The sequence below is a fragment of the Moschus berezovskii genome, chromosome 1, assembly GCF_049115385.1.
Source record: "Moschus berezovskii isolate FMDL1 chromosome 1, NW_MosBer_1.0, whole genome shotgun sequence".
Classification (NCBI taxonomy): domain Eukaryota; kingdom Metazoa; phylum Chordata; class Mammalia; order Artiodactyla; family Moschidae; genus Moschus; species Moschus berezovskii.
This window is the reverse complement of record NC_142460.1, coordinates 83,700,429-83,772,517: the sequence shown is the minus strand read 5'-3', so window position 1 is coordinate 83,772,517 and position 72,089 is coordinate 83,700,429. Positions and strand designations below refer to the sequence as shown.

The 72,089-nt window shown below is 40.0% G+C and overlaps 2 pseudogenes; one reads left to right on the top strand and one right to left on the bottom strand.

The window, feature by feature from the left end:
• Nucleotides 1-42,353: 42,353 nt before the first annotated feature.
• Nucleotides 42,354-43,734, bottom strand: LOC129551511 (eukaryotic translation initiation factor 3 subunit A pseudogene; annotated as a pseudogene).
• Nucleotides 43,735-43,737: 3 nt separating this feature from the next.
• On the top strand, nucleotides 43,738-44,989 carry LOC129551503 (eukaryotic translation initiation factor 3 subunit A pseudogene; annotated as a pseudogene).
• The last annotated feature ends 27,100 nt before the right edge of the window (nucleotides 44,990-72,089 follow it).

The following is a 72,089-nucleotide window of genomic DNA, read 5'->3' as shown; positions in this document are numbered from 1 at the left end:
GAGGGAATGATAAGAACTAAGGAAATAAGTGATGGGGAGGACCAATGATTTAGGAAGAGTCCAGATTGTGGGGGCAGCATGGATTCTTTCCTGCAAAACTTGGAGTTTCAGCCCACTGTGTGTGGCTGTGAAAAATGTACTGGAAGTTTTCTCACATATTGCAGAAGCAGGCTTTGATAGAGGGTTGGACAGTGACATTAATCTTATTCTTGGCATTATTAAAAAGATTATGCATGCATGCACATGCATTACAGTCATATGGATTATCACTATTATTGTCAAACGATGTGTATGGGAGTTTAGGTTGAATGCAACTTGTATTCACTGGGCAAGGGGGGTCTTGTAGATTAAAATGGAGGGCTGCCTGTGACAGGTGATTCTGGAAAGCAACTGTTCCAATTGTTTAAATATCTTGATATTCCATAAAAGTCCTTTATTTTTTTTATGTGTAAGGTTCAGGTAAAGGATAGGGGAAATGGAAAGAATTACTTACTTCAGTTGCAGGGTTGATATCCTGTGATAAACATTTGTGGGGAATTTTGAATTTGCTGTTTTGAATCCTAATATTTTAGTGGTTTCCACATATAACTTTATATTTCTATTGCTGTTATCATTAATCATTTGTTGTTTCTTTCTCTTATTCTCTTTGTAAAGTGTATTTCCATTTATTCTCCTTTCTAGTCAGTTCTCTCTTTAGTCATTATGCCAGATGACCTCTGAAAGTAGCCATAAATGAACATGTAAACATGACATGTGAATAGAAGTAGTTCTGTCTAATATTTCCTTTCCCACAAAGTTTTCTGCAAACCAATAACTAAAGCTTTTTGCCCTTTTCAAACCCTCCAGTCCTCAGGAGGTTATTTTCAGTGAAGTGGTGAGAAGGAAGAGTTCAAATAGGATTGATTTAATAGAGCTATGATGTGAAAAATCTCACAACACACTGTCTGCCTGAAATGGTCAATCATGGAAGCATTAAAATCAGAGTGGAGAAGGAAGCTGAGGCATCCCAAAAGGCATCTGAATTAAAGAATGACAGCAGCCTGACGTTCCCGTATAGAGAAATGAAAGTATTACAGGACAAGAAATAGCCAGACACATGAAGAAATCATCATCTGTGAGCTACAAACAACCTCAGCCGTAAATTTAAGGCAGGAAAATGTCCCCACTATTCTCCTGCAACCAATGACCCAAGAAATTAAAAGAAAACCTTCATATTTATTTTGTTTATCTATTTCCTCCATGGGATCTATTTTCTCTTCCTTACCTGTATTCTATTCCTATCCTCACAAAATTCTGCTCTATTTAATATTTTAATGATGCATTTGGTTTCTTTCTTTTGTGCTATTATGGGCTTCTCCAGTGACTTAGACAGTAAAGAATCTGCCTGTAATTATGGAGACCTGGGTTTAATCCCCAGGTTGGGAAGATCCCCTGGAGAAGGGAATGGCTACCCACTCCAGTATTCTTGCCTGGGAAATCCCATGGACAGAGGACCCTGGCAGGCTACAGTCCATGGGGTCACAAAGAGTTGGACACAACTGAGCAACTGATACTTTTTTGTGTCATTAACTACTCTCAAGGAGTATATATGTACTCTTTAAACTTGCTTATCAGGGCATGACAAATCACGGTATGACAAATCTTAGAAAGGGACTTTCTAAAAGACTATAAAAGTCACCCAGTATTCACAGGGGATTGGCTCCAGGACCCCACCCCTGTATCAAAAGCCTCGGATGCTCAAGTCTCTCATGTAAAATGGCATAGTATTTGCATATAACCTACACACATCTTTCTGGATATTTTAAAATTATCTCTAGATTACTTATAATACCTAATACAATGTAAGCACTATGTAAATAGTGGCCAGCATCAGCAAATTTAAGTTTTGCTTTTCAAAACTTTCTAGAATTTATATGTATATATATATATATATATATATTTATATATATATATATATATATATATAGTTTGTTTGCCTGTTTTTGTTTTTTGATCTGTAGTTGGTTGGTTGAATTCACTAATGTAGAAACCTCTGAGTAGAGAGGGCCAGCTGTACTGCCTCACAAGTGTGGCAGTATTGAAAACTAGCCTGTAGGATTTTAGCTCACTGAAATACAATATGAAATAACTAAATCAAATGCTAGCAATGCATCCTGCTAGAATTGTGGGACTAGAAAATATGGTGCTTACCTCTGTACCAAGATCTCTTACCCCAATAAGGCAAATCTGGAAACTTGGTTATCACTGTCATGACATGCATTCACTAAATGTTCAGAAAATTGCTTTGCAAATATGAATTCCAGCTTCAGCAATATCTTTGTTATTAAATATTTATGTGTGTATATGTGCACAAATATAGGAAATGACTTCAAGCATAAAGAAAAAAATAAATAGGTTTAATCTCATCACTTGGAGAGAACTACAGTTTTCTGATGTTTAGCTTTATAATCTATATACACATCAGTATATCGTCTTTAAAAAGAAGGTGGTATAATATGCACTTTGATTTATAACGTACTTTGTCTAGAGTACACTGAGACATGAAAGAAGGAGTTAGAGGAAATGTGTATACAGATCTTTGAAGTGTGTCTGTGACTGAAGTTAGGAAGTAGGTTGGAGGGAGAGGGAAGATCTGAGGAGGGTTGTCTGTGAGATGGTGAGAATGAATAGGACCCACAGAAACTGCGGGCCTTGCTGGAATGAGGACCACCTCCTCTGTGGTAGCAATAGCAAGAAATGTAGTTGCAGAGGTTTATAAATAAATAAATGACAAGAAAGTGAATAAAGTTTGTTTCAGTGATTTATCCTTATCTTCTCTAATGAAATCCAAGGACAAATCTTCAATTAATTGAAAATGGAGAAGAGAATGTAGGGGTTTTGATATATGAAAGTGGTTTTTTTGGTGAAGACAAAAGGGTGAATTTTCTAGTATACTATGCTAGGATTATCAGACAGTATTGAGCTCCTATTTGAAGTTCATGATCATACAGTTCAAAGGAAACCAGTCAGCTTACCTTTTTAGATGCAAGAACAGAAAAGGTGAATTATATACAATTGACCCTCAAATAGCACGAGTTTGAACTATGCATGTCCACTTAAACATGGGTAGATTTTTTTCTTTCAGTAAATTCTGCATCACGTACTTCATCGTCCACGGTTAGTTGAATCCTCAGGCACGAAACCGCAGGTATGGAGAGCTGACTATGGGACTTGAGCATGAGTGGGTTTGGGGTTTTGGTGTCCACAGTGCCTCCTAGAACCAGTCTGCGGATACCAAGGAATGAGTGTACTTCTCTTAGAGCTGGAGTTTTGCCAGGGGACTATAACAGAGGAAGCTAAGAGCATTTATGAGATAGTATAAGTAATCATAGAAAAACAGGAAAGTAGAGACAGAGGAGGATAGATGGGGTATTTTGGAAATCAAAGATTTGTGGCAGCTGGAGTACCAAAGCAAATTGGCGGGGGAAGAGTTTGGTAGTCAAATACCAGAATGCTGAAAATTGAGTTTCTCATGAGCACAAAGTGCACAGGGTGTCCTTGACCACGTACTTGAATTGATGAGAGGCCATAGAGGAAAACGAAGACTTGAAGGAAAGGAGAAGCAAATTGAATGATTCGTGAATGTGGACATTGAACTCACTGTGAATAATGGCAACCATTGTGGTGAAGAGGAGCTATATGGTAACGTTTTGGGGGAAAATGAAGTGACAAGAGATAAGGAGACAACTGCAGCACATAGGGCAAGACTGTAATTTATCGAGAGATGTGCATTTTAAAGGAGCAGTGGTTTTGGGAGGGGAGGGGTGGTAATAGTCTGGGAGCCACAAGGGGAAGCAAGGAGGACACTCGCCTCACTTTCTGACCCTAACATAATAGAGTGTGTAAGAAAACACAGCCACTACTTGAGAAGGTTAGAAAATAAATTTTGTTCTCAGAGGAGAATTTAGGTTAGGGTCAGCTAATGTAAAGTGGTAAAGGGAATGTTCTGAGCAGTGAACAGGAGAAAGATTGTTGGGGGAGTGAAGAGGTGGGAATTGATTCTGAATTGGAGATGAGCAGAAAAACAGGGAGATGGGTCTGGGCAAAAACAAATGTCTAGACAGATCCAGGTTACTGGTGGGTGACTGACGCTAGCAAGGGTAACAGGCATTGAATCTGAGACGGTATTCACAGGACTGTCACTCTGAGCACCATGGGACTCCTTAGGCTGCAGAGCCCCTAAAGAGGGGGAAGGGCTGAGCCAGCGCAGACGCACTTCATCTTTTTTGTGAATGGGCTTCCTCATAAAGTTTTGTTTAAAGGGCATGTCATATGGCTTAAACAATTTTAAAAACTACTGTCCCAATCCATCCCTCATCAAGCCTAATCTAGACAAATCCCTACATATTCAAGAAAGGAACAAGTGAGTTTTATTCTCCCATTTTCCCTGTCATGCTGAAATGGTAGATATGATTGGGTCCTAATTGGGTCTGCAAGTGAGAGTTAAGGCAGAGAAAGTCAAAATTATCAGGAGATAGGTAGGCAAGCTGAATAAGCAGAGAATTCTGATTTTGTTTTTCTTGTCAGACAAGATGTTGGATCTCTTGTCATGGAATAGCATGGCAAACTGTGGAGACAGCCCTATCCATTAGGGAAGATTTATACACATCAACTTTCATTCCAGGCTGAAAAGAGGGCTGAGAGCCAGGACAGACACGTCTTAATGGTACTGATTCACAAGTAAGTTGAAATATGCCCCATTCCCCTCCCTCTCAACTCTGCACAGCAGATGACAGCAGCTTCTATTAGCTAACATTTCATTCAGTGGACAAAGGTTAGGCAGTAAGACAGGCCATTTTATTCTTCCCTAGTCTAGTTATTTTCCATCACAGAGGCTGTGCTGTCAGTGACATCAGGGCTTTTAGTAGCCCCCAACCTCCGCCTCCTCATTCTTTTTTTTTTCAAATCCAAAGTAACAACATCTGGATAATTAGAATGATTAGCATTCCTTTTATAGCTAGAATTCTTGAACATTTGTGTTGGCTGAGATCATGGAATTTCCCCTCACATAATCTCCTATCTTCAGCAATGCTCAGAATCATAATTTTCATATTATGAGAAGTTAGTTCTCCCTTTTGGGGCAAAAATCCAAGTTGCTTCTGAGCATAGATGAGCAGTAATATCCTAAACCAACACTTGTCAGATAAGTTTCTCTATTAAGAGGTTTTTTTTTTTTTAATATATTACTCTGATTATTATCACTGTGATTACCTGATCACAACATTTAATCTATAATATTAGATATAACTTTTATGCTCCCTTCTTGTTATTCTATTGGACTGACTTTCTCCTCCCTATCCTTCAGTTCTTTCCAAGGAAATATTTCCATGCTCGCCCTTAGACTAGATTATGTGCTGTGGTCATTTGTACCCAGAACACTACATTTTTTTCCTATCTTATCACTTACATAATTTTTTGTTATTGCTTATTTTTGTTATCTGTATGTCTAAGAGGGAGGAACATATATCTTGTTAATTTTATATTACCGATATCTTGTCTCAAATATATCATTAATGAATATTTATTGGAAGAATAAATGACACATTTTTGAATTTGTAACATTAGTAAGAATTCATTTTGAAATAGCTCATTAAATTACTTAAAACTAAATTCTCTCACCGTCAGTGTATTTATTTTACTTTCTAATACTAGGCTAATTTCAGTACCAGAATTCTGAAGGCACTCACTATTAGTTGACGAAGCAGTAGAAGCACATTTACAGTGGGTATCCCAAGTTGGGAAAGGTGAAATTTGAAAATGAAACCAATGGTATAGTTCTTTCGGAGGCTCCAAATAGTTCCATGTTTATGAAAAACTGCTTCAGGATTTCACTTCTATTTCCTTTACTTCCATCCTCTTTCTTCCTCCTTTGTGTGTAAAGAAACTAGATTTTTACTCTCAGAGTATTTTTATTGTTTTTCTCCATTCAGACAGTGTCGAGTGAATATTCCTGAACAGATTGATTCTTCTCAGTACTCACTCTAGTCCAGATTCCTTGATGGATAGTTACTGATCTCAGTGCTATGTAAAATAAAATAGACTTAGGTAAATATACCAACACATATATATCGACTTCAAAGAAGAAGCACTTGGTAGTTAGGTGAGAGGATATAGAAAAGGAAATGGATGAGTAACGGGGTGGAATTTGAGAATGAGTGGTCAGTTTGGTCCATGGGTGACATTTTACTGTGTTCAGTTCAGTTCAGTCGCTCAGTCGTGTCCGACTCTCCGCGACCCCATGAATCACAGCACGCCAGGCCTCCCTGTCCATCACCAACTCCCGGAGTACACTCAAACTCATGTCCACAGAGTCGGTGATGCCATCCAGCCATCTCATTCTCCATCGTCCCCTTCTCCTCCCGCCCCCAACCTTTCCCAGCATCAGAGTCTTTTCCAGTGAGTCAACTCGTCGCATGAGGTGGCCAAAGTATTGCAGTTTCAGCTTTAGCATCAGTCCCTCCAATGAACATCCAGGATTGATCTCCTTTAGAATGGACTGGTTGGATCTCCTTGCAGTATAAGGGACTCTCAAGAGTCTTCTCCAACACCACAGTTCAAAAGCATCGATTCTTCGGCGATCAGCCTTCTTCACAGTCCAACTCTCACAACCATACATGACCACGGGAAAAACCATTGCCTTGACTAGACGGACCTTGGTTGGCAAAGTAATGTCTCTGCTTTTTAATATACTATCAAGGTTGGTCATAACTTTCCTTCCAAGGAGCAAGCGTCTTTTAATTTCATGGCTGCAATCAGCATCTGCAGTGATTTTGGAGCCCAAAAAAACAAAGTCTGACACTGTTTCCACTGTTTTTCCATCTATTTCCCATGAAGTGATGGGACCAGATGCCATGATCTTTGTTTTCTGAATGTTGAGCTTCAAACCAACCTTTTCACTCTCCTCTTTCACTTTCATCAAGAGGCTTTTTTTTTTTTTTTACTGTGTAGTCAAGTCCTAATTATTCACCTCAGATAAGGTAGCTCTCCACCTGAAGGGTGTCTACTGACCCTGCTCCCTGCAGCTGAGAGGCTCGTCCTTTTGTGAAGGGGATCTGGCTGTGCATCCCCACAAGAGTTTTACATGGTACAGAATTCTGGTTGAAAAGTTTTTTTTCTCTCAACATTTAAAATATATCGTTTTCTGGCTTTTTGGTATTGTTAAGGACTCTGCTGTCATTCTAACCGTTGGTCTTTTTTAGATCTGTCCCCTTTTCTGAGACTGTTTTTCATGACTCCTGTCCTTGGAGTTCTGCATTTTCACTGAAGTGTGTATTTCTTTGTACTTCTCCTGCTAGCGGTATACAGTACCTCCTTGGTCTGTGAATTCACATGTTTAGCAGTTGTGGAAAACCTGTAGTCATTCTCTCTTGAAATATTGTCTCTCCTAGATTCTCTCAATTCCCTCCCTCCTGGGAATCTAATTATTGGGTTGGCCACAAAGTTCATTCAGGTGCAGAAAACCCATACCATCTTTCGGCCAATCCAGTATACTCCTATTCGACCTTCTCATTCTGCCCTCCATTTCTCTTGACATCACTTTCACATTTTCCTTGTCTCTCTTATGGCATTCTGGATAGTTTTATTTTCACCTACTACCAGTTCATGAAATTTCTCTTCAAATAGCAGCCCAAATTGCTGTTTCGTATTAAATATTTCAGGAATGCTATCGAATGAGTTTCCATTTCAAAAATTATGTTTGTAGATTTTTTAAATCTATTATTTCAAGTAATTTCTTGTAGACTGGTAACCTGTGACTATATTTCCTATGTCTATAAACATTACATACTTACCTATTCTGTCGTTCAGTATTTGACAATTTCAGTATCTGCAGTTCTAAGTTTGATGCTGTGACTTGGTCATAGTGGCTTGTTTTCTAATGTGTTTGGTGGCTTTATATTTTGAGCTCCTTGGTGAATCAGTCAGTGGAAATCCTGGAGAAAGTATTGTTCTAGCTGATTGATAAGAGGCACAGCTAACCTGCAAACACTTCAGCCTATGGGCCTGGTGATTTAGGCTAGGAGGGAGTTCCCGGCTCCCTTTCTCAACTTACCAACTGGCCCAAGGCTCACCTTTCCCAAATAAATAGCAACCACACTTGTGTGACCTTTCCCATCTCATCCACCTAATAGCCCCTGCTTGATGAGCCCTAGCTCCTTATTGGGCTGGTCCCAATTCATAATAATTTTTGAAGTGGGGGACTCTTTGGAGATCTCCCCTCAATCATGCAAGATCTGTGATATCTCAAATAGTGAGTTCTTTCCAGATTTAACTGGTTCAGACTTTGCTGATGCTCCTACTCAGACGTATTGTCGGAAGTCATACTGTCTGAGGAAATCTGAGCATATTTATTTTCCTAATGCTCTACTTTAAGACAAACTGCTTAGCGCTTTAACAGCCTGAACAATAGTAATGAACTCAATGACCTTAACCAGTTACAGTGCGCGCAGTCACGTCAGACTCTTTGCCACCCCATTGACTGTAGCCTGTCAGGCACCTCTGTCCATGGAATTTTTCAGGAAATAATCCTGGAGTGAGTTGCCATTTCCTCCTCCAGGGAATCTTCCCGACCCAGGGACTGAACCCATAGCTCTTGCGTCTCCTGCACTGCAGGTGGATTCTTTTCCACTAGTGCTACCTGGGAAGCCAAATTACCTTAGACATTTTATAGAATCACTGATAAAGTATTTGTGATTCACTCGAGGCGTTTCTGGAGAAGGAAAACGCAACCCACTCCAGCACTCTTGCCTGGAAAATCCCATGGACGGAGGAGTCTGGTGGGCTGCCATCTCTGGGGTCGCACAGATTCGGACACGACTGATGTGACGTAGCAGCAGTAGCAGCAAGTTTACATTTATTCAGGAAACAGACCTCTTTCCTACCTTTCATAAACTTCCTATTGAACTTCAAGTCAGGGTATAGTACTTAGGCTCAGAAAGTGAAATTGCATACTGCTGAGCCAAAGAATACTGTTCATGGGGTTCTCAAGGAAGTATACTGAAGTGGTTTGCCATTCCCTTCTCCAGTGCCCAGTATGCTACTGGAGATCAGTGGAGAAATAACTCCAGAAAGAATGAAGGGATGGAGCCAAAGAAAAACAAATACCCTGTTGTGGATGTGACTGGTGATAGAAGCAAGGTCCGAATCTGTAAAGAGCAATATTGCATAGGAACCTGGAATATTAGGTCCATGAATCAAGGCATGTTGGAAGTGGTCAAACAGGAGATGGCAAGAGTGAACGTAGACATTCTAGGAATCGGTGAACTAAAATGGACTGGAATGGGTGAATTTAACTCAGATGACCATTATATCTACTACTGTGGTCAGGAATCCCTTAGAAGAAATGGAGTAGCCTTCATGGTCAATAGAAGAGTCTGAAATGCAGTACTTGGATGCAATCTTAAAAATGACAGAATGATTTCTGTTCATTTCCAAGGGAAACCATTGAATATTACAGTAATAGAAGCCTACGCCCCAACCAGTAACGCTGAAGAAGCCGAAGTTGAACAGTTCTGTGAAGACTTACCAGACCTTTTAGAACTAACACCCAAAAAAGATATCCTTTTCATTATAGGGAACTGGAATGCAAAATAGGAAGTCAAGAAACATCTGGAGTAACAGGCTAATTTGGCCTTGGAGCACGGAATGAAGCAGGGAAGAGGCTAATAGAGTTTTGCCAAGAGAACGCACTGGTCATAGCAAACACCCTCTTCCAACAACACAAGAGAAGACTCTACACATAGACATCACTGAACTCTACACATGGACATCACATGGATCAACACTGAAATCAGATTGATTATATTCTTTGTAGCCAAAGATGGAAAAGCTCTATACAGTTAGCAAAAACAAGACCAGGAGCTGACTGTGGCTCAGATCATGAACTCCTTATTGCCAAATTCAGACTGAAATTGAAGAAAGTAGGGAAAACCACTAGACCATTCAGATATGACCTAAATCAAATCCCTTATGATTATACAGTGGAAGTGAGAAATAGATTTAAAGGACTAGATCAGATTGATAGAGTACCTGATGAACTATGGATGGAGGTTCGTGACATTGTACAGGAGACAGGGACTAACACCATCCCCATGGAAAAGAAATGCAAAAAAGCAAAATGGCTGTCTGAGGAGGCCTTACAAATAGCTGTGAAAAGAAGAGATGTGAAAAGCAAAGGAGAAAAGGAAAGATATAAGCATCTGAATGCAGAGTTCCAAAGGATAGCAAGGAGAGATAAGAAAGCCTTCCTCAGCGATCAATGCAAAGAAATAGAGGAAAACAACAGAATAGGAAAAACAAGAGATCTCTTCAAGAAATTAGAGATACCAAGGGAACATTTCATGCAAAGATGGGCTCGATAAAGGACAGAAATTGTATGGACCTAACAGAAGCAGAAGATATGAAGAGGCGGCAAGAATACCCAGAACTGTACAAAAAAGATCTTCAAGACCAAGATAATCACGATGGCATGATCACTCACCTAGAGCCAGACATTTTGGAATGTGAAGTCAAGTGGGCCTTAAAAAGCATCAGTACGAACAAAGCTAGTGGAGGTGAGAGAATTCCAGTTGAGCTCTTTCAAATCCTGAAAGATGATGCTGTGAAAGTGCTGCCCTCAATATGCCAGCAAATTTGGAAAACTCAACAGTGGCCAAGGGCCTGGAAAAGTCAGTCTTCATTTCAATCCCAAAGAAAGGCAGTGCCAAAGAATGCTCAAACTACTGCACAATTGCACTCATCTCACACGCTAGTAAAGTCATGCTCAAAATTCTCCAAGCCAGGCTTCAGCAGAATGGGAACCGTGAAATTCCAGATGTTCAAGCAGGTTTTAGAAAAGGCAGAGGCACCAGAGATCAAATTGCCAACATCCGCTGGATCATGGAGAAAGCAAGAGAGTTCCAGAAAAACATCTATTTGTGCTTCATTGACTATGCCAAAGCCTTTGTGTGGATCACAGTAAACTGTGGAACATTCTGAAAGAGATGGGAATACCAGACCACCTGACCTTCCTCTTGAGAAACCTGTATGCAGGTCAGGAAGCAACAGTTAGAACTGGACATGGAACAACAGATTGGTCCAAATAGGAAAAGGAGTACGTTAAGGTTGTATATTGTCACCCTGCTTATTTAACTTATATGCAGAGTACATCATGAGGAACGCTGGGCTGGAAGAAGCACAAGGTGGAATCAAGATTGCCGGGAGAAATATCAATAACCTCAGATATGCAGATGACACCACCCTTATGGCAGAAAGTGAAGAAGAACTAAAAAGTCTCTTGATGAAAGTGAAAGAGGAGAGTGAAAAGGTTGGTTTGAAGCTCAATGTTCAGAAAACTAAGATCATGGCATCTGGTCCCATCACTTCATGGGAAATAGATGGGGAAACAGTGGAAACAGTGTCAGACTTTTTTGGGGGGCTCCAAAATCACTGTGGATGCTGATTGCAGCCATGAAATTAAAAGACACTTACTCCTTGGAAGGAAAGTTATGACCAACCTTGACAGTATATTAAAAAGCAGAGACATTACTTTGCCAACCAAGGTCCGTCTAGTCAAGGCTATGGTTTTTCCCGTGGTCATGTATGGATGTGAGAGCTGGACTGTGAAGAAAGCTGATCACCGAAGAATTGATACTTTTGAACTGTGGTGTTGGAGAAGTTCATGGGGTCGCGGAGAGTCGGACACGACTGAGCGACTGAACTGACTGACTGACTGTGCCAAAGAACAAATCAAAAACTGGGTTCCTTGTGGGTGTGAGGCAGTTCTTTCACGTAAGGGACAGGATTATGAATGACAGTTGTAAATGGTGGCAGTTGAGGTTTTAAATTAAAAGGTTAACATCAAATCCAGATAATCAATATAAAACCAGAATTCTGTGCAAATGTCCCTGTGGAAATGTAATTATCAGGTAAGGAACAGGCCTAGGTAAGCAGGTCAGGTTTTTAAAAATGAAAAAAAAGCACAAAGAGCTTACTGTCAAATGAATGAGAGCCTTCACCTGCCTTCCTCTGTGGGCTGAAATCCATAGTGTGACTTAGGTAAGATTTGGCAACAGATAATGTTCGCATACACTGGTTCTGTCCGTAGAGGGTTTTGTCTTGTAGAATCTAGTCAGGGAAGAACATACCTGATGTGATGAACTGTTTGATGTTTAAGTTCAGAATACATTTTGATAATTTTGAAATATCAGTGAGTATTTTAAATTTATGCTGGCCAATGAGCCTATATTTCAGACTTTATATGTTCTTAGAAGCTATGCTATCCTCATTTTATTGAGGGCCCACTGTCTGCAAGAGTTCTGTGCCCTTAAACTAAAGATCTAATTCTTGTGGAGCGAGAACAGTTATGTAATCACAAATTCAGTATCATGTATAAAGAGAACATGGAGGAAAAGCACTGAAACCTAGTCTACAGCTTCAGAATAGGCTGCTTGAGTATGCTTCAGTTCAGTTCAGTTCGGTTGCTCAGTTGTGTCTGACTCTTTGCAACCCCATGGACTGCAGCACACCAGGTATGGTAGCTAACCTAATTTTTAGGATCAATGTACTTTAGCCTTATAAAGAGGGAGGGAAAGCTATTCTAAGTAGTGAGAACTTTATGAACTGGGTATGGAGATATGTGTGTGTGGTGGTGTGTATAGGGTAATTAAATGCCTCTTCAAAGACTGTAGGAAAGGAAATCGTGAGTTAATCAAAGTTTTGATTATGAAGGTCTTTAATGCTATATTAATGAACTTGGAATTTATTCCAAGACAGTGATTTAAACATGAAGGATATGATGTCAAATGTTTGTTCAGGAGACTCTGAGGGGTAGATACTTGAAGAATATAAGACAGTGTACAGTAGTTATCTAACTCAGTCATCTAGGTCAGAACTATAAACACTCCAAGTAGAGTTTTTTAAAAAGGGGTCGGTAGGAGTGGTTGTGCCACCAGTAATGCAATTCTTTTGTCATTACTAATTAGTAGACTTATTATAAGAGATTTTTAAAATGTAAAGTACTAAAAATGTATTTAGATAAATTGAATGACAGGTACATACTGGGGTCTTAAAACAGCTAAGGTATTTGAGGGATCAGCCATTGGAATGTATGCGAGAATCAAGCCAAGAATAAGTTATAACCTAAACTGAGATTGGAGAAGGAAATGGCAGCCCACTGCAGTGTTCTTGCCTGGAGAATCCCAGGGATGGGGGAGCCTGGTGGGCTTCCGTCTATGGGGTCACACAGAGTTGGACACGACTGAAGTGACTTAGCAGCAGCAAACTGAGATAGATGAGTTTGAATCTGTGTGCCAGGAAGTAGATAGTGGTTTATTTATTTCTTTTCATGAAATCAGTCTATAGGTGGTTTCAGTTGACAGTTACTTGTCTGCATAAAAACTACTGTAAAACACCCTCTAATATTCCTATGGTATCCATTTATACCTATTCTAGTATAAAATTAACATTTTCAGTTTAGATACATAAACTTCCAGAAGAAAGTAAGTTTGCTTTTACTGTCTTACCTAAAGACATTTATCCTATCTCCCATAATTTTTCTTAAAACCCCAGTTGTCATTTTTATAGTTATTCATTCAAATGCAATCTATCTTTTTAATCCCCTCTTTGGGCTCCTTTAAACTCTTTTCTTTTCCTTTTGTTTTAAGTAGTGTTGCTGTTCTCTCATCAAGGTATTGTTTTCTTTGTATTTATCCTACTTGGGATTTGCATAGCTTCTTAAATAAGAGGCTTGAGGTTTTGATCTGATTTGAAATGTTCTTTGCCAGTATCTCTTCAAATATTGCTTCTGTTTCTATTCTATCCCTTACTCACATGCTAGAGTTCCATCTGCTGTTGGCCATATATTGAGCTCATAATTTCAGTTACTGAATCTTTTTTAGTTCTAGAATTCTCGTTTCATTGTTCTTTTGTTGTGTTATCTATGTACTGATTTTTGTCACGGTTATTTAAATCCACGCCTGACAGCTCTAGCTTTTGTTTTTCATCTGTGAGTCTGTTTCTGTTGTCTGTTCCTTTATCTTTTTTATTTCTGTATTATCTTTCCATTTCTTGGTATAGTTGGTGACATTTTATTAAGTGCCACACATTGTGAGTGATGACTTTTGGAGGCTTTGGATGATGTGAGGTAAAAAAATTGTCTTTCTTCAGAGAAAATTTAATTTTCCTCTGGAAGACAAACTAGTGTTTCTTAAACACTTTAAACTAGTTCCTTAATGAGAGACACTTTGTTTCCTAGTTACTCACCCATAAAATTGTAATAACTCAGATATACTGTATATATATATATATTTATTAATGTCTGTATATCTATTATCTTAAAAAAAAGAGTAAGTATATATCTTAATTTTATTATATACAGAACTAAAAATGACAATAAAAATTAAGAGCTAACATTTAAAAAGTTATTAACATTAACACTTGCAACTTTTAATATATTAAATTACAAATGCAAATTAAATGTTTAGGTAAATGCATAATAACAGTAATATAATCATGCTTAAAAATCATTTAAAGCAAGTGTTTCTTCACTAAGACAATTGAAAGTGTTCATTTCTTAAAACTATTTTAGTAAATTTGATTTTTAACTTTTGCATTATATGGGAAAATAAGGTTTAAGAGATATCATTCCGATATTCTTGGCATTTGTTCTTTCAAGCCCTTGACATAATTAATGATGGTTGGATAACTTTTATAGAAATAAGTAATAAAATATAAACAATTTTTATTTAATTTTCAAAGTGCATGTCACATAAAAATATATTGAGGATCAAACATAAAATAACCTATATAAGGTACTTGTGTTTTACATGTTTTACACATACCAGCTTCTTCTTAAAATGACTTCAGTATTGAACAATCAAGAGAAAGTCCTCCAGTTATAACCATCTAGTCACCATAGTTTTATACTACTGATCTTGCATTCACTTCATGTATCTTTTGTGACCTCATTGTCGATATTATTCATGTGATAGTCAAGAAAACCAAATGTCAGAAAATGAATATTAAAGGATAAGATTTTATTGCATAGAGTTGGGTTTTGGAGGAAAGTGAACTAATTTATAAGTTTTTCTCTTACCACCAAAAGGGTCAATCTTACCTCCCTTCAGTTCAGTTTAGTTCAGTTACTGAGTCGTGTCTGACTCTTTGTAACCCCATGGACTGCAGCACGCCAGGATTCCCTGTCCATCACCAACTCCTGGAGTTTGCTCAAACTCATGTCCATAGAGTCGGTGATGCCATCCAACCTTCTCATCCTCTGTTGTCCCCTTTTCCTCCTGCCTTCAATCTTTCCTAGCATCAGGGTCTTCTCCAAGGAGTCAGTTTTTTGCATCAGATAGCTTAAGTATTGGAGTTTCATCAGTCCATCCAGTGAATATTCAGGACTGATCTCTTTTAGGATTGACTGGTTTTACAGTATTAGCCTTATTAATGCATGGATTAGAGAGAGAGAAGTCGCTCAGTCTTATCCGACTCTTTGCGAGTCCATGGACTGTAGCCTACCAGGTTCCTTGGTCCATGGGATTTTCCAGGCATGAATCCTGGAGTGGGTTGTAGAGGGCTTTCTTAATCCAGTAAGGCACTAAGATGGCTTGAGACTAATTTTCAGCCTTTGTGACTAAGCTGTATACTTTCAGAACTCCTGATAAAAAACGTAGGGTATTGATTACTGATCCCTCTTTGACTGGTACTGAACTCTAGTTTTTGTCTCCCAATTACCTTGAGACTGTTGAAAGCTCTCCTTAACTTTGTAGACTCTTACGTGCATGCATGCTAAGTCACTTCAGTCCTGTCTGACTCTTTGTGACCCTATGGACTGAAGCCCACCTGGCTCCTCTGTCAAGCAAGATTTTCTAGGCAAGAATATTGGACTGGGTTGCCATGGGGATCCTCCTGGCCTGGGGCTTGAACCCACATCTCTTATGTCTCCTGCATTGATAAGAAGGTTCTTTACCACTGGTACCACCTTGGAAGCCTGTTGTGGACTCTTAGTTGCATTTATTTATTTATGGGTTCTCAGTCACTTCCCTAGTATAATTTTGAATCTTCAAATGACTCAAAGGAAAAAGTGGTATATAGAGAAGGTTTCCCTTCTCTTTAGTTTCCTTTTTCCTTCAATCTCAGCCCCTACTGCTCTGACTACCTTGGTAATTCTGAACTTTGTCTTCCATCTCCTTGATATCGTAAGCCTGTCAAAAGTTTTGAGCGCCTACTTTCAGTTTTCACTCTCAATCCTGCACAGTTTACAAGTTGGCCAATGCCTTGCGGGGAAGAGCAGTGGAGAAAGTTGAATTTTCCTTGATATGTTTTTCTTCTCAGGATCTTGGATCATTACATTATGGTTGCCTTGGTTGCTCTCTGATCCATTTACTTAACTTTTTGTATTTTATCCAGGTTTTATAGTTGTTCACAGTGGGGATATTTAGTCTGTTACCAGATACTTTATCATAGCTGGAAGTAGACAGCTCAATTCAATGATGTAAATTAGTGACAGGATTGATTAGCTTCTGCCAGAGGAGAATGGGAAGATCTCAAGGCTGAATAGACAGATATTAACAAAGGTTCAATGTCAAAATAACTATTATATTTTATGTTTACTTTTTCTCTTACTGTGAGCCTCACATACTTTTCATGGTGTTATTTATATGCTGTATTTTAATAGAAATCAATGGAGAAGTGGAATTAATGTTAAAAAATTTGCTTTCTATGCACCTTTAAAATATATTGAATATGTGAAATGAAACCTTTGTCTTGTTGAAGTGATGCCTCTATTTTCATAACCAGCCCTGGAAAGCTAAAGTTTTCTTGAATTATTTGGAGTGGTACACTAAGAAATAGTGTGCTTTGCCATACATTGACATGAATCCGCCCTGGGTGTACATGAGTTCCCCTTCCTGAACCCCCCTCCCTCCTCCCTCCTCCCTCCTCCCTTTATCCTCCCTCTGGATCATCCCCGCACACCAGCCCCGAGCATCCTGTAACATGCATCGACCCTGCACTGGTGATTCATTTCACATATGACAACATACATGTTTCAATTATTATAAAATAATTAGTCTCCAATAAAAAAAAAAGAGAAAAAAAAGAAGCAAAAGTTAAAAGCAAGGTATCTTCATCTGGGACAAAATCCTGGAGGTTCAGATTTTTTAAGTAAACGATTGCATAAAGGGTAAAAAAAATAAATAAAAAATAAAATAAAGTAAGGATCATAGCTTAAAAAAAAAAGAAATAAGGATCATAGCTTAAAAAAAAAAAGAAATAGTGTGCATATATCTGTTACCTTTTTTCAAATAATTTGGGATTGAATATACACTAAGACCTTTTCAGTTCTACCGTTTATTACTTTTTTCTTTTCTTTTATGCCTCTGGTCTAATTCTCTGTCAGCAGTCATAAATGCAAGGTCCATTTTATTTTAGTTTTATCCCATCTCCATCCATAGCTGAAGTACAACATTGGACTGTTCTCAAGTCACTCACAGATGCTATTATAAAACTGTTTCATCTCTTCCTATTATTGTCTCTTTTTTTTGTTCTTTTAAAGACGATGGTACTCTGTGTTCCTGGTCAGTCATAAAGGTCTAATGTTGTTGTCTTCTCTTTGAGGCCTGGTTATAACAACTAATTCCACTGATAAAATGTGACCTCATGTGTTGTTGTGAAAGGCATTGTGGATATAGTTTTTACTATCTTTTTTTTCTTTGCAGTTTCCTATGAAATAAGACAAGAGTCCAACTTATTTTCTCAGTGCTTTGCCACTTTTGGAGAAGGAAATGGCAGCCCACTCCAGTATTCTTACCTGGAGAATTCCATGGACGGAGGAGCCGGGAAGGCCACAGTTCATGGTGTAGCAGAGTTGGACACTACTGAACGACTATCACGCATTCAGTCACTTGCCAGTTTTAAAGTAGTTAGTATCTATGTGTATATCTAATTAAAATATTTAATAGTTTTGTTATTTAAATAAACCAGAGTTACTAGCCTTTTCTCTAAGTTCTTTGTTAAATAATTTTAGGTTTTTCTTCATCCCTTCAACATTATAAATTAAGCAAGTTAAGGAGCTGCTCTGTTTTAAAGGTGGCTATCTTGGTAGCTCAGATGGTAAAGAATCTGCCTGCAATTTGGAAGACCCAGGTTTGATCCTTAGGTTAGGAAGATCCCCTGGAGGAGGAAATGGCAACCCACTCCAGTATTCTTGCCTAGAGAATCCCGTGGACAGAGGAGCCTGACAGTCTACAGTCCAGGGGATCACAAAGAACTGGACTCGAATGAGTGACTAACACTTTCACTTTCCGTTTTAATAGCTTCTGCTCTAGTGGTAAACACAATAACGTAAGTGCTGCTCTTGGAGAGAGGAGACCAAAGACCCTGACTGTCTGGACAGCCCAGCCTGCAGAAAGGGGGCAGGACATGTCCCTCTTTGATTATTCTCTTATAAGAGAAATCGTTTAAGAAAAAAATGTATGAAGTCAAGGACAGGAGGTGATTTGAACACATGCCGATTGCCTGGAGCCGTTTTAAAGACAGTTATCCCCTAGTTCTTGGAGAAAATGGACCAGCTCCTGTCTCTGCCCCCTGTGCCTGCTTGATCTCGGATACAGACTGTGGTGGGAAAGTGAGGGGTGCAGTGGACTGGGTGTTTGAGTCTCCACTCAAATCGGATATTGAAGCCCTCATCGCCAGTGTGATTGTATTTGGAGGTGGCTTTTGGGAGATAATAAGTCATGAGGGGAGCAGGAAATAGTATCACTATCCTCAGAAGGAGAGACATCAGAGAGATGCTCTATTCATTGGCCATGTAAAGAAGCAGCAGGAGGATGGCCATCTGCAAAGTAGGAAGCGGGTTCTCATTTTCTCCCAGATCCACCGCACTCGGCTTTGGACTTCTCAGCCTCCAGACTCTGAGAGATAAATGTCTGTTGTTTAGGTCACCTATTCTTTGTTTTGCTATAGCAGCCTGAAAAGCTTAAGGTAGCGAGAGACAGCAAAGGACATCCTCACAAAAGGAGAAAGAGCAAAGAGAGGAAGGAACCATTTGCTCAAGAAGCATGTTGTTTCAGGATCCTTTTGAGGTGTCTGGGAGTAAAACAGACTGGCCTACAGAATGGAGTCTCCCTTGTTGAGAAATATCTGTTCCACTAAGTCACAATCTCATTAACAGAGTGTGTGTTTGTTTGTGGAGGATATGTGTGTGTGCTGAAGAGATACTGGTAAAAACTGGGTCTAATTCTTTGTTTTCACAGAGATTTTACGGCTCTCATCATTAGCACTCCCTTGGCTGTATCTATTCCATCATCCACTTAGATGGTGAAACAGAAAGGTTGAGTTTGAACTTCAGAGTTCACTTTCAGGATATAAAACACAGTCCTTTACAGAATTACATGACAATGTGAGGGAAAAAATGGTAGAAAAGTTGCTTATTCATCTTTTCTATACTTTAATCATAGAAGTGACTTGAGTTTCTATACATGTAAAAAAAAAAAACTACAGAATTTTAAAAAATATGTATACTTATAGCCATTGAAATTTGTAGAGATACATAAAACACTGTTTCTAGAAAACCAGGAAAATGTAATTTATAATTATAAACAAGAACTTCTTTTTTAAATTATTTATTTTAATTGGAGGATAATTATTTTACAATATTGTGATGGTTTTTGCCATACATAAATTTGTGTTCACCATTTATAGATCACAAGGATGCTCTACTGTTAATGTCATCCCTTCTAGGATAGTAGAAAATATCAGAAACTTATCTTCTATTTGCTTTATTCAGTATATTTCTTTTTTAAAAAAATTTACTTATTTTAATTGTAGGCTAATTACTTTACAATATTGTATTGGTTTTGCCATACATTGACATGAATCCGCCCCAGGTGTACATGTGTTCACCATCTTGAACCCCCCTCCCACCTCCCTCCGCATATAATCCTTCTGGGTCATCAGACACTATTCAGTGTATTTCTAAGATGGACTTTAATATTTGTCCATAGGATTTACTCTAGATTTTAAAAATCTAGTGAGAAACATACATTCTGCTATTTGCATCTTAATTATCCAGCTCTCTGACATTGGCTGAAATTTCAGTACCAAATGTCTGATAAGTATCTGTTTTTCTTCAAGGCAGAGTTATTTTTGAAAAGCATTGGTCCTTTTAATACCATTTGCTAATACACCATAAGTAAACCAAAAGCCTCCAAAATGTTTTCCTCTAGAACTGTTGTCTCAAATATAAGTTCTGTGTTAAATTTTCCCATTCTCTGCCCTTGTCCCTTCAAATCTCCCCTTCAGGTCCACTTCATTTTAATAATGGAAGTAATGCTTTATCATGTGTCTCTGTAGTAGCTTTCATGGACTTCTAACATAGAACTCTAATAATTTACTTCCCTTTCTTGTTTGGGGGTCTATTTACCACCTGTTCCAAGAGTATATATTTTTTGAAAGCAGGGGCTATGTTGCATTCATCGCAGTGATGTACAGTGAGTAGTGTGGTTGGAACTTGATTAGTTCCTCTGTACTGGTCCATTCCTGTTTCCTTGTCCAAAAATCTTTCTTGGGCCGAGGTTTGAAGCAAGCCAAACAACACAACTTCAGGCATAGTAATGACAAAATACATTTCTAGGTCAAAAGGCAATGTGTAAAGCATTTTTAAGGACAGTGTTTTGTGTTGTTCCTTTTTGATGCAGGCAAATGGTAAGGACATGAGAAATAGCATCTGATCATCCACCAGGAGTGGATTCTCACTTAATCTCCACTGAGAGGCCGTGTGTGCATTCCTGGGTTGTATGGATAATGACTGGGTGCATGTGAAAGGCCTTGTGGTCACACTTTAGGGAGAAGGGGCTGTAGCGAGAAAAGAAGATGGAATCTTAAAATGGTAGATGCATATAAAATAATTATTGTAGTTGACTAAGATTAATAACTTTATTTCCTTCTTTTGAGTTAAGAATAATGCCTAAATCCCTGTTGAGTCTTTATGATGATTCTAGGGTTTGCAATCTCAAGTTTGAGGATTCTTGCGTGGGTGAGTCTTTCACTTCTCTTCAAGATTTTGTATGTATAATAGGAGTCATTAAAATGCTGAGAACTTTCTAAATCATGTATCATTAATGGGGGAAAATGCATTATGTAGGTAATCCATATGAAGCATTTGTAGAATCTTAGCAGATTTACTAAATAGAAAGTGATATTATTTATTTATGCTAAGACATGTAGAACCCTGTTCAAAGCATACAGTCCAGTATTAAATCCAGGCCAAAATCTGAACAGATCAGCTCAATCTAAGAGAAGGGCTCTGCCAGGGAAAAGAAGTCAGCAAAATGTTGTACCCTACATTGATAGGGGGCTTCCAGGTGACTCCAGTAGTAAAGAATCTGCCTGCCAATGCAGGAGATACAGGACATGCAGGTTCAATCCATGGGTTGGGAAGATTCCCTGGAGGAAGAAATGGCAACCCACTCCAGGATTCTTGCTTGGGAAATCCCATCCCACCGAAGAGCCTGGTGGGCTACAGTCCATGGAGTCACAGAGACTCGGACCACAACTGAGCATGCGTGCAATTACACTGATTGGACAGTCACTGCCTGAGATCCCCGTCCTTTCATATGGTTTTCCTTCAGAAATTCCATTGTTGCCTCATCCGCTGCTGCTGTTGCTGCTGAGCGTCAGTTCAGTCATGTCCGACTCTGTGTGACCCCAGAGACAGAAGCCCACCAGGGTCCCCCGTCCCTGGGATTCTCCAGGCAAGATCACTGGAGTGGGTTGCCATTTCCTTCTCCAATGTGTGAAAGTGAAAAGTGAAAGTGAAGTCGCTCAGTCGTGTCCGACCCTCAGCGACCCCACGGACTGCAGTCTACTAGGCTCCTCCATCCATGGGATTTTCTAGGCAAGAGTACTGGAGTGGCTTGCCATTGCCTTCTCCGCGCCTCATCCACTACCCATTTCTTTTTCCTCCCTGCAGTCTACTTCATTGTATCAGTTCTTCAATTATTTTCTCATGATTTGAACATCTCATGATTTTCTCATTTTTTGGTTTCCAGTTTCTTTAAACTCATTTTCACCCTTCCATTTTATGCCTTTATTTCCCTTTCCAACCATTGAATTAATTCTCCCCTGTGACTCTTCTCTAACTTGACCAACCTTAGGATTGCATTACAATTTGTGAACAAAGAAATCCCCAGCAACTCCTTTTTTCATAAATCAGATGAGTAGCAGGACCCAATGGAAAGAAATCTACTGGGCTTGTTCCAAGGTCCTTACTCCAGATGGCCCTTGGGCAGCTTCTTCACCTCCCTGGGGAGTGTCCTCTGTCCTGAAGCATTGGCTCAGAGAGAACAAGACCAAACACCCCTCATACCCCTGTTGCTGCTACTGCTAAGTCACTTCAGTTGTGTCCGACTCTGTGTGACCCAATAGATGGCAGCCCACCAGGCTCCCCCATCCCTGGGATTCTCCAGGCAAGAACAGTGGAGTGGGTTGCCATTTCCTTCTCCAATGTGTAAAAGTGAAAGTGAAGTTGCTCAGTCGCGTCCGACCCTTAGCGACCCCACGGACTGCAGCCTACCAGGCTCCTCCATCCATGGGATTTTCTAGGCAAGAGTACTGGAGTGGCTTGCCATTGCCTTCTCCGCATACCCCGGTTACACTCCTTTAAAGAAGATGTGGGATATGCATTAGTGGCTTTTTCAGAACCTATAAAACTGCGTTTTGTTTCAGGATAGCTGTTTAAATATCAGCTTTGAAATGCCAGGCCTTTCCTAAGGACACAGTGGTGAGCGATTCCAAAGCAGAACAAGATGGCCATACATCTTCGGTCATGCTGCTTGACAAAAGTAAATCTTGCTTTATGGATCTAAACTTTGCCTTTCCAAATACACGCGTCTGCGGACACTGGTGATTAATAGATGACAGTGAAGCCTGGCACCACAGGGCCCGATTAATGGCAGTGACATCATGACTTTTAAATATGCTGTTAATGCTGGCTCCTGCTACAAATGCAGATGTGACACATGGATTTTCAGATTTTCATGGACATTTGCATAGATGCAGAAAAAAATTTTCTGATGACCTTTCCCCTTAGATTAATCACTGATATGTGCAGCAGTACCAGAGGACAATGAACCCTACCTCTCCTGGCTTCCTTGGAGGAGATCTTAAGTTGTTCTAGTGGTGTTTGAGTGACTTCTTTTCACAGCCTGAGGCTGACTAGGACACGAATTTATCTATAGGATTCCCAGCAGGTGGAGGCACTCTCTGAAATTTAGTATCCTTGGAGTGTGTGTGAGTGCTTGTACTGAGCAAATTATGTCAAATATACTAGGTCTAATTTATTGTCTTTCTCTACCCTTACTTGCTTGAAAGAGGAAAGAGGGAATAGCAAGAAATTGTTACTCCCATATTACCAACCAAGAGATAAGTGCCCCAGTCTGTTCTTACTGAGGCATGGGGTGTGGATTGTTAACATTGAACAGCTTACAGGCTATGAACTTAGCTCTTCCTTGGAATCCTTACCAGGGAACCTAGGTCAAGTTCAAGGGTTCCTTCCTCACTCAGATACATAACCATATGGTACATCTGCAGATCACATGCATATGCTCACCCACAGCAGTCAGATTCCTGCAAACTTGTACATTATTCTATAGTAGGGTACAGCTGCTAGGAAGGTCCACCATATGTTACATGAGTTCTTAGACATGCTGGCAGAGAGCAGTGGTGGCAGTTGACAAAGGATGCCTGAGAGCTTTTGAATTCCCAGCCTGACCCCTTGGGAGACAAAGAATGTCTAAGGATTTGGGGTCTCCCTCAGGTTGAGGAAGATATAGTAACTGTTTAAGAAAGCTTGAGGTGGTTGGAGAACAGAACTATAGAAAGCATTATAAGTGGGAGCAGATTGGAGGAATGCTTTAAACATAACTATAACTTTATAGCAACTGTAAAGAATACTGTTCAAGTGTCTTCTCAGTACCCGATGATTACCTCCATCATCAGTAAACCTCATCGTTCCCTTAAGGTAGGTGTGGTCATCCTCATTTTTCTATGGAAAATGTGGGATCTTGAGAAAGTATTTAAATTGATGTAGATTCCAGATCTAAGAAATGGTGAACCTGGGCTTCATCTCTAGATTTGTCTGACTTTTCCAACATGTTTTATTATTTTTGCTTTTCCATTACATTCTTGCTTGCAGAATAAATGTAAAATTGAAATGATATTATATGATCCATATGAATTCCTGAGTCATCAGCTGGTGGGGTACATCCTGTTTCCAATGCCTAGGTCAGGGTCAGAAATATTATTTCTGACACCATGATCTCTAAGATCTTGTTTAACTCTAGCATTCTGTAGTTCTATGACCATTTCTCTTAGTGAATACCATATCCTGACCTTTCTGTCACCTCACTGACAATAGCTTTCACCTCCTGCTCAACCTTTAACTGGCTGCTTCCATTACCTAGCTGCACTCTTCAGTTTGACTACAGGACACATGTTATTTTAAGGAAAAAATAATTGGCTTCTAACTGCAAGTGTAGTAATTGGCATTCACTACGGCCTTTGCCAGTTGGGATGGTTGTAACCTTATAAGCTGAGGAACCTGACCTCTGATTCTAGAGAAGAACAAAAGACCTGAGAGCGTTTCTATGCAAAAAGTCTACACTGTAGGGACAGAAACAACGCCAGGGTTGGGAGGAATATAGATAGCCTAAAATACAAGAAATTGAATTTTGCCTCAAAGGATTTAGCATTTCACATCCTGTTGCCTAAACTTCTTGAATAGTGGCAGACCCCCAATGGTATTCACAAACACAAAATGCTAAAATTAAAAAGGACCTTGGAGATAGTTTAATCCACCTATGTCACTGTTGATGAAGAGACTGATGCCTAGCAAAGTTATAGAAACAAACAAACAAAAATTAGAGCCCTAATGACAATTGTACATCTCAGATTCTTTTTAAATCATAGGTGAGATATTATAAATTAAGTCATGAATTTGGCACTAAAACATAGTTCTGATAAGCTCTGCTAACAACTTCAGTAAAACCTCATGTCTGCTCTGTGGCAAAAATGGATGAAATATCAGTTATTTTGTATTCTTAGACTGTTGTTTAAAAATACTGTTACTTGCTTAGAAAAATATTTTTTGATGTTTTGTTCTAGAAAACTAGCTTGTCAATTTAGGCATCTGTTTCTGGGATCTCTCTTATAAAGACAGAATAAAAGTTGCTCATTGCCAGAGTTGCTAAGGAACCACTGCTTCTAAGTAAATATTGATTAGAAAGAAAAGGGACAATCTTAGAACTCCTTTTGAATATCTTCTGTCTGGGTTTCATTTTGTTTTTCTCCCCACTTTCTGGTCTGTAAACAAAGATAGAAAAATGAAGAGATAAAGATATAGCCTTGATCTGGGAGGAAAATTGACAAGCAAGGTCAAGAGCCTTCTCCTAGTGGAGGATGAGGTGGAAGACATTGATGAAACTGAGAACCCGGAGACAAGTTTAAAGGCACATTAGAAAGAAATAAGTAGTGTCTGTGAAACACCTGAATGAGTGCTGCTGAGGTTTGGAGACTTGGAGTCAGGACTGGGGTACTGCAACTTGGAGTTTTCCTGACCTCTCTTTCTCCTGCTTGCCTTCTGTTAGCAAAGGGACTTGGCTTAACTTCCAAATGTATTCTGGACCTGACGGTTTCCCACTGCCACTGCCACTGATCACCTGGTCGCAGCTACCATCGTCTTTTACTTTGATGGTTATGGTACCTCATAGCTGCTCTCTGGTTCTGCATTTGCCTCGTGTAGTCTAGCCCAGGGATGGCAAAGTTGTCTGTAGAGAGCCTGAAAGTAAATATTTTAGATTTTGGGGGGTTATGTGATCTTTGTCACAACTACTCCTCTCTATTATGATTGTGTGAAAATAGCAATAGACACTAGACAAATGAATAAGCATGGCTGCATTCCAAAAAACCTTGACTGAAATACTGAAATTTGAGTTTCATACCATTTCCACATGCATGGCATATTATTATTCATTTTATTTCTTTTTGGTCAACCACTTAGAAACATGGAAAACATTCTTAGCCTGCAGGTGATACAAAACAGGCAGAAGGCCAGAATGATCTTGTGAAATTACTTCTTGTAATGATCTTGTTCACATACTTCTATTCCAGATACTCCATGTTTTAATATCTCATCTAAAAGCCAACATTTATGAAAACCTATTTCCAGTAGTCATGTATGGATGTGAGAGTTGGACTATAAAGAAAGCCGAGCACCGAAGAATTGATGCTTCTGAACTGTGGTGTTGGTGAAGACTCTTGAGAGTCACTTTGATTGCAAGGACATCCAACCAGTCCATCCTAGGGGAGATCAGTCCTGGGTGTTCACTGGAAGGACTGATGTTAAGCTGAAACTCCAATACTTTGGCCACCTGATGCAAAGGGCTGACTAATTTGAAAAGACCCTGATGCTGGGAAAGATTGAGGGCAGGAGGAGAAGGGGGCGACAAAGGATGAGATGGTTGGATGGCATCACTGACTTGATGGACATGGGTTTGGGTGGACTCCAGGAGTTGGTGATGGACAGGGAGGCCTGGCGTGCTGCAGTTCATGGGTCACAAAGAGTTGGGCACGACTGAGCAACTGAACTGAACAAGGCTCTACTTTAGGTAACTGGAAAAAAAAAATGTCCCTATAAACAAATGGTGCATATCTCACCATCATGCGATTCACCTCACCTGTAGCCGCAGCTCTCCTATCCACGTTACTGACAGGATGGATTTTAGAAGGTTTCCTTCTGATGTAGTAGATCATCACCTCATAACAGCCTTCTGGGGAATGACACCAAGCAGAACTATGATGTAGGTGAATGGCCTGAGCACCGTGCCCCTCTGATGCCCCAGTGCCCTAGAAACTCTCACTGTGACACTTTGCTTGCCATGTCTCCACAGTCTTGCCCTCTGAAGCTCTTTCTAGTTGTAGCCATTCTCTTCTTTTTAAATGGTTGAAAGCTTCCTTCTCAAAGAACAGTGACCCAACCCACCTAATATTTGTGGACTCTGAAGGATATGAGGCCACTGGGGATAACATTTTGATTGGTGATGGTTTGGTTTCTCCGTGAGTAGGACTGTTGATGGCCTCATTTAACTCATATTCTGTATCCACTGAGTAAATAACTGTAATAATTCTATGCAGAACTCAATTTGCCACGTTTCTATTAAAGTCCTTGTGTGGAGTTTCTCACTGAATTCTCACCAACGTTGGGAAGGTACCCTTAGTATCACCATCATACAAGAAACGGGATTGTTGAGATTAAGAAAGTTCAAAGAGTCAATAAGGAATAAAGCCTGGACTGAGGTGAAAAACAAATGTCTAAGGAAGGAAATCAATGTGTGACAAATAAATTGAAGTAATTGAGGCAGAGATACATTGCTCATGTTATTTCTTTTGCCCAGAATTCTTTTCTTTGCCTCATCGTTTCCTTGTATCCACCTGCAGAGTTATCAGCTCTCATGGCCTGGTTTCTGGCTATCATTCTTCCCCCTTACTGCTGTATTCCCACAGTGATTCTATCTTCATCGATTTTAAACCACTCACCACCTGTATCCAGAAAGATTACTTAGACATCCATGAGCAACAGAACTTGAGTTCCTTTGACAGGTAGAGAGAGACCTCCTTATTGTTACCCCCACTCCATCTTTACAGCACTTTCTACATAGCAGGTGTTCTTTAAAACTCTGAATAAGTGAAAGAAATCCTAGAAATGAATTTTTAAGTGCAGGCAATGACATAATGAAAAATGCCTGCTAGTATTTAAGCCAAAATGCCAGGATTTAAGAGGGTCAGATGTCATGTCACCTTAAGTGTCCAGTAATGATTAACAAAAGGCATTTAGCAGAGAAAAAACTTTTATGATATATAGGATTGCAAGTTTTTTCTTCTGCTATGTCATTATTGATAACATTTGTCACTCTTTATGCTGCTGCTGCTAAGTCGCTTCAGTCGTGTCCGACTCTGTGCGACCTCATAGACGGCAGCCCACCAGGCTCCCCCATCACTCTTTATAGAAGCAATCAATTCCATTACTCTTGCTGCCCAGCGGGCTGCTTCAGTTCTTCAGCTGACCTCTCACTCTATGCAAAAGGTTCTACTTTGCATTAGGACCTCTTCAGATAAACTTGCAAAGTGTCTGATGATTAGATCGGCAGGCTGATTTCAAGTGTTCTATTTTTATCTCCCTTGCTTCCTTTATTGTGTCACCTTGGACAAAACACTTAGTCCAGGTTTATATGTAAGGTTTTTTACTTTAAAACAATGGCTCATGATAAATTCACATCCAGACAGTAGAAAGCAATTTTCCTAAGTGCATTACTCATTTGGTTTCCATCTACATGTGAACTTCCAAGACTCTACTTACATATCCCATCATGCAATGTTGCCTCCATAATTCTCTGCCTCTCAGGAAAGTGCATGTCTCTTGTCATTTGTTTGTGGCTGCCAAGATCATTCACCGATGCTTATGCATTATTCCTATGCTCCGTCCCTGTTAGGCAGACAGCAGTGCATTGCTTGCTAGGAGTATGGGTTGGCCCTTAAAGTGTATTGAGTAACTCTAGCAGTGCTATAACTGCTCAGTTACCTAAAATTAAAACCCAGTGTAAAATTCTGACTGATGAAATGTTCTCTTGAAGTGGAAAACAAGATCACTTTCTGAAGAAGTTGCAGGCCTTCAGGGTTGTAGACTAGGCAGAGAATTGTGATGAGAATTGCCTTTATTGTTAAGTCATATATTGAATGTAAACTATTTTCTGGGAGAAAGAAATGTGGAACCAGTAGTGTGTTCTTTGCTGAATATGTCTATGGAGGGTAGGGACCTAGGAAGAGAGACATCCTCAAGGGGGTAATGATCATTTGAAATGAAGAGACTTTCTAATTTTTGTTAACCTTATGATTTTTTGGATCTATTTGCCTTGAGTATAAACTTTAAATGGCTTTTCCATTTATCCAAAGGGGTTTCTTTGTAGGGGTTTGTCATCCAGCTGCCTGAGTTAAGGATTGAGTCCATAGTCAAAGAACAAAACAAAGATACACAGCCCTGCCTGTCACTATATTTACCCCAGTTCTCATAGTCAAGTGAAGGAAGTTTGTTGGTAAGAGCAGTGAGTAGTGCGGGCTTCTTGAGGCCTACAAAGAAGGAGTTGTTGTCAGAGACATAGCTAGGTTGTCAGAGTTGGTATCAGAGACATAGCTCATTTTGTCCATATGATTAGGAAACATACTAATTCAAACAGAGCAAATGGAAATATATTTCCTTTTGTTTATTAAGCTAAGACTGTATGGAAATGGATGTTCTTAGGAATAGTCAGAAAAATTCCAATTTGTTTCCAAAAAAGTTTCTAGAAAGACTAATAAAACTCCTTATACATGGCAAAAAAGAGTATGGCCCAACTTTACATTGCTATGTTGTAGTTTTCTTTAAAAAAAAAGACAAAGAAAAAGCAAGGGGAATCCTGACTGTATTTATAATAATAGCAAATGTATATACTGTTCTCTGTTCTGATATTTTGAATTACCTTTGGCAGCACATTGTGTGAAAGTGTTCAATATTTATCTTCCACTCACCAGTTTCACCTGTGTAGGTCAGCTGACCACATCAAGAAAGTACATTCTGGTTCTGAGTCCATCCTCCGACCTTGACTGGAGCAGCTAGAGTCTTTTGCCCCATTTCATTTGGTGGTCCCCTTGATAGCACCTTGGTTAATTCTTTTGAGGTTCTCATTTCTGGAAGGTGATATTTGAAAGCACTCTTTGCCACTTGTCAAATGTTTGACCTCAGAGGCTGATTGATGAGTCTATTCTTGTGACTAATGGAGTTATTTACTTCTGATATATATTTAATCCTGTTCTTCCACCTGATGGATGGGAAAGTATATTTATTTGAAAACTAAAGAAACTCTTGTGACTTTTACTGAGTTGGAAAGGATAGACATTATCTTGTGCATGCTTCAAAAAAAAAAAAGAGGTAAACTCCATAGGGAAGCCAATGAGTCATGTTTAGAATTGAACTTGGGAACTGTAGCTACTTGGTCTTCCCAGGTGGCACTAGTGGTAAAGAACCTGCCTACCAGTGCAGAAGACATAAGAGTTGCAGGTTTGATCCCTGAGTTGGGAAGATTCCCTGGAGAAGGGCATGGCAATCCACTTCAGTATCCTTGCCTGGAGAATGCCATTGGACAGAGGAACCTGGCAGGCTACAGTCCATAGAGTTGCATAGAGTCAGACATGACTAAAGGGACTTAGCACGCACTATCACTACTTAGAAAAGTGCTGAAACACATATATGAAATAAATAAGTAAAACACATTTTTTGAAACTGAACTGCCTTTCTTAAAGAATATTTTTCTCTCTAAGGAAATGGCTGATGAAACTTAACTTGCATGGGTTTTTTTTTTTATTAATTTATTTTTATTGGAGGCAAATTATTTTACAATATTATATTGGTTGGTTTTGCCATACATTGAAATGAATTCGCCCCGGGTTTACATAAGTTCCCCCTCCTGAACCCCCCTCCCACCTCCCTCCTCCCTTTATCCTCCCTCTGGGTCATCCCTGCATGCCAGCCCCGAGCATCCTATATCATGCATTGACCCTGAACTAGTGATTCATTTCACATATGACAACATACGTGTTTCAATGACATTCTCCCAAATCATCCCACCCTCACCCTCTCCCACAGAGTCCCAAAGACTGATCTATTCATCTGTGTCTCTTTTACTGTCTCGTATACAGGGTTATCATTTGCATCTTTCTAAATTCCATATATATGCGTTAGTATGCTGTATTGGTGTTTTTCTTTCTGGCTTACTTCACTCTGTATAATAGGCTCCAGTTTCATCCACCTCATTAGAACTGATTCAAATGTATTCTTTTTAATGGCTGAATAATACTCCATTGTGTATATGTACCAAAGCTTTCTTATCCATTTGTCTGCAGATGGACATCTAGGTTGCTTCCATGTCCTGCCTATTATAAACAGTGCTGCAATGAACATTGGAGTACATGTGTCTCTTTCAATTCTGGTTTCCTCGGTGTGTATGCCCAGGAGTGTGATTGCTGGATCATATGGCAGTTCTATTTCCAGTTTTTTGAGGAATCTCCACACTGTTCTCCATAGTGGCTGTACTAGTTTGCATTCCCACCAACAGTGTAAGAGGGTTCCTTTCTCTCCACATCCTCTCCAGCATTTATTGCATGTAGACTTTTGGATAGCAGCCATTCTGACAGGTGTGAAATGGTATCTCATTGTGGTTTTGATTTGCATGGGGTTTTAAAAGGAGTCATCTAAATGAAACATACCTTGTAATTTTAATTTTTCAGTTAAAATATGAACTATAAAAATAATTATATCACTATTTTCACTTCAGAGGAAATATATTTCCACTTTACCTTAAGGACGAGACAGACCATCTATTCATTCTAAATTCATATAATGATCACTCAATAAGTGATAAAAGGGACTAAATTACCAAAGGAGGAAACAATCCCTGCATTTAATGAAAGAGTAGTCTAGTGAATATGTAAGAAGTTGTAATTTGTACGAGAAAGGCATGAGTGCTATGACAGAGTCACTTGGGGGTTCAGACGATTTCTCTAATGCCTAAGGGTTGTTTTAAGAAAACATTGACTTGAAACTAGGCTTTGAAAGAATATAATTTGAAGCTGCAGGTGAAAAATAATCCAGAGAGATGGCTGAGATTGGATCTCAGGATACTTTAATAGACCAAGTGATTGAAAACATATTTGGTAGACGTTAGAAAGCCAATGTATGTGCTTGAGAGAATATGATCAAAGCTCTAGTTAAGGAAATTCATGTGAATATCTTATTTTGGTTAAATTTAAAAACAGGAGTACCTTGAAAGCATAAAGAATAGCTATTAAATGATCAAAATAATCTAGTGATAGTTGATAAGGCCTGCCTTTGGGTGATTGACTTGGGATTGATGGATTAGTGAAGGACTCCAGGTAGGTGGGAACATGACAGCTCATTGAATGGAGGAAGCAAATCGTACAGGTCAGGGATGACCCAGACTGTGATCCTGTGTGATGAGTGGTTAGTAGTAGAAAACTTTTAACAGCAAACCTATGAGAGGTAATTGCTTCACTTTGACCTGTGCCACCCATTTGGGCATCAAAACATGCAGTATTGCCAAAGAGCTAATAGATGTTAGATATTACTGAAATAAGAACATTATGTATTTTTTTTTTAACTTCTGAAACACCTTGGGCAGTTAGAGCCCATCTCTGATTTTATACAAATAGCCTCTGATGTAAAATTTTCCAGAATTGTTTTCCAAAATCTCTTATGTTTTCCCTTTAAACAGTTTAAACAATGTAATTTTAAAGTTTTTTTTTTTTTAAAGACAGATTTGACTAAGTTTCATGACATGTATATATAGATTTTGAAAAGCCTGGAGGGAAAGTGAGAAATCACCTAATTTAAAGTTTTATTTTGAAGTTGTGGGAACTGAGGCCTGGAGACGTAAAGAAAAATAAATGCATACAATCACTCAATGACAGAAATTAGCTCATGGCTCCTAACTTCAGGTGTTGTGTTCTTTCAGGAAGGCATATATGAGATTTAACCATATGATGTAACTGTAATTTTCAAGGGTCAAAATCTCTAGAATATCAGAAACTATAGTAATAAAACATTTGATAAAGAGTAAAATATGTGACTACTTATGTATCAGGCTGAAATTTCACTAATAAAGAACTGGTTTATCAGTGTATATAGTTAGGAAGTAATTTCAGTGACAAATGGTGGGCACAGATTAAAGTCTTTATTAGAAACCTGGAAAAGCAATCAACAACCTTGATGGCACATTTATTTGAAGGACACTGACCGAGAAGTTACTGCAAACACATTGAAGTTTGAGAAAGCAACAATTATTTAGGATCCTAGACCAAATAGAATAAGACATTTTAAAAAGCAAGCCAATGCATTTGGGAAACATTTTACTCTTTGGTCTGTGAGCATCAGGGAGATGAATGCCTGTTCTAACAAAAAGGAAAAATAGTATTTATAAATGTCCTAATATCAGTGTTCAATAGGCAATGGGGTAGGCACCCAAGTCACTTTTAGGTGGTTCGTGTCTGACTCTTTGCAACCACATGGACTACAGCACACCAGGCTTCCCTGTCCTTCACCAACTCCTGGGCTGCTCAAACACATGTCCATCAAGTTGGTGATGCCATCCAACCATCTTATCCTCTGTCATCCCCTTCTCCTCCTGCTGTCTATCTTTCCCAGCGTCAGGGTCCTTTCCAATGAGTCAGTACTTCTCATCAGGTGGCCAACGTATTGGAGGTTCAGCTTCAGCATTAGTCCTTCTAATGAATATTCAGGACTGATTTCCTTTAGGATGGACTGGTTGGATCTCCTCGCAGTCCAAGGGACTCTCAAGAGTCTTCCCCAACACCACAGTTCATAAGCATCAATTCTTCAGCACTCAATCTTTTGCTTTCCTTACGTATGTGTATAAATAAATGTAGAAAATAAAACTCATTGTTCATTCATTCATTCAATGAAAATTTATTATCCACCTAATTTGTACATTTTTGTTTCATTTAATCCTAAAAGAAACAAAGGCAAATTAACCAAACTAAGAACCTGAGAAATGTGTGCTGATATTACAGATCAGGAAAGTGAGTCCCACAGTGAAGAGAAGGGTACAGCTCCACACGCCTGCGAAGGACAGAGCCTTTCTTTCATGATTACTTTCCCCTGAGTCACGTCCCAAATGGAGTTCTCTGATTTTTCAAAGAGAATAGAATATGTTGTATCAAACACAGTGTAAAACACTGGGAAGTCCTGGGGTCAAAGGGGCATAGCCTGGGGCTAGTTAAAGAAGCTAATCATGTAGTGCTTTGTTACAAGAGCCTTAGAACAATCCTGTCCAGTTATGACTTTGCATCTCAATGGATAAAGAGGGCTTCCTGAAGCAGGGAGAAAATAAGATGCTGCCTTCATTCTTCCAAGAAGTAAGGATCTCTCAGAATTGCACTTGTTGCAGGAGTACAAGGATTACACTGGCTGTGGATTAGGAGACTAATGTATTAGTACTGTCTGTACTTCCCAGATGGCTCAGTGGGTAAAAAGTCTGCCTGCAGTGCAGAAGTCTCAGGAGCCATGGCTTCAATCCCTGGGTCAGGAAGATCCCCTGAGGGAGATCATGGCAACCTACTCCAGTATTCTTGCCTGGAGAATCCCCCAGAGGAAGCTGGCAGGCTATAGTCCGTGGGGTCCCAAAGAGTTGGACATGACTAAGTATGCGTAGAGCTGACTCATTTGAAAAGACCCTCATGCTGGGAAAGATTGATGGCAGGAGAAGGGGACGACAGAGGATGAGATGGTTGGATGGTATCACTGACTCAACGGACGTGGGTTTGGATGGACTCCGGGAGTTGGTGATGGACAGGGAAGCTTGGCATGCTGCAATTCATGGGGTCGCAGAGAGTCAAACACAACTGAGCGACTGAACTGAACTGAACTGAAGTACGCATACCAGCAATCGGTTGTGTGACCGTGAATATATCTTCTCATCTCTTTGAGCCTTGGTTTCTTCATGAAGGAGATTCGACTGAAGGAGTTTTAAGGTTCCCCGTAGCTCTGAGATACTTCCACCATAGTTTGGCCTCAGGTCAAGCAACAGAGAGGAGACACAACCCCGCCTATCAATGTAAAATTGGATTAAAAATTTACTGAGCATGGCCCTGCCAATCAGAACAAGACCCAGTTTCCCCCTCAGTCTCTCTCATCAGGAGGCTTCCATAAGCCTCTTATCCCTGTCCATCAGAGGGCAGACAAAATGAAAACCACAATCACAGAAAACTTACCAAACTGATCACATGGATCACAGCTTTGTCTAACTCAATGAAACTATGAGCCATGCCATGTAGGGCCACTCAAGATGAATGGGTCAAGGTGGAGAGTTCTGACAAAATGTAGTCCACTGGAGAAGGAAATGGCAAACCACTTCAGTATTCTTGGCTTGAGGACACCATGAAGTATGAAAAGGCAAAAAGATAGGACACTGAAAGATGAACCTCCCAGGCCAGTAGGTGCCCAATATGCTAATGGAGATCAGTGGAGAAATAACTCAGAATGAAGAGATGGAGCCAAAGCAAAAACAGTGCCCAGTTGTGGATGTGACTGGTGATGGAATAAAGTTCAATGCTGTAAAGATCAATATTGCATAGAAACCTGGAATGTTAGGTCCAGAATCAAGGAAAATTGAAAGTGGTCAAAAGGAGATGGCAAGGGTGAACATCGACATTTTAGGAATGGGTGAATTTAACTCAGATGACCATTATATCTACTATTGTGGGCAGGAATCCCTTAGAAGAAATGGAGTAGCCGTCATAGTCAACAGAAGAGTCCGGAATGCAGTACTTGGATGAAGTCTAAAAAAAAAACAGAATATTCTCTGTTCATTTCCAAGGCAACCTATTCAATATCACAGTAATCCAAGTCTATGCCCCAACCAGTAATGCTAAAAAAGCTGAAATTGAACAGTTCTATGAAGACCTACAAGATGTTCTAGAACTAACACCCAAAAAAGATGTCCTAAGGGACTGGAATGCAAAAGTAGGAAGTCAGAGGCTACCTGGAGTAACAGGCAAATTTGGCCTTGGAGTACAAAACAAAGCAGGTCAAAGGCTGACAGAGTTCTGCCAAGAGAACTCACTGCTCATAGCAACACCATCTTCCAACAACACAAGAAGAGACTCTACACATGGACATCACCAGATGGTCAATACCGAAATCAAGTCGATTATATTCTTTGCAGTTAAAGATGGAGAAGCTCTATACAGTTAGCAAAAACAAGACCAGGAGCTGACTCTCGCTCAGATAATGAACTCCTTATTGCCAAATTCAGAATTAAATTGAAGAAAGTAGAGAAAACCACTGGACCATTCAGGTATGACCTAAATCAAATCCCTTACGATTATATAGTGGAAGTGACAACTAGATTCAAGGGATTAGGTCTGACAAACAGAGTGCTTGAAAAACTGTGGAAAGAGGTTCCTGACACTGTACAGGAGGCAGTGATCAAGACCATCCCCAAGAAAAAGAAATGCAAAAAGGCAAAGGAGAAAAGGAACGATATACCTGTTTGAATGCAGAGTTCTAAAGAATAGCAAGGAGAGATAAGAAAGCCTTCCTTAGGGAACAATGCAGAGAAATAGAGGAAGACAATAGAATGGGAAAGACTAGAGATCTCTTCAAGAAAATTAGAGATACCAAGGGAACATTTCATGCAAAGATGGGCACAATAAAGGATAGAAGTGGTATGTACCTAACGAAAGCAGAGGTTATTTAGAAGAGGTTGCAAGAAAACACAGAAGAATTATACAAAAAAAATCTGCACGACCCAGATAATCACGATGGTGTGATCACTCACCTAGAACCAGGCATCCTGGAATGCGAAGTCATTGGGCCTTAGAAGCATCACTATGAACAAAGCTAGTGGAGGTGATAGAAATCCAGTGGAGCTCTTTCAAATCCTAAAAGATGATGCTATGAAAGTGCTGCACTCAATATGTCAGCAAATTTGGAAAACTCAGCAGTGGCCACAGGACTGGAAAAGGTCAGTTTTCATTCCAACTCCAAAGAAAGGCAATGCCAAAGAATGCTCAAACTACCACACAATTGCACTCAACTCACACGCTAGTAAAGTAATGCTCAAAATTCTCCAAGCCAGGCTTTAACAGTACCTGAACCATGAACTTACAGATGTTGAAGCTGGATTTAGAAAAGGCAGAGGAACCAGAGATCAAATTGCCAACATCTGTTCAATTATCAAAAAAACAATAGAGTACCAGAAAATCATCTATTTCTGCTTTATTGACTATACCAAAGCCTTTGACTATGTGGATCACAATAAACTGTGGAAAATTCTGAAAGAGATGGGAATAACAGACCACCTGACCTGCCTCTTGAGAAATCTGTATGCAGGTCAGGAAACAACAGTTAGAACTAGACATGGAACAACAGACTGGTTCCAAATAGGGAAACAAGTACACCAAGTCTGTATATTGTCACCCTGCTTTTTTAACTTATATGCAGAGTACATCATGAGAAACACTAGGCTGGGTGAAGCACAGGCTGGAATCAAAATTACCGGGAGAAATATCAATAACCTCAGATACGCAGATGACAGCACCCTTATGGCAGAGAGTGAAGGAAAGTGGAAGAGGAGACTGAAAAAGTTGGCTTGAAGCTCAACATTCAGAAAACGAAGATCATGGCATCTGGTCCCATCACTTCATGGCAAATAGATGGGGAAACAGTGACAGACTTTATCTTTTTAGAGACTTTTTGGTCTCCAAAATCACTGCAGGTGGTGACTGCAGCCATGAAATCAAAAGATGCTTGCTCCTTGGAAGAAAAGTTATGACCAACCTAGATAGCATATTAAAAAGCAGAAACATTTCTTTGCCAACAGATGCCAATTGATGCTTTGAACTGTGGTGTTGGAGAAGACTCTTGAGAATCCCTTGGACTGTGAGGAGATCCAACCAGTCCATCCTAAAAGAAATCAGTTCTGAATATTCACTGGAAGGATTGATGCTGAAGCTGAGACTCCAGTACTCTGGTCACCTGATGCGACGAACTGACTCATTTGAAAAGACCCTGATGCTGGGAAAGGTTGAAGGCAGGAGGAGCAGGGGACGACAGAGGATGAAATGGTTGGATGGCATCACTGACTCAATGGACATGAGTTTGAGTAAACTCCAGGAGTTGGTGATGGACAGGGGCTTGGCGTGCTGCGATTCATGGGTTCGCAAAGAGTCAGACATGACTGAGTGACTGAACAGAACTGAACTGATCTAAATAGTTGGGTTATATGGTAGGTACACATTTAACTTTATAAGAAACTGCCAGACTGTTTTCCAAAGTGGTTACGCCTTTGTCCATTCTGACCAGCAGTATATGAGAGTTCCATTGTTTCATGACCTCACCAACACAGAGGATTATAATAGAACCCAGAGTCTACCTGATATTCTCAATGTCGAGTTGTTTGATATACAGAGAACCAGAGAAATGCGACCAATTTTGAAGGGAAAAGACAGTGAATAATGCCAACCCAGAAATGGCCCAGATGTTGGAATCAAAGTGTTTTATCATGTGTTGTAACTATGCTCCATGAAGTCAGGGTAAACACATTGAAAATAAATGGAAAAATAGGAGCTTTCTGCAGAGAAATAAAAATATTAAAAAAAGAATCTAATGGAAATTTTAGAAGTGAAAATATATGAAATAGAAAAGCTGCTAAATTTAGTTTTTATTAATCACCAAATCTTGTCCTTTAAGATTTTAAGTTTCCTTTAAGCTTTGTCAACTCTTCGCATGAGGTAGCCAAAGTACTGGAGTTTCAGCTTTAGCGTCAGTCCTTCCAATGAATGCCCGGGATTGATCTCCTTTAGAATGGACTGGTTGGATCTCCTTGCAGTCCAAGGGACTCTCAAGAGTCTTCTCCAGCACCACAGTTGGGAGGGATTGGGGGTGGGAGGAGACGGGGACGACAGAGAATGAGATGGCTGGATGGCATCACCGACTCGATGGACATGAGTTTGAGTGAACTCCGGGAGTTGGTGATGGACAGGGAGACCTGGAGTGCTGTGATTCATGGGGTCGCAAAGAGTCGGACACGACTGAGCAACTGAACTGAACTGAAGCCTTGTCATTTATTTCTTTTACATCACTTGAACATTTACATCCTCACAACTTGTTTAACCTCTCCTTTTTTTTTTTCTGACTAGCATATTGCTAATACTTAATTTTATCCTGTTTTTGAAAAGTAAAAATGTTAGTTGCTCAGTTGTGTCCAACTCTGTGATCGCATGGTCTGAATCCCACCAGGTTCCACTGTCATGGGATTTTCCAGATAAGAATACTGGAGTGGGTTGGCATTCCCTTCTCCAGGGGATCTTCCAGACTCAGGGATCAAACCCGTGTCACATGCTCTGCAGGCAGATTCTTTGCCATCTGATCCACTAGGGAAGCCCTGTTTTCATTTTTAACTAAATAAGCAATTAGACTTTAGTTCTGGAGAAATTTTTCCTAGGGTATCTAAGTTGATTTTATTTTTATTGGAGGCAAATTACTTTACATTAATATATTGGTTGATTTTGCATACATTGACATGAATTCTCTCCAGGTGTACATGTGTTCCCCTTCTTGAACCCTGCTCCCACCTCCCTCTTCCCCATATCCACCCTCCAGGTCATCCCCGTGCACCAGCTCCAAGCATCCTGTATCATCCGTCGAACCTGGACTGGTGATTCATTTCACATATGATAATATACATGCTACAATGCCATTCTCCCAAATCATCCCACCTTCACCCTCTCCCACAGAGTCCCAAAGACTGTCTCGTATACAGGTTTAAGGTTACCATCTTTCCAAATTCCATATATATGCGTTAGTATACTGTATTGATGTTTTTCTTTCTGGATTACTTCACTCTGTACGCTGCTGCTGCTGCTAAGTTGCTTCAGTCGTGTCCGACTCTGTGCGACCCCATAGACGTAGGCTCCAGTTTCATCCACCTCATTAGAACTGATTCAAATGCATTCTTTTTGATGGCTGAAAAATACTCCATTGTGTACATGTACCAGAGCTTTCTTATCTCATCTGCAGATGGACATCTAGGTTGCTTCCATGTCCTCGCTATTATAAAAAGTGCTGCAATGAACATTGGAATACATGTGTTTCTTTCAATTCTGGTTTCTTCAGTGTGTACGCCCAGGAGTGCAATTGCTGGATCATATGGCAGTTCTATTTCCAGTTTTTTGAGGAATCTCCACACTGTTCTCCATAGTGGATGTATTGGTTTACATTATCTTTTACAAAGGAGGCAAGAATATAAAATGGAGTAAAGACAGTCTCTTTAACAAGTGGTGCTGGGTAAGTTGGTCAGCCACTTGTAAAAAAATGAAACTAGAACACTTCCTAACACCATACACCAAAATAAACTCAAAATGGATTAGAGAGCTAAATGTAAGACCAGAAACTATAAAACTCCTAGAGGAGAACGTAGGCAAAACACTCTCCGACATAAATCACAGCAGGATCCTCCAAGACCCACTTCCCAGAATATTGGAAATAAAAACAAAAATAAACGGGACCTAATTAAAATCAAAAGCTTCTGCACAGCAAAGGAAATATAAGCAAGGTGAAAAGACAGCCTTCAGAATGGGAGAAAATAATAGCAAATGAAACAACTAACAATTAATCTCCAAAATATACAAGCAGCTCCTGCAGCTCAATTCCAGAAAAATAAACGACCCAATCAAAAAATGGGCCAAAGAACTAAACAGACATTTCTCCAAAGAAGACATAAAGATGGCTAACAAACACATGAAAAAATGCTCAACACCCCTCATAATCAGAGAAATGAAAGTCAAAACCACAATGAGATACTATTTCACACCAGTCAGACTGGCTGCTATCTAAAAGTCTACATGCAATAAATGCTGGAGAGGATGTGGAGAGAAGGGAACCCTCTTACATTGTTGGTGGGAATGTAAGTTGATGTTTTTTATTCATTCATTTATACCTCAAGTACCAGCAGCTCTGTCACTTAGTGATGAGAATAATGAAAATATGTCTTCAATCATGGAAATAGAGGCAAGAGAAGTGAATTTCTTAGATCTGATTTTAAACTGATGGGACCCTTTATCACAGTCCTCATTGTCAAAACTGCCCTCATCTCTTGCTACCACATTTTGTTTTTTTGTCCTTTAAATCTCCAGTTCAGTTCAGTTGCTCAGTCGTGTCCAACTCTTTGCGACCCCATGAATCACAGCACGCCAGGCCTCCGTGTCCATCACCAACTCCCAGAGTTCACTCAAACTCATGTCCATCAAGTCGGTTATGCCATCCAGCCATCTCATTCTCTGTCGTCCCCTTCCCCTCCTGCCCGCAACTCCTCCCAGCATCAGAGTCTTTTCCACTGAGTCAACTCTTCGCATGAGGTGGCCAAAGTATTGGAGTTTCAGCTTTAGCATCAGTCCTTCCAATAAACACCCAGGACTGATCTCCTTTAGGATGGACTGGTTGGATCTCCTTGCAGTCCAAGGGACTCGCAAAAGTCTTCTCCAGCACCACAGTTCCAAAGCATCAATTCTTCGGCGATCAGCTTTCTTCACAGTCCAACTCTCACATCCATACATGACCACTGGTAAAACCATAGCCTTGACTAGACGGACCTTGGTTGGCAAAGTAATGTCTCTGCTTTTATTTTTTTTATTTTTATTTTTTTTAATTCTGTAAGTGTTTTATTTATCATTGAAGAAAAAACACAGCAGCAAGTTCTGTGTTGGCTTCAATAAGACCAAATAGTTAAATCTTTAACATAGCGACTACACTCCAAAATTGAAGTCAACACAGTCATTACTACAAATTACTTATTGAAAGAATCTATTCTGAAGAGAAAGGAAATTAGGAAAAAGAATTTAAACAATTCCTCCAAACCACACATTTATAAATATTGTCATATTTAAAATGCTTGAAAGGCATGAATTCTCCATAAATGGAAAAGCAGTTTGCTATTGGCAACAGAAAAAACTCAGCCACAGTTTACCAAATGCTTTAAAATTTAAAAGCTATATGTTTCGGATTCACACTCCAGCAGTATTCCCGTCATTATAATAATGACCTTAAGTTGGTTTATACTCACCTTCTTTCAAGTAAAATCTACCAAAAACTCCACGGTATCCAATGTGTGTAATGTTTACTGCACTTAAGAGTAAACGGAAAAACCTTCTGAATTTAGTGAATAGTAAATACCTCAAAATACCTAGAGGTATGTCTCAATGGTGTGAGAACTGTTTCAGCTCCCTGTTTTAGAGACTTCAAATACATTCTCTATAACAGAACCTTACTTCATTCCAAATTAATACCAGATATTTCAAACATCAAAAGAAAAAAGATCAGTTCTTTACCAAGATATAGGTGTTACTCAATACCTGAAGAATTCTCATTTTAAATTTATTTTTAGTTTTTCCTCTTTGTAAACAAATGATTGATGAAATAATGCAACATCTTAAATTCAAAAACATGGCATGGTTTTCCAACCATCTGTGGATGCGGTGCCTGATCAATCTATTATATAGAATTAATACAAGTTCATGCTTTTTGTGTTATGGTGAGACATTAAAGAATCCAATTTAGATTGGTTGAAGCACAAGTATAATAATCCTTGAATGTGATCAAATCTATGTAAAGACATGAGTTTGAATCCATTATCTTGAGACTTAATGTCGTTTGAGACTTAATGTCGTACTGTGGTCCATCCATCTTCATCAGTCTCATTTTTAGTACGACGAAGAGATTCCCTATCTTTCTCAGCTCTCCAGGAGGTCTTCTCTTTCTCACCTTCCCTTTCTCGGTCTCGGTCTCTTGAAAGAGCTGCGGGAGGAACACGACGAGGGGTATCACGCTCTTCTGCCCGGTCATCTTTCCTGTCATCAGCACGTCTCCAAGAACTTACTTCCTTCACGCTCTGATCTGAGAGGCGGTCCTCTTCGGTCCCTGTCGTCTCGTCTGTCCCTTAGATCACGACGATCATCTCTCTCACGACGCCGGTCATCGCGGTCCCTATCGTCACGACGACTTGCATCTCTCCAGCTTGAAGACTCCTCAGCTGGTCCTCTTCTCCAGCCACCTTCATCCCTCGGCCGTCTGAAGCGGTCCTCCCGGTCGCCGTCCCTCTTTCTCTCCCTGTCTCTCTCCGGGTCCCGGTCGTTCTCGTCTCGATCCTGATTCTCTCGGTCTCTCTCTTTTTCCCTCTCCCAATCACAGTCTTCTGATGGTCTCGTGTCTCGAGGTGGACCCCAACTCTCTTCTCTGGCTTTTTCTTTCTCTCTCCATCCACCTGGTTTGACAAATGGTCTCCAAGGGCCAGGTCGTGAATCATCACCCCTTCTGGGAATCCGATCATCATCAGCCCGTCTTGAGATCCGATCGTCATCCATGTTTCTCCAAGGCCCCCTGTCATCATCTGCACCGCGCTTGGAAAATCTATCATCATCGGTATTCTGCCAAGGTCCTCGATCATCATCCAAGGCCCGCCTGGGACCCCGGTCATCATCCATGCCCCGCCTGGGACGGTTGTCGTCAGCATTCCGCCAGGACGGACGCTCATCGTCCGCACCTCCTCGGCACGGCCCCCGGTCCTCGTCCAGCCCACGCCTGGGTCCTCTGTCCTCATCAGCCGTACGCCAGCTCCCTCTGTCCTCGTCCAGCCCTCGTCGAGGTGGTCTGTCGTCATCCGCGTGACGCCAGCTACCCCTGTCTTCATCGCCAGTTCGTCTGGGAGGCCTGTCATCGTCTGCGCTATGCCAAGAAGGCCGGTCATCGTCTGCCCCCCTGCGAGAGAACCGGTCTTCATCAGGACCACGTCGTGGGCCTCTGTCGTCATCCATGCCACGTCGGGGAATGCGATCATCGTCTGGTCTGAGAGAGGACTCTCTCTCTTCATCATCCCCCAGGCGCCTCGGTCGGTCGTCATCTCTTCTGTGAGGTCTCTCTTCGTCCCGCCCTTCTCCACGTCTCCACTCCTTCTCTGGAGGGCCTCTTCTCCACTCAGAATCTGTTTCGGGTCCTTTTCTCCAAGTAACTTCTGTATCTCTATCTCCCCAACGAGAGTCCTTTCTATGGTCAGATTCAATGTGCTGCAATATGTTGTCCCAGAAGTAAAAGACCTTTACAATTGGCTGGAAGTCGAATTTAACCCATTAAAACTCTGTGAGAGAGTCACAAAGGTTCTCAATTGGGTTAGGGAACAACCTGAAAAGGAACCAGAGTTACAACAGTATGTTCCACAACTGCAGAACAACACCATACTCCGGCTTCTCCAGCAGGTGGCACAAGTTTATCAGAGCATTGAGTTTTCTCGTTTGACTTCTCTGGTTCCTTTTGTTGATGCTTTCCAACTGGAACGGGCCATAGTAGATGCAGCTAGGCACTGCGATCTGCAGGTTCGTATTGACCACACTTCTCGGACCCTTAGTTTTGGATCTGATCTGAATTATGTTACTCGAGAAGATGCTCCAATTGGTCCTCATCTGCAAAGCATGCCTTCAGAACAGATACGAAATCAGCTGACCGCCATGTCCTCAGTATTGCGAAAGCACTTGAAGTCATTAAGCCAGCTCATATCCTGCAAGAGAAAGAAGAACAGCATCAGTTGGCTGTTACCGTGTACCTTAAAAATTCACGGAAAGAGCACCAGCGTATCTTGGCTCGCCGTCAGACAATTGAGGAAAGAAAAGAGCGGCTTGAAAGTCTGTATATTCAGCGTGAGAAAGAAGAACTGGAGCAGAGGGAAGCTGAACTCCAGAAAGTGCGAAAGGCTGAGGAAGAGAGGCTGAGACAGGAGGCAAAGGAGAGAGAGAAGGAGCGGATCTTACAGGAACATGAACAAATCAAGAAGAAAACTGTTCGTGAGCGTTTGGAGCAAATCAAGAAGACGGAACTGGGTGCCAAAGCATTTAAAGATATTGACATTGAAGACCTTGAAGAATTGGATCCTGATTTCATCATGGCTAAACAGGTTGAACAACTGGAGAAAGAAAAGAAGGAACTTCAGGAACACCTGAAGAATCAAGAAAAGAAGATTGACTACTTTGAAAGAGCTAAGCGTTTGGAAGAAATCCCCTTGATAAAGAGTGCTTACGAAGAACAGAGAATTAAAGACATGGATCTGTGGGAACAACAAGAAGAAGAAAGAATTACTAGATGCAGCTAGAACGGGAAAAGGCTCTAGAACATAAGAAGCGGATGTCACGAATGCTTGAAGACAGAGATTTATTTGTAATGCGGCTCAAGGCAGCACGACAGTCTGTTTACGAGGAAAAACTTAAACAGTTTGAAGAGCGATTAGCAGAAGAATGTCTCTGCTTTTAAATATGCTGTCTAGGTTGGTCATAACTTTCCTTCCAAGGAGTAAACGTCTTTTAATTTCCTGGCTGCCGTCAGCATCCACAGAGATTTTGGAGCCCCCAAAATAAAATCTGACACTGTTTCCACTGTTTCCCCATCTATTTCCCATGTAGTGATGGGACCAGATGCCATGATCTTCGTTTTCTGAATGTTGAGCTTCAAGCCAACATTTTCACTCTCCTCTTTCACTTTCCTCAAGAGGCTTTTTAGTTCCTCTTCACTTTCTGCCATAAGGGTGGTGTCATCTGCATATCTGAGGTTATTGATATTTCTCCAGGCAATCTTGATTCCAGCTTGTGCTTCTTCCAGTCCAGCGTTCCTCAGGATGTATTCTGCATATAAGTTAAATAAGCAGGGTGACAATATACAACCTTGACGTACTCCTTTTCCTATTTGGAACCAGTCTGTTGTTCCATGTCCAGTTCTAACTATTGCTTCCTGACCTGCACACAGGCTTCTCAAGAGGCAGGTCAGGTGGTCTGGTATTCCCATCTCTTTCAAAATTTTCCACAATTTATTGTGATCTACACAGTCAAAGGCTTTGGCATAGTCAATAAAGCAAGTAGATGTTTTTCTGGAACTCTCTTGCTTTTTCCATGATCCAGTGGATGTTGGCAATTTGATCTCTGGTTCCTCTGACTTTTCTAAATCTAGCTTGAACATCTGGAAGTTCACAGTTCACGTATTGCTGAAGCCTGTCTTGGAGAATTTTGAGCAGGACTTTACTAGACTGTGAGATGAATGCAATTGTGCGGTAGTTTGAACATTCTTTGGCATTGTCTTTCTTTGGGATTGGAATGAAGACTGACCTTTTCCAGTCCAGTGGCCACTGTTGAGTTTTCCAAATTTGATGGCATATTGAGGGCAGCACTTTCACAGCATCATCGTTCAGGATTTGAAAGAGCTCAGTTGGAATTCCATCACCTCCACTAGCTTTGTTCGTAGTGATGCTTTCTAAGGCCCACTTGACTTCACATTCCAAGATGTCTGTCTCTAGGTGAGTGATCACACCATCGTGATTATCTTGGTCTTTTTAGTACAGTTCATCTGTGTATTCTTGCCACCTCTTCTTCATATCTTCTGCTTCTGTTAGGTCCATACCATTTCTGTCCTTTATCGAGCCCATCTTTGCGTGAAATATTCCCTTGGTATCTCTAATTTCTTGAAGAGATGTCTTTCCTATTCTGTTGTTTTCCTCTATTTCTTTGCATTGACCACTGAGGAAGGCTTTCTTATCTCTCCTTGCTATTCTTTGGAACTCTGCATTCAGATGCTTATTTCTTTCCTTTTCTCCTTTGCTTTTTGCTTCCCTTCTTTTCACAGCTATTTGTAAGGCCTCCTCAGACAGCCATTTTTCTTTTTTGCATTTCTTTTCCATGGGGATGGTCTTGGTCCCTGTCTCCTGTACAATGTCACGAACCTCCATTCATAGTTCATCAGGCACTCTCTCTATCAGATCTAGTCCCTAAAATGTATTCCTCACTTCCACTGTATAATCATAAGGGATTTGATTTAGGTCATATCTGAATGGTCTAGTGGTTATCCCTACTTTCTTCAATTTAAGTCTGAATTTGGCAATAAGGAGTTCATGATCTGAGCCACAGTCAGCTCCTGGTCTTGTTTTTGCTAACTGTATAGAGCTTCTCCATCTTTGACTGCAAAGAATATAATCAATCTGATTTCAGTGTTGACCATCTGGTGATGTCCATGTGTACAATCTTTTCTTGTGTTGTTGGAAGAGGGTGTTTGCTATGACCACTGCGTTCTCTTGGCAAAACTCTATTAGCATTTGCCCTGCTTCATTCTGTGCTCCAAGGCCAAATTTACACATTACTCCAGGTGTTTCTTGAATTCCTACTTTTGCATTCCAGTCCCCTTTAAGGAAAAGGACAAATTTTGGGGGGTGTTAGTTCTAAAAGGTCTTGTAGGTCTTCATAGAACCGTTCAACTTGAGCTTCTTCAGCATTACTGGTTGGGGCATAGGCTTGGATTACTGTAATATTGAATGGTTTCCCTTGGAAATGAGCAGAGATCATTCTGTCGTTTTTGAGTTTGAATCCAAGTACTGCATTTCGGACTCTTTTGTTGACCATGATGGCTACTCCATTTCTTCTAAGGGATTCCTACCCACAGTAGTAGATATAATGGTCATCTGAGTTAAATTCACCCATTCCTGTCCATTTTAGTTCACTGATTCCTAGAATGTCGACGTTCACTCTTGCCATCTCCTGTTTGACCACTTCCAACTTGCCTTGATTCATGGACCTAACATTCCTGGTTCCTATGCAATATTGCTCTTTACAGCTTCAGACCTTGCTTCTATCACCCGTCACATCCACAACTGGGTACTGTTTTTGCTTTGGCTCCATCCCTTCATTCTTTCTGGAGTTATTTCTCCACTGATCTCCAGTAGCATACTGAGCACCTACCTACCTGGGGAATTCCTCATTCAGTATCCTATCATTTTGCCTTTTCACACTCTTCATGGGGTTCTCAAGACAAGTATACTGAAGTGGTTTTCCATTCCCTTCTCCAGTGGACCACATTCTGTCAGACCTTTCCACCATGACCCACCCATCTTGGGTGGCCCCACATGGCATGGCTTAGTTTCATTGAGTTTGACAAGGCTGTGGTCCGTGTGATCAGATCGACTAGTTTTCTATTATTATGATTTCAGTGTGTCTGCCCTCTGATGCCCTCTCGCAATACCTACCATCTTATTTGGGTTTCTCTTACCTTGTGTAAAATAGTAAAGACTGGACAAGAAAACTAATTATGAAAGTACTTGATAGAGAAAAGCCTCAAATCAATATTACTATGGGGACTTTGTGAAGAATTGTATTTTAAACAGAAGTAGATAAGTTTATCAGAGGAGAAAAATCATGTAGAAATGGGAAAAGTGACTCCAGGGAACCTACTAAAAATATATATATATATATTTATGTAACTTGACTTACTGAAAAGGGTAGATGGGTAAAATGTTTCAAATTGATAATATAAATATTTAAATGCTAAAATGAAATAAAGTAAATAATTCTATCCCATACAAGAGGACAAAATTAGATACTTAGAAAATAAAATGTACACCATATGACAGCAATGTATTAGGACTGAATCTCTCAACAAACTAGAAGAATGAAGTGAAAGATTCACTGTGTATTTCCACACTAACTTTCCCTGATAAATTTCTCCACATCATCAGAATTCTTAGACCACCCGCTAAAGAAATTGCTTCTAATCCTGATTTATAACAGGGGAGTCTGAGGCACATAGAGATTGTTATCTGACTAAATTCATGTCTGAGTAGATCCAAGATTTCCTGACCCTAAGGTCCACTATTTGTCCATAGGGATAATCTCCTTTTCTCAGATGGGTATCTAGAGACAATGTATTATGTAGCCATGATCCCTGCCCTGGAGGAGTTAGCGACTTAATGTGAAAGGCAGGACCAACATACAAAAATCTCTGTATTATTCACACTAGGGAGAAACAGTTAAATGGGCACACACAGAAGAAACTGTAGGTCTACCTCGACATCTGTGTCTCTATGTGAGTATTTTTGTTAACTCACTTAGACAAATATACTGACTAATAGGATTAGTCTGGAACTTTTTTTTTTTAATGAAACGAACATAATTTTAGAAGACAGGGAGAGGTACAGTGGGGCCAGAACCATATTCCCTTTCAGAGGTCAGAGATCTAAATACTATTCAGCTAAGCATTTCTTCCACAGCACTCTATCCTCCTGGATCTCTTTGTCTGCCTGCTGGATTGGAGGTGATGGGGAAACTCAACCACACTCCTGATTTCTGATTTTGTCTTTAAGTCTCCTGAGGTGCTTCATCCTTGACACCCTTCCACCTCTCCATGCTTGTTGTGTGTACCTGAATGTGATAGTTTATTAATTTTAGGTAGGTGAGAAGAAACTAGGTAGTTCTGTGCACCAGCCTACAAGCGTCAGTGCATTCAAAGGAGGCCTGCAGCAACACTCCAATGTATTGAAGCATGTCCGCTGATAGATGATGTACCTTGTTTTCGAATGTGGTTTTTCATGGACATTTTTCAAGCCCCAAAGACAACCAAAGAGCATCCACTGAGACATAGCAGGCAACTTACTTTACTCCCTTTTGATATGGGGTCGAGTTTCAAGTGAACTCCAGACAGTAATACTGGAATGCAGCAGCATTTTATTGCAAAATGGATTGTTTGGGATGGTTCATAATGCTTCCTAGAAACTAAAGGAAAAGAGGAAATGGGTTGTGTCATCCGTGAGAGACAGTGGGTCGATACACACCCACAGAGAGTGATGCACCAGTCCTTGTCCCAGCCTAACCCTAAGTCCTCTTTTCAATCTCCTCCCCACACGTAACTGCCAAAGGAGTAATTTTTCTCCACAGTGTGGCAGATCTGAAGAACTTGAAAAAGAGCCTGTGCCTGGGTACACCAGATCAGGTGGCAGTTCCACCAACCCTGGCAGGTATTGGGACTTTGTGACTGAGAAGTGTTGTGAAGCTATCACCTTGTGAAGGGTGGGCTAGAAGTGCTGCATAGGCTATAATGCATTGTGGAGAATGAAGAGGGGAGAGGAAATGAGACGTCCCTGTTTTCTAGGATCAGCATTTTCCCAAACAGAACCCAAGATATGAATAAAATGACTCATGCATTTTAAATCAGTGTTAGGATTTTGATGAGAGGCATGTGGGTGTCGAGGCATTCTCCTCTCAGAATGCAGTTCAGAATGAGGATAGTTACACGCACATTTTGTCAGCTAGGGGCAGAGAGCCAGGATGAAAAACACAATGAGGGGAAAGGTGTGTGATAGCTAATTGTTCCTGCATTATCTCGGAATCATCTTGGACTTCATGGGTGTCTGATGACTCACTTTCTGCCACAGTGCCAAGGGGTAGCTCTGCAGAGCCATAAATGATGGGATTGTTCATAAAGGTACAGATCTTGGCAGAGGTATAAGGGAATCAGTGTAAAGTTAAATTGAGAGAGGAGCCAAACCATCCTAGGAATCCTCAGGTGTGCTGATATCAAAGCAACAAGTTGAAAAATAAATAAAAAAGAAGCAAATGTAGACCATTCTGTCCATAGAGACTAAAGTAGAATCAAGATGTATGCCCTTACATTCCATCAGAAACTGAGGAATTAAAGTAGCTTTGGAGATTGAAGCTTTGTCTTGTTACTTTTAAATCCTCAACCCTCAGGGCAACCCCTTGTGTCAGTTCAGGTCATCCCAGAAGCAGAGATACCAAAACAGAATTGAAAGTGAAGAGGTTTATGTGGGAAAGGTCTGTGTGGATAAAAGAAGGGAAAGGAGAAAGTAGGCAGGATGTGCTTTCGGTCTGCATTGCTAAAAGACGACATGGGAGGGAAGACTTTGTAGGAAGAGCCCTAGCCTGCTGAGAAATCTTGACCAGACTGATGGAGATCCAGAAGTTGCCTATTAGAGAAATCCAATAGTAATGAGCCAGAATCAGTGCCCCAGCTCTGCTCATGCATCTACTAGGAAGAACCTGAGGGAAAGGTGATCTTGGCAAGAATGAAGTGGTGCAGTCAAAGGGGTAGCAACCAGGGCTGTTCGTCAACTCTGCTCTCTAAAAAGGCAGCTTCTCTAGAAGGACATCTGAGTGACAGAATTGTGGCTCCCAGATTAGTGCTCATTTCACTTTGACTTAATCTTAGTTTGACAAATTAAGACATTTAAAACCCATGTCTGAAGAGGTCCTTCTGCAGACACATACTCTGCCAGTTCACTGCCATCTTGAGATGTCATCCATTCCATTTAAAGACTGCTATCAGTTACAATTTCACTTATAAACAAATATTTATGGTAGAAGGATTGTGATTTAACCCAAGATGGGAGGGTGGCACTATAAAGTGGTAAGGGGTCCCTTGTCACTTCTAAGTTCTTGATTCATAAGTTTTGCCACATTTCTACATATATTTTAAGAGAGTAGTTTCTTTTTTTCTGTTTATAAATATATTCAAGTGTTCTTTATGTTGTTAAATGATACCCTAGCTCATTCACTTTTTATGCTGTCATCACATTTTAGCCCTTAATTGTTGGAGCTCTCTTGGGATCAGCTTTGGATGCTCTTCTATTCTGGGTGTGGTTGTATGTTAATGTACATGAAATTATCTCTAACTGGTAATTCTTTGCTAAATTTCAGACTTTTATATCCAGTTGCCACCTGAACAATTCCATCTGAATAGCTCACAGCGGGCTTGAAATCAGAATGACCAAAACTGAATTCATCCATTCATACCCAAAAGCTTCACTTCCAATTAAAAAAAAAAATCAAGCCAGATTTCTGTATGTCCTAAATAACTCTGCTCCATTTTCTTTGCTCAGTTCCTCCTGATTCTGACTTGGTTTGCTGCTGCTGCTGCTGCTTAGTCGCTTCAGTCATGTCCTACTCTGTGCGACTCCATAGACGGCAGCCCACCAGGCTCCCCCGTCCCTGGGATTCTCCAGGCAAGAACACTGGAGTGGGTTGCCATTTCCTTCTCCAGTGCATGAAACTGAAAAGTGAGAGTGAAGTCGCTCAGTCGTGTCCGACTCTTAGCGACCCCATGGACTGCAGCCCACCAGGCTCCTCCGTCATGGGATTTTCCAGGCAAGAGTACTGGAGTGGGGTGCCATCACCTTCTCCGCTGACTTGGTTTAGTCCCTTCTAATTCTGCACCAATGTTATCCTGATATGATGCTCAGGGTCCCTTATTTTTCTCCCTGATGTGAGCAGTGCTCAGCTCTAATCCATCCTTCATATAACCATCAAAGGAACCTTTTTAAACAAAATGTTTATGTCACCCCCTAGCTTAAAACCATCCAAAGACCCAGGGTAGATTATCATTCCTCAACACGACATATGGGGTCCTGGTTCCTCTGTCTCAGCTTCTGCCACCCTCCAGATGCACTGTGCACCCATCCTTATGGAAGTGCTCAGACTTCTCTACACGGTGGTGCGTGGATGCCTCTGTTCTTGGTAAGCCACCCCTGAGAGTTATGTTATGCCCAGTACATCTTTAGAAATCAAATTACTCTTAATTTCAGATTGCTTCCCCAGATCATGATAGGGTTAGCTATTTAATAAAGCCACTCAAAGATATATTAACTTGGAAAAGTAGTTGGTAGCCAAGTCAGTCAAAACTGATCAATCAACTGATTGATCAATAAGCCTGATTAATCAAAACTTATTTTCAAAATAAAGCAAAAAATTGTAAGCTATTAGTATTAGCCAAGGCCTAGTGCCAAGTGACAACCCACTCCAGTGTTCTTGCCTGGAGAATCCCATGGATGGGGGAGCCTGGTGGACTGCTGTCTGTGGGGTCGCACAGAGTTGGACATGACTGACGTGACTTAGCAGCAGCAGCAGCAGCAGTGCCAACTGATTTTTATCTATAACATCTAATCCACATAGCAAGCATTTTAGTATATATTAAGGTGTGTGTGTGCTTAGTTGTTCAATCATGTCCATCTCTTTGTGACCACATGGACTGTAGGCTGCCAGGCCCCTCTCCATGGGGATTCTCTAGGCAAGAATACTGGAGTGGGTTGCTATGACCTCCTCATATATTAAGGTAAGAGAATGTTAATATCAACATAGAATTGAAAGCTCTTCTGTTATCCAGAAATAAGTGAGATTTTTGTCCTCTGGTCCTCTATTCATCACCAGGGATTTGATTTACCTAAATGTTACCTAAATGGCAGAATCGTTTCAATATCAAGATATCTCATGTAGATTTTCCTTTTGCTACTATCTTTCTTCTGGTTCAGGGGTTCTCAACGATAGATGTGCTAAAATTATTATACAGGGTGATATAAATGGAAACAAGTATATTGCTTGTCACAGGAAACTTTTGAGATTTCCATAGGTAATTTTTACTGCAAGTAAATTTTCCTTACGTTCTTTGACACTGAAGGAATCTTAGATTTGTCTCTATTGGATTTTTCTCTTCTGGGAACTCTGTACCATTCATTCCTGTTCCTCTACTCTGCCCAAATAACTTCTATTCAAATAACACCCTTCTTGGATAGTCTTACTTGACTGTTTCTTCCCTTTCTCCCACCAGCCTGAATGTTTTAACTGCCCCCAGCCCCACCCTTGGTTTCCCAGGTGGCTCAGTGGTAAAGAATCTGCCTACCAGTACAGGAGACATGGGATCGATCCCTGGTCTGGGTAGATTGCACACGCCGAGGAGCAGCCCATTTCATTGAAAAAGCAAGAGAGTTCCAGAAAAATATCTACTTCTGCTTTATTGACTATGCCAAAGCTTAGTCAATAAAGTGTGGATCACAGCAAAGTGTGGAAAATTCTATAATAGATGGGAATACCAGACCACCTGACCTGGCTCCTGAGACATCTGTATGCAGATCAAGAAGCAACAGTTAGAACGGGACGTGGAACAGCAGATTGGTTCCAAATTGGGAAAGGAGTACATTGAGGCTGTATATTGTTACCCTGCTTATTTAACTTATATGCAGAGTACATCATGTGAAATGCTGGGCTGGATGAAGCACAAGCTGGAATCAAGATTGCCGGGAGAAATATCAATAGCCTCAGGTATGCAGATGACACCACCCTTATAGCAGAAAGAAAAGAACTAAAGAGCCTCTAGAGGAAAGTGAAAGAGGAGAGTGAAAAGGCTGGCTTAAAACTCAACATTCAGAAAACAAAGATCATGGCATCTGGTCCCATCACTTCATGGCAAATAGATGGGGAAACAGTGGAAATAGTGACAGACTTATTTTGGCGGGGGGCTCTAAAATCACTGCATGTGGTAACTGCAGCCATGAAATTAAAAGACACTTGTTCCTTGAAAGAAAAGTTATGACCAACCTAGACAGCATATTGAAAAGTAGAGACATTACTTTACCAACAAAGGTCCATCTAGTCAAAGCTGTAGTGTTTCTAGTAGTCATGTATGGATGTGAGAGTTGGACTGTAAAGAAAGCTGAGCACCGAAAAATTTATGCTTTTGAACTGTGGTGTTGGAGAAGACTCTTGAGAGTCCCTTGGGCTATGAGGAGATCCAACCAGTCCATCCTAAAGGAAATCATTCCTGAATATTCATTGGAAGGACTGATGCTGAAGCTGAAACTTCAGTACTTTGGCCTCCTGCTGGGAAGAGCTGACTCACTAGAAAAGACCCTGATGCTGGGAAAGATCGAAGGCAGGAGGAGAAGGGGATAATTGGTCGGATGGTATCACTGACTCAATGGACATGAATTTGAGTAAGTTCCATGAATTGGTAATAGACAGGGAAGCCTGGAGTGCTGGAGTCCATGGGATCGCAAGGAGTCGGTCACGACTGAGCAACTGAACTCTGACTGAACCCAGCCCTTCGACAGTCCTGTAACTGTCTGTCAATCTGTCTCATTGTTATCCTTGGTTTTCTTACTTCTTCTCCCAAATGAGTTGTGAATTCTTTGAGAGTTGAGACTATGTGTCTATACTTTTCTCTGACATATAGGTTGAGGTTGAAATCATGAACCTAGACTGTTCTCTGACATGTAGGATGATGGGTGGGATATGGTAGTTCTCAATTAAAGGTTTTTTGAGTAAAAATTAAATAAAAATCAATTTAAGAAGAATACTGTTTGGTGATAATGAGACATGAGGAAATCGATTGAATCAGAGCAATAATCTCCTTTAAATTCCATAGGTAACATAATTTATCTAAATGGCAGAGTTGAATAATGCTGGAAGCAAAATATCATGCTTTAAATTTTGCCTTGTAGTCACCTATGAAATTATTTGCCAGTAGCAAGTAGAAAAGATAGAAAAATTTTCCTTTGTGAACAGAATGCCACTCGTCAGGCTCCCTTTCAGTTCAGTTCAGTTGCCCAGTCGTGTCCGACTCTTTGCGACCCCATGAATCACAGCACGCCAAGCCTCCCTGTCCATCACCAAACTTTCCTCATTTAGTAGAGATTGTATATAGTTGAGGAAAATATCAAAGAGAAACAAGGGAGTTTGATATAAAGTGAAACTTATTAAGGCTCAAGGTTACCCACTAAGATCTGAGGTAAAATGTATAAAAGGGACACAAAATACTCTGAGCATGAAAAAATGTTTGTACAATGAAAGAAAGGGTCATACAGTATTGTTAATTCATTGTCAGTGTTTGTTTACGTAAAGTACACTGAATTTACAAATCAAAGTAAATTTGAAGGTGGTTTAGAACAAACAGGAGTTTTTTCTTTAACTCAAAGAAGTGATGCCCCAGAGAACAAATTGCCCTTCAGTTATAACTGTATTTGATTATGATATAACATATTGTTAATCAAAACAGATTCTTTTCTACACATTAAATACGATTTATTAGATCATTCAAGACTTCGAGGCATTTAGGTCTAACTCTCTACCAGGAACAAAGACTTGAGGTGAAAACCATCTTTTTAATGAAATGATAGCACAGAACCTGTGCAGGTGAAAGGAGATCGGAGCTCAGGGTGTGACTTCTGGGTGTACAGGAGAAAATCAGGTGCTATCATTTGGCTAGTTGTAAAGTTTTCTCTTTAGCCCTCCAGGCATGGGAAAACCCAAGAGGAGAGACAGCAAACCCCTCTATCCCCCAAAATAACAATTTCTCATGGTCCTCTCAGTTCTTTCCTCCCGGCCCTTTCAGGACTTTTTGCTGTATCTGTACATGAAAAGGTCTGACCCTAAGAAAAGCCATTCATGCCTTTGGGACCCTGATGGTCCAGGAAATTAGACACTAGGACCTGAGGTTAAGAGACTGTTTTTTGTTTGTGTTTTTGTGTAGTTATTTTATGTGGGTTTGTTTAAAATGATTTAATGGAGTTATTCTTTCTCAACTACTTCTCTCTCCTATGTAGTCTCTTTTTTATTGTCTCTTAACTTTTCCACATTTTTTATGAACAACCTTAATCTGATGAGCAGAGGATAATTATTGAGAATGTGCAGAGGCAAAGGGTGAGGGATCTGGACAGGGTTGTATATTTCTGCCTTAAAACTGAACACACTCATCTTAATCCTCAGTGAATGGAAGAAGCCTTTCACAGTGGGCTCACAGAAGTTTAATCTGTGGGTCCACAGAATTTAAATCTCCTCATCAGTTTAAATACTTGGATTTGGATATGAAATGTCTGATAGTTACTGTGTGTTTGTATACAAAGATAACCAGGAACTGCACCTGGTTACTTTCGTGGTTCTCAACCCTGGTCATAAGTTAGAATAGTTGGAGAGCTTTCAAAAATTCTGATTTTTCAGCCATTCCAAAGATGAATTAAATCAGAAACTCTCAGTATATGATTGAGATATCAGATTTTGTCAATATCTCAAATGATTCCAAAATGTCATCAACGTGAAGATACACTGTATATGATCAAGGTTTAGGTTCTTCTCAACAGACTTAAAATACCCTGGGGCAGAATCGCATACCTACATTCCTTACTTTATTAACAACATAAAAATGAGGGGAAAAAATTAATCTGTATTTGAAACACATAGCATTCTATAGGTATGAACATGAAGACATGGTACATAAATACCAAAATGATATTAAACTGACTAAGGAATAAGAACTAGTAAAAATATCTTTTAGCTAAAGGTTTAAAATATCTGTATTCACATGATGAACATACAGTATGGGCTAAGACATGGATGGATCGTTTGTTTCCAGTTTGGATTAACTCTAATCTATCCATGAACATAGGACTCAAAAGTCTTACAGTAACATCACGTTCATATTATGTTATCTGAGCCTTTTCATTTACATATTTCACAAGCAAATTAATGTTCTGTGGATTTACCACTGATGAACGAAATAAATATAGCTTTTATTATCATGTTTCCCATAGTGTAAGGCATTGTTTTTCAAAGTATGGTCAGAATAACCTGGGAAGATGTAGATACATAGATACCCTATACTCTACAGATTCTGGTTAAAATTCAGGGTAAAACCCAGGAAACTTTATATTAACAGGCTCTCATGGAGTCAGTGGGAAATACATATTAAAGATTCAGAAATAATGTGCTATTCATTCCAGTCAGTACTTCTCAAACTACCTAAGGTGAATAATCCATGTTCTTTTTCTTTTTAACTTCTAACACATAAATGACTAAGTAAAATCTAGTAAAAATGAACTTCTAAGAAAAAAAATGAAGGGAAAATAAAAAATATAATCCCTAATTCTTTATTGGATTCAACAGACAAAACGTATTCCATCAAATTGCTATAAAAATTTTAAAATATTTGATTTGAGTTTTTGTGCTTATTTTATCGTAGACCAGTAAATAATTTGCAGGCTTAGCATTGGTCTTCAAATGAAACACTGAATAGCAATATTACCCATTTTTGTTCAGAATAGCAATTCTATAAGATAGTAGTAGGATAGAAACCAAAGAAAAGGAGTCCATTGTCAATCAAATTTGAGAAATAGTGGGGAAATAAAATTCCCTTACTGTGAAACATCTTGCAATATCTACTACACCAATGTGTCCGTGAGTGTAAGAGAAGGAAATAGCATGCAGCTATGAATGCTTGCACAGCAGTTAGTATGGGTCAGATAATGTTCTCTGCATTTTACGTATGTTACTTGATTTAAGCCTGTATCAATGGTTTGAGGTCAGTATTTTTATGTTTATTTTAGAGATAAAGAAACTGGGGCATAGAAGTATAAACTGACTTGTTCAGGATCACAGACCTTATATGGACCTAGAAGTCAAACCTAAGCAGACTGGTTCCAGAGTCCATGTGATACCAAGTAGAAATGTACATCTATGTTTTGAGAGTACCTGTTATGTTGGGTTAAGGTAACAGAAAATTACCCAAGTGAAAAGTATTTTAAGGAATTCAGGGTGGTTATAATAAACCGATAATAAATGTTTAGAGGAATGGTATTTTTCCATTGTTATTCATTTTGGTGACTGTTTTCCTCAGGAGATATGCTAAGGGGCTTTTCAAATACAGTTAGTAAAATTTGTATGGATATTATCTTAGTGGAGCATGATCCTGAAAGATCATAATAACCAGAGTTCCACATTTTGTTCTAGGAGTTGAACCAACTATAGATTTCCTATCATAAAATAATGGTTGTATTACCTACATGTGTGAAGGCATTTAAGTCTAAAAAGCAGAATGAATAATTTTGAAGCTTTTCTCCTGTGACTTTTTTTTTCCCTTTCATACTCCATATACCATGAAAAGTGCTATAGGTACAATATTGACTAAAACACATTCTCTGACCCCACTTAAATCAGTCTACCAACACATAATTAATCAAGTGTGCTGCATATTACTATTTATCTGCACTTCAGTTTGTCATGAGGCAGAATATGACAACATAGTCTTTGATATAATAATCTTTTGTTATGTTTCTCCAAGAGCACCATGACTTCTGGGTTTGGGCATCACTAGGTTCAGTTCAGTTCAGTCGCTCAGTCATGTCCGACTCTCCGCGACCCTGTGAATCACAGCACGCCAGGCCTCCCTGTCCATCACCAACTCCCGCAGTTCACTCAAACTCATGTCCAGAGTCGGTGATGCCATCCAGCCATCTCATTCTCCGTCGTCCCCTTCTCCTCCCGCCCCCAACCTTTCCCAGCATCAGAGTCTTTTCCAGTGAATCAACTCGTCGCATGAGGTGGCCAAAGTATTGCAGTTTTAGCTTTAGCATCAGTCCTTCCAATGAACACCCAGGATTGACCTCCTTTAGAATGGACTGGTTGGATCTCCTTGCAGTCCAAGGGACTCTCAAGAGTCTTCTCCAGCACCACAGTTCAAATGCATCAATTCTTCAGCGATCAGCTTTCTTCACAGTCCAACTCTCACATCCATACATGACCACGGGAAAAACCATAGCCTTGACTAGACAGACCTTTGTTGGCAAAGTAATGTCTCTGCTTTTTAATATACTATCAAGGTTAGTCCTTACCATTTCATGAGGCCTTTCAGTATGGTTCCACACTACCATTGCATAGTCCTACAATGACTTAGATGACATAGGGAAGCAAACATTAATTATATTTGTTTCTCTTTACTTTAAAACTGTGAGCTCTTTGAAAGAGAATTGTGTCTCATTCACCGCTGTTTTCCCTCCATGTGACACAGAACCTGGCACTGAGTAGGTAGGTCCTTGATAAATATTACTTGATTGACTGACTGACTAAATTATAGTATTTGTTCATTCAATATGTGCCAATTTTCTTTCATTTTTGCTACAATTCTATCTTTGCATACCACCTCTGGCAAGCTGACCTATGAAAGCAAAATGTTAACATTTTGTGGCAAATGATTTTTGGCTTAATAGTCAGAGTTTAGATACTGATTTCTTGATAGAAAAGTCATTTCCCTATTCCTGTTAAGTTTACCACTGACACATCAGAAAATTTCTCCAGAGTATAAAGAGGCCCCACAAAAATGTTCATTGTGGCTTTGTTTATAATAGGGAATTGTTCAGATAGCCAAATCAGCTGTATTATAATAATAACAATATTATATGAAATACTATACAACAATTAGGAAGAGCAAGGTATATCTCAGTCTAGTAAACTGATATCCTACTATTAAAGAGGGCTTCCATGATAACTCAGTTGGTTAAGAATCTGCCTGCAATGCAGGAGACCCTGATATGAAGCATCAGGGTCAGGAAGATCTGCCGGAGATGGGTAAGGCTTCACTCCACTCCACTCCAGTATTCTTGGGCTTCATTGTGGCCCAGCTGGTAAAGAATCTGCTTGAACCTGGGTTCAATTCCTGGGTTGCGAAGATCCCCTGAAGAAGGGAAAGGCTGCCTACTCCTATATTCAGGCCTGGAGAATTCTGTGGACTATATAGTCCGTGGGGTTGCAAAGAGTTGACATGACTGAGTGACTGTTACTTTCACTATTAAAGAAACAAAAGCAATCAGCTAAAAGATACTTTGAGTACAATACTTCTCTTCAGAAATATTACAATATCTTAATAAAAGTATGGTATATTTTCTGTGGGTACACTTATGATAAAGATATGTAAACAGGTAGAAAATAGCCCTTGAGGACTCATATCAAACTGAAATCAGTGGCTACATTAGAAAGTAAGAGAGGGAAGTAGGTATAAAGCCTACTAATTTGTTATTCATTCATTCGTCTCAGTTATACATTCATGAACACCAGTACATCGATAATACAAGGGAGAATATAGGAGAGATGGAGAGAGGGTAAGGGGTTGGGAGATAGGGAGAGAAGAAGGAGAGACATACTTACATACTGAGGCTTTTCAAGGTGTGATTTCAAATGAGGTCTGAAAAAGGATTAGACATCGAAACCAAAATCTGCACATGAAATGGAAAAGAAATTCCAGGCAGAGCAAATATTCAGTTCAGTTCAGTCACTCAGTCGTGTCCAACTCTTTGCAACCCCATGAACCATAGCATGCCCGGCCTCCCTGTCCATCACCAACTCCCAGAGTCCACCCAAACCCATGTCCATTGAGTCGGTGATGCCATCCAACCATCTCATACTCTGTCGTCCCCTTCTCCTCCCGCCTTCAGTCTTTCCCAGCATCAGGGTCTTTTCCAATGAGTCAGCTCTTCGCATCAGGTGGCCAAAGTATTGGAGTTTCAGCTTCAACATCAGTCCTTCTGAAGAACACCCAGGACTGATATCCTTTAGGATGGACTGGTTGGATCTCCTCACAGTCCAAGGGACTCTAAAGAGTCTTCTCCAGCAAATATTATATGCAAACAAATAAAACAAAGGGCTTAAATATTGTGGGCGTTACAGCAACTTAGTACTGCTAGAGTGTAAGTATTAAACTATAGAGTGAAATGGGAGACATACAGACTTTTACTAATGTGTAGTCTTTATTTTAATGCTAGAAATTTTATGACATCAGCCAAAAGGATTTTTTCGCTTTTATACTGTCTCAACCATACTTAGTAAATACCTGATCCTAAGTCATTTATTCAACATTTAAGAAATATTTGAGTTGTGATTGAGTGCAATATGAATCCTGGGTGTTAAATGAAAATTTCACTCAATGGGAAAAATATTTCTAATAGATTTGAATTTTTATTAGTTCAGTCTCTCAGTTATGTCCGACGCTCTGTGACTCCATGGACTGAAGCACAGCAGGCCTCCCTGTCCATCACCAACTCCCAGAGCTTGCTCAAAACTCGTGTTCATCAAGTTGGTCATGCCATCCAACCATCTCATCCTCTGTCATCCCCTTCTCCTCCTGCCTTCAATCTTTCCCAGCACCAGGGTCTTTTCCAATGAGTCAGTACTTTGCATCAGGTGGCCAAAGCATTAGTGTTTCAGCTTCAACTTCAGCATCAGTTCCTCCAACGAATATTCAGGACTGATTTCCTTTAGGATTGACTGGTTGGATCTCTTTGCAGTCCAAGGGACTCCCAAGAGTCTTCTCCAACACCATAGTTCAAAAGCATCAATTATTCAGTGCTCAGCCTTCTTTATGGTCCAGCTCTCACATTTGTACATGACTACTGGAAAAACCATGGCCTTGACTAGATGGACTTTTATTGATAAAGTAATGTCTCTGCTTTTTAATATGCTGTCTAGGTTTGTTATAGGTTTTCTTCCAAGGAGCAAGCGTCTTTTGATTTCATGGCTGCAGTCATCATCTTCAGTGATTTTGGAGCCCCAAAAGATAAAGTCCCTTACTGTTTCCATTGTTTTGCCATCTATTTACCATGAAGTGATGGGACCAGATGCCATGATCTTCGTTCTTTGAATGTTGAGTTTTAAGCCAGCTTTTTCACTGTCCTCTTTCACTTTCCTCTAGAGGCTCGTCAGTTCCTCTTCGCTTTCTGCCATAAGGGTGGTATCGTCTGCATATCTGAGGTTATTGATATTTCTCCCGGCAGTCTTGATTCCAGTTTCTGTTTCATCCAGCCCTGCATTTTGCATGATGTACTCTGCACATAAGTTAATTGAGCAGGGTGACAATATACAGCCTTGATGTAGTCCTTTCCCAATTAGAAACAAGTCCCTTATTCCATGTCTGGTTCTCACTGTTGCTTCTTGACCTGTTTACAGGTTTCTTAGGAGGCAGGTAAGGTGGTCTGGTAGTCTCATCTCTTGAATAATTTTCCACAGTTTATTTTGATTCACAGAGTCAAAGGCTTTGGTGTAGTCAATGAGGCAGAAATAGATGTTTTTCTGGAACTCTCGTGCTTTTTCTATGATCCAGCGGATGTTGGCAATTTGAACTCTGGTTCCTCTGCATTTTCTAAATCTAGCTTGAACATCTGGAAGTTCTTAGTTCCCGATGCAGTTCAAAATGGAAATGTAACAAGGAAAAGAAGGTAGTGCAGATATAAAAACAGGGGGCCAAATTCAACGTCTTTCCCATGAAGAAAATTAAAACTTTTATGGTGGTTTTATGGTGTATGCTCATTGTTCATAATATTTCAGAGGAAGAATAATTAGTTGGAGGAAAAAAAAGTTGCTGCTAGTTTTACAAACCAAAAAAATTAAATAGGAATATATTTTACAATAGAAATTTTTCAGTACCCTGTTAATTCCATCACTTTGTGTGACAACCCAAATCATAGGTATCAAATTATTCAGGTATTTTAAAATATACACTTTGTTAGATTTATTTTTCTTCTAATTTTTCTCTCTCTCATCCCTTAAGGATATCTCATTATGTTACATCTTAATAATTCTTTAATTTACATTTGGTCAAATAAAATATGAAACAACAGTATCACAGCAGCCACTTCAGTAATCAAGATGATAATGTAATAATGGAATGTTAAAATATTGTTTCATTTAAAATAAATGTAATTTAAAATATCATGTCTCTAATTCAGATTGTTTCCAGACATCCGATTGGATACCTAATTGGAAAGCATGTGGAATAGCTCAGTGCATATCATCATAGAGAATGTTAGAAAAGAACAGCAAAAAAAAAAAAAGTGTTAGGAGCAGCAAGGAAAAAAGGTTTAAAGGGCTGAGTTTGAGTCTGTTGAGTGGTGTATTTGAAGTGACTTAGAACATACCTGTAAACATCAAGAAGGAATTCATTCACTTCACAAGTATTTATTTAGTGCTTGCTTGGTACCTGGCACCATTCTAGATGCTTGGGATTCATCATTGACTAATTAGGAGCTACAAGTTCCTTTTGGATTTGTGAAATTATTGTCACAAATATGTCAATAGACATTCCCCAGACAACTTTGTTTTGTTTTTAAAATTTTCATGCCTTTGGGGGCCAAACTGGTATCATGAGCTCGGTGGAAACAAATGTCATATGACTGATTGACAGGATTTATACTTAATATTTCATATCCCAAAAGGTTAAATACATTAAATTTTAACTGTAATTCTGCTGATCATGCTTCAAATTCTTCTTGGTTTAGGCTAAATATTTTGTTTTTTTATTTTTTAGAACTTGTGCTTCTAACTTTTTGCATTGATGCAAGTTTTACTCTCAACAAAGATGACGTGTTTTTTTCCATTTCCATTTATTTTACTAAAACTGGAGGAAAATGATTGGATTTTAATTTTAAAACTCTTTATCAGTTCCAACTTCCTGCAACCCCCTCCCTTATTGCATTTCTCTTCAGACTTGCATGGCAGAGAAAGAAAAACAAGGGAGAAAGTGGATTAGTAGGAAGCTTAAGGGAAAGACATGCGCCAAGATCCTTCAGGCATAAAATCAGATTTGAAACACTTGAAACTCCTAAGAGGATAGAAACCTAGGTAAGGGTCTAAGGTTGGATACAAAAGATATAACCCATAAGAATCTGTAACTGGAAAGAAACATAGTGTCATGGGTAGAGGGGAAATGAACTGCACATAATAGGGAGCTATAGTAATAGAAAAGTAGTAGGGAATTATCTCTTTAAGGAGTTATCGCACACATCAAACATACACAGACACCCCCCTACAATGATGTGCAGTGGTAGATGGGTTCTTTTATGTATGTGTCTATGTTTCTTTCCCTCTTGCTCTCCCTCTCTCCCCACCTTCTCCCTCCTTCCCTTCCTCCATCTCTCCTCCCTTCTCTCTTGCATTATTTATGTCCGGGTGTTTTAGTCCAATCCTACCTGCTCAATTATTAAACTGTGTTAGGACAAAAGCCAAGAAAGGACTGTGTCTCTACGTTCTCTGTCCCTGGGGAACCTGGCATGCTACCTTACACATATATGTTAAACTTACTCTAGATATTTTTGTTGGAGGATGAGTGAATGAAGAGCAAACAACGAGGAGGTGAAAAAATGAGTGAGTACCTTAGTTTGTCTTGGAAACAAGGCGGTTTGAATTGATGGAAATGCCATTGCGAGTCCAGTTTCCTAAGTAGCATACTCTGAGACAAAAATCAAACTTTTTAGAAATGCTGTTGAGATCAGTGCCTGTGTAGAGTGAAGGAAGTATGTTTAGACGGAGGGAGGGGTTGACCCACAAATCATTCACAACAGTAGCCTCAGCTGACCTCATTTGGCACCAGGACTTTATGCCCCTGCACAGACAAGTTGCTGGACAAAGGCTGTCCTCAAAGAGAGGTCATAGATTTGGAGAGCAGATCAATTGGTATCTCAGTGAGAAATATTTAGTAGCAAGGAAACGAATGTTCCTGGAGATGCAAGACATAGTCATGCACCATAGCATCCACAAACACCATAAAACAAATGAAGTTTAACCATTTCTCGATAAGGCAAATTTGGGGCCAGGAAATGAAAGGGAGAAAGATTTCAGCTCAAAATATGGGATTATTAAATAATTTTTATCTTTTTAAAAATCCTTAGGATGGCAGTATGTGAACAGAGTTTCTATAATATTTTTTGTTTAATGTTTTATTTAATTTTATTTTTTATTTAAGTATAGTTGATTTCCATTGTTTTATTTCAGGCGTACCACAAGTGATTCAATTATACATATATATTCTTTTTCATATTCTTTTCCCTTATAAGTTATTACAAAATGTATAAATATATATTTTGGATATAGTTCCCTATAATATACACTAGGTTCTTATTGGTCATCTGCTTTATATACTGTGGTATGTGTATGTGGGGAAATGTGGGAATAACACTATATATTTCTCGCAAGGGTGGTAAAAATCTAAGGTAGGCGTATAGGACAATTAAAGGAGTAGGAAAAATGAAAGGACATTGAATACTGAGTAAGCTTAATTTACCTACATTTTTTTTTTTTCTGAGGAAAAGCAGCCTTGCCTTTCATATGAACAAAGGGAACTAGGAATTGTTGAACTCTGTTGAGTTCCAGGCCTTTACTTCATCTATATTATCAATATAGTAAAAGTACGGTGTTATATAGCATGAACTGATTACTGACATTCTTTTAAGCACTGTACACGTCAATGCATACATGGCTCCAAAATCTTGTGAGGTACACGTGGTAATATTATTCTCATTTTAAACTTGGGGAAACTGAGGCACGGAGACTTTCAGCAACTTGTTCAAGGTCATGGTAAGTAGAAAATGATAGTGCTGAGATTTGAATCCAGGGTAATATGAGATATTGCCTCTCATCTTATTTAAGAGATTGGTCTTCATTGTTGGCTGCAGAATAATGTGAAGTATATTGAATTGAGAAATAACTCCAAAGTGCTGATAAAATTGCCAATCAAAATGAAAGTAGTCCAAAATGAAATGAAAAATTCCCCTTAACAAGGATTTTTCTAAAGCAACTTTGACACATCTCCATTGGTAATAAATCACTTCTTGTGGTTTTTGAATATGCAGCTTGTATCCTGATAGATTGTATATATCAGATCTTCCTACTTAGGGGTCCCTAATATAAAAACTGTATTGCTCTGGTCTTCAGTGTTCTCTTTTGCGTTCAATATAGAAAAACAGTTTAAAAGTTAAAATGATGTGGTCTAGAAAAGAATTGTCTAGTGGAGTTGGTGAGACTGAGGTTTTATTCCGACTTCATGGTTTGCTAGCTGTGAAAATTTGGCTAAATTACTTACTCTTTCCGAGCCTCAGCTTTCTTGCCTGTTGAATGGATTGTGATACCCCTTTTTAAAAAATCTCGTAAAATATTCAGTGAGGTCACATATCCATAGCTCTGAGCACATCATGAGGCTGAATACATGCTGTCTTAAATCTGTTTTATCTCTCAGTCCTGTAACTTGCCTCAATCTTTAATTCATAGAAGGTGGCACATAGATTCCTCTAAAAAGAATTCTAATTCAATAGTCTGAAATATACTAACTCAGCATAATTTTCTAAAGTATACCCTACCTTTCTGTTTCTTTTGTCTATTTCAGTCATTATTAGTTTTTTTTTTTCCTTTGAAAGCTTATTATAAAAGAGAAGAGAAACATAAAATGCACTATATTTTTCTTTAGTCATCTTTTTCTGTTTGGTAGAAAGCTAACATTGTCAAAGGGCAAAGTGGAAATTCTAAGATTACAACGGTTAGCTCATGTAAAGCTTCGGCTTTTTTCTATAGATTTATTTATACCATCTCTACCCTTCCCAATTGCAATAAATAAATGGTTGAGGTTATGTTTAGCAGGACAAGTAGATATATTTTATTGGACAGCTTGAGGATGGGCCAGGAAGACCTTGCATGGAAGCTCCAAACTTTTACGGTCATTTAGTTATTTTTTGACAGTGATAGGAAAACTGATGGAGCCACTGCTTTCCCGTTAGTGAGCTATTCTAGGCTACGGTGAGTTTATAATTAATCAGTTGACATTGGATGAATGATAACCTTTGTTTTTTAACACTTGACTTTTTGGTCTCTCATCAAATTACCTATTTCAGATGTTATAATTTTTATTATAGACCTGTGCATTTTTTTGTTAACCGGTAATTTATACATACAATCAGCTCTCACTTTGCAGAAGCCAATTATTCAGCCTAATAATTACCCAAGGCTCTCTGGTTCCAGGTTTCCCCTTTGCTTGCCCTTTACTAGCCATTCATCAACAGCTGTACCCCAGGAAAGAGTGAGGAGGTAGGTTATTTAGGTGAGTCTCATATGAGATGATTGGACATCAGGGTTTTCAAAGGTCCACTAGTGAAAACATCCAATGCAGGGCTAAATGGTGAGATCACATTTTCAGTGGAGGTTACTTTTCCATGTCAGTATGGAAAGTAGTATGCAGTCTTCTTGCTCTTAGTATTTAAAGCCAAATTCAGTTACTACAACAACAACAAAACCCAACATTGTATATTTGTGTCGCTGTGTATGTGTGTGTCTACATGTGTGAGAATACATTGTGCCAGCACTTTGTCTTCTTCATGGAATCTTTACAGTCCTGAGGCCACATCATTCTGATGTCTCTTATCCCAGATATATCATTTGTAAACAGAGCTCACACGTACACCTTTGACAGGGCAATTGCACCTTATTCATCTCAGCACCTCCATTCCCTAGAATTTGTCCGCCGGTCTTTAGAAAGAGAATGTCGCTGCTACATGAGTAAATGAATGAATGATGAATGTAATTTAAAGAACAAAATTAGAGCACAATTTAAATCACTCTTCATATCACATATGAGATGCCATATTTCTGTTTAGTATTCCAAGCTGAAAAGTTGACTCTGTGGAATTGCCAACATTAATCCTAGAAAACAAACCATTAAAGTAGCAACCCTCTGCAGAAGTGCTCTGTGTAATTCAACAGTGCATGCTCTCTCTTAGCCTGCGTGTTGGCGCCCGACGCAGAGTCTTGGCATCTCTGGGAAGCAGAGAATCCATCAAATGCCCGGAGACAAGTTTGATGTATGCAGTTCACTCCTCATCTTGCAACATCACTGCCAGTCATGTCCTCACAGCTGTGGGGGATTTTGTTCATTTTCTAGCACCTACAACATTGCTACACAAGCTTTCATAATCTGACTGTCAGACATATCTCGGGGTGAGCATTGTACCTCGGAAAGATTGGCATAGCATGGCCAGGGACACAGCAAGTGATGCATGAGAAACAACGGTCGGGCCTCGCTTGTGCAGCCTATTTTCCCTTCCTCCTCTGTGTAATCAGGTCCAGGGGCATGTCTGTACTAGACAGACCCAGTAATACTATGCCAGCCCTTTCTTTTAAGATCGGATTCTGGTTCCCCTCAGCCCATTAACATATTTAGAAATAAAGAAAAAGGGTTCTGAAAAAAATGAGGAAAATAACTGGGGACATTTTTGGATGCTATTATTTTAACTGTTTTCATAGTTGTATCACACAAGTTACTTGTAGGAAGGGAAAGGCACCCCTGCACACACACACACACACACACAACTTCAATTTATATCCATTCCTGTATGTTTACAGAATTCTTGGTCTTCCATGAGCTATGAAGGGAACATATGGAAATGCAGCTGCTCCCCTAACATATCCCCACTGAGAAGCCAGACTGATAATAATTCTGACTATTTTGTGCCAAGAATTGGGTTCCTGGTTTTGCCCCATTGTGAAGGTTCTGGGCCTTTCCATCTGCCCCTGGACTGCTGACTATCCGCGGTGGGATAAATACAACACGTGCTGGGTGGAGCCATCCTACCATCTCCTTCTTCACCCTCCGCTCTGTTCTGGGTGAATTGCCACTACCCACAACTGGAGTAGCTTTGGTCCTTGGCCCGCGCCAGCACAATAACACATACTGCGTCGTTGCAGGATGATGATTGAAGAGTGTTAATGAAACTGGCCCAGACTGCTCTGGCAAGTGGCCCTATCTTTGTGTTTTAAATGGGAGTGATCCATCAGCCACGTGCAGCATCTCTGTCTCCACTTCCCTCCTTGATGCGCTTGCCGGTCCTTCTCACCGAGCTCTCTCTTCAGTGCTCGACCAGTGGGTCCCCGGGTCTCTGCAGCATCCATCCCACTTCATACCTTTCATCGCAGCTAATGCCCTGGGTGTGCAACTGCATGGCCCCGTGCAGGCCACTTCCAACTTCATCCTCCCCAACCCAGGATATGCAGGCTAATGTGGTACCATGTCTGGCAGGTATTAATTACACTTGCCAGCTGTTCCCTCATTAAAGTTGCCGATCTCCCCCAAGAGCGGTTGTAAATCAAACTGTGATTCATGACTTAAAAAAAAAAAAAAATGGGAAAAGGTGCACAAACACTAAAGGGGAAAAAGTCCTCCAAAAATAATAAATATAAACGAAGAGGAGGGATGACACCTTAATCAACCTGGCTGGGAACAGGCAAACAGCTCAGTATTTGGCTAGAGTGGAAATGGGAGCTTTGTTAGATGGTTCTTTCTCCTGTTGTTTGTTTCATCATTTAAAAAACCAAGGAAATGACAAAGTGTGTGACAGGAAATGCAAGTTCAGGGTAGTACAATGTGCATCGTTGTGTGAATAATCACAGGCTGCCTGGAGTTTCATTAACCAGGAGCTTAAACGAAAGAACAAGGAGAAAAGGGAAAAAACGAAAGGCTTGTTGTTTCTCTTGCAGTGGAATTTTCTATAAAATACCATCTCCTGAGAATCATGGGCCTGAAATACACTCCAAAGCTTTATTAGACTACCTTCTAATTCATCCCTAACCTTCCATGCTATTGTAGAACTATAGGATTACATAGCATCATCCAAGAAAAAATATTGTTCAGACCCTAACATCATCATTCACATGTTTGTATGTGATTTCGAGATGGAGATATCCAGTCAAATAATCAGAGCTATTTTATTTCCTTTCAGAAAGTAATGCTCCTTTGCTCAGCCACTGTACGGTCCAGAGCACAGAATGCTGTGAAGTGTACCTTTAAAGACAAAAAGTTAAGGTTGTCTTTATTGGTCTTGACCCTGTGATGTAGGAGGAAAGTCCACTGAGACCGAGTGATGCCGTGTTGTCAACAAGTCTCACAGGAATGCAGAGGCTCATGTAGATTGGTTCGGTTGGGAAGGGTCTATGTAGAAGGCAGGGCTCAATGTCTTGGAGGGTGAGGGTTGTACCATGAAGAAATCAAGTGGCGAAAAGGCCTTAGTGTGTTTGAGGAACAGTGTGGAGGACAGCCCCTTGGGCAGGATGGTGTAGAATGAAAGAGGAGACTACTAGCCAGCTGTATTACATGAAAGAGAGTTTTCAAGAAAACTCCAGCCAGCATAGGGATTCTAAGTAAAATATATATTATTTATAAGTCTAAAATATATATACCTGTTTCATTTTGTTTTGAAATAACCACACTCAGGTTATTGACAACATAAGAGGGGAGAGAAACTCTGGGCTCCATTGCTGTTTTTCTGTTAAATTTTGGTTGCATGTGTTGGCGGTCAAATAATTATTGCTAGGCTTCTTGGTGTAAGGAGGAGTCACTTGGGACTTGGGAGACTGGCCATATTGCCCAGTACACAGTGTGTTATCTCTCTTCCACCTCTGTCTTCAGTTTGAATGGGCTAACTCTTTCCCATGGATCCCTGGTCATCTGCCTTTAAAAGAACTGAAGGAAGGTTTAGGCAGAGAAGGGACCACCAGTTGGCTTCAAAGGAGGTTGGTTTGCTGGGGTTGCCATAACAAAGTATCACAAACCAGGGTATTTTATGTTGTCAGGATTGGTTTCTTCTGAGGGTGGAGGGGAAATCTGTTCCTTGGGTCTCTCGTAGCTTCGGGAGGTTTGCTTGTCATCTTCAGTGTTCCTTGCCTGTAGACGTGTCACGTAAACCTCTGCTTTCATCTTCACCTGACATGCTCCCTGTATCTTTGTGTTCAGGTGCTTCCTTTTTTTAAGGACAGCGGCCATATTGGGTTAGAGGCTCCTCCTAACCAGTCTCTCCTCATCTTAACTAATTATATCTGCAGTGACCCTAGGGTCACATTCTGAGTTACTGGGGGTTAGAACTTCATTGTGTTAATTTGGGGGGGTGCATGATCCAACCTATAACAGCAAGGGTAAGTAATAGTATCCAGTTACTCTAGAGACAGTGTTTTAGTTTTCTCTACAAAATGTAGTGATTATAGGTTTGTTGATTAATCTGATTTTTAGTAATTATTTAAGCTCATATTCTGGGGGAAGGAGGAGGTCAAGAAGATCTCCTTCTTAGTAATCTCAGAGGTTGCTGTAATAGGACCTGTTTTCTGGAAAGAGGTATACTTTCATTTTTAACGGTAATTGCGTATCCTCCCATCAGACTGTTGGTTGTCTCACCTGCTGAGACCTTCTAGGAAATACAGTTTTGTTTGTGCTAGCAGGAAAGAAGGATTGAAGGAGGGAAAGACCCCAGAGTAGGAGAAAGAGAGAGGGAAGGAGAGGTGGGAGGGTGGGGGAGAGGGGGGAAAGAGAGAGAAGAGAAGCAAGGAAAGGAAGAAATGGCAGGAAGGACGGACTGAGGGAGGAAGAAAAGATGCCCCTCTGCCCACACATAAGAACATTCTGTCAGAGTGCCCTTCTCTATTCAGTTGTGAAGCTGAAAATTGCAGCAGCATTTCTGCCTGCATCTGTGCAACATTCTAAACAAGGGAGCACATTCTAAATAGTGTGGGATGATTAGAAAGAAGTAAAGGATTTTTTTTTCAAGACATTAACATTGAAAAAAACAGCTCTGGGTGTGCTTTATGTAAAAATAATATTTTCAAAACACATCTGCCTATTGAATGTAACAGTCAAAACACGTGGCAAACATTTTCACAGTTTTCCACCAGGGGGTGCTCCCCCCAATAGAACGAAAGAGAAAGCTTGAAAACATTTGACTGTTTTAACAGCCCTAAAGAAAACATTTGTTTCTGCCAAAATCATGGAAACAAGCATTTTTCCCCCCCTTTGGGAAACAAGCATATTGGAGCATGAAATGGGCTTTGGGAGCAGGGAGGAAAAAAAAAACAGCTTCTATAGCGTATATGTATAAATTTTAAGCCTGCCTGAAGGAAGATAAAACTGAGAGTTGGCTGATGATAGGTCTGATTATTTAGGTTGAAAAAGGAGTCCCATTGAGATGTCTCAGACCATTTCCAGCTTAAGAACTTTTAGAACATTAAATGCAAATGGAGAGAGAGACACCAATTCTCGTGACTCCAGTAAAGCTCTTAAAAACATGCATTCTATATAACGCATAGAGTTGAACCCCCTTAAAGGCTATGTAGGAATTACTAGTAACAACTGAACATTCCAAGATCTGATTTTATACAACTCTTTTGAACTGTGGTGCTGAAGAAGACTCTTGAGAGTCCCT